This window comes from Amblyomma mixtum, chromosome 2 (genome assembly GCF_055824585.1).
Source record: "Amblyomma mixtum isolate Tamu chromosome 2, ASM5582458v1, whole genome shotgun sequence".
In the NCBI taxonomy this organism is placed as follows: Eukaryota; Metazoa; Arthropoda; class Arachnida; order Ixodida; family Ixodidae; genus Amblyomma; species Amblyomma mixtum.
In genome coordinates, this window is record NC_143013.1 from 216,630,058 (window position 1) to 216,700,255 (window position 70,198).

General features: G+C 47.9%; 5 protein-coding genes and 1 pseudogene across 5 annotated transcripts; 1 reads left to right on the forward strand and 5 right to left on the reverse strand.

Annotated features, from left to right (window-relative positions):
• The first annotated feature begins 7,550 nt into the window (after positions 1–7,550).
• Positions 7,551–9,565, forward strand: LOC149362558 (uncharacterized; annotated as a pseudogene).
• Positions 9,566–20,821: 11,256 nt separating this feature from the next.
• LOC149362559 (uncharacterized) lies at positions 20,822–23,389 on the reverse strand. The gene is made up of 2 exons (XM_089569757.1): positions 23,203–23,389; positions 20,822–21,039 (listed from the first exon to the last, which is right to left on the reverse strand). Exons 1-2 carry the CDS (start codon positions 23,387–23,389, stop codon positions 20,822–20,824), a joined length of 405 nt encoding a protein of 134 aa, XP_089425883.1.
• A 10,719-nt stretch (positions 23,390–34,108) lies between these two features.
• On the reverse strand, positions 34,109–38,716 carry LOC149362560 (uncharacterized). Its single transcript, XM_089568330.1, has 2 exons — positions 38,530–38,716; positions 34,109–34,326 (listed from the first exon to the last, which is right to left on the reverse strand). The coding sequence occupies exons 1-2, from the start codon at positions 38,714–38,716 to the stop codon at positions 34,109–34,111; spliced, it is 405 nt and encodes a 134-aa protein (XP_089424456.1).
• Positions 38,717–43,218: 4,502 nt separating this feature from the next.
• LOC149362561 (uncharacterized) lies at positions 43,219–56,728 on the reverse strand. The gene is made up of 7 exons (XM_089568331.1): positions 56,656–56,728; positions 54,453–54,584; positions 53,780–53,926; positions 49,853–49,949; positions 47,568–47,766; positions 44,755–44,961; positions 43,219–43,868 (listed from the first exon to the last, which is right to left on the reverse strand). The coding sequence occupies exons 1-7, from the start codon at positions 56,678–56,680 to the stop codon at positions 43,509–43,511; spliced, it is 1,167 nt and encodes a 388-aa protein (XP_089424457.1). The 5' UTR covers positions 56,681–56,728; the 3' UTR covers positions 43,219–43,508.
• A 2,166-nt stretch (positions 56,729–58,894) lies between these two features.
• Positions 58,895–60,922, reverse strand: LOC149362562 (uncharacterized). Its single transcript, XM_089569758.1, has 2 exons — positions 60,736–60,922; positions 58,895–59,446 (listed from the first exon to the last, which is right to left on the reverse strand). The coding sequence occupies exons 1-2, from the start codon at positions 60,920–60,922 to the stop codon at positions 59,229–59,231; spliced, it is 405 nt and encodes a 134-aa protein (XP_089425884.1). The 3' UTR covers positions 58,895–59,228.
• Positions 60,923–64,707: 3,785 nt separating this feature from the next.
• Positions 64,708–66,598, reverse strand: LOC149362563 (uncharacterized). The gene is made up of 2 exons (XM_089568332.1): positions 66,370–66,598; positions 64,708–64,925 (listed from the first exon to the last, which is right to left on the reverse strand). The coding sequence occupies exons 1-2, from the start codon at positions 66,596–66,598 to the stop codon at positions 64,708–64,710; spliced, it is 447 nt and encodes a 148-aa protein (XP_089424458.1).
• Positions 66,599–70,198: the final 3,600 nt, after the last annotated feature.

The following is a 70,198-nucleotide window of genomic DNA, read 5'->3' on the forward strand; positions in this document are numbered from 1 at the left end:
CTCATTCGGCACGTAGAAAGGAACCCAATGGATCTTCGCGGTTATCTCTCTACGCACCGGATCGATGACGGCACAGTACCGCCCCTTCACCTCCAATCCGCCGGCTTGCACCAGCGCGTCCTTGTCGTCTTGACTGCGGAGTTTGAGCAGCCACACGTGTGCCATCTGGTACGGCCGATTCCTGTCACAGCTATCAAAACTCCAATTGCTTCGAGCGGCGTTCGAAAATCCTCAATCATGTAAGGCCTCCCATCCACGTCGCAATGTAGAAACACGCAATCCTTCAGGCCGTCGTGCGACGGCAGCGACGGTAGCACGAAGCTGTACCCCTCGGGGGGGCGGTGATTAACGCGCGCACCCCGGCCACGCCGGTGAAAGGACCTCGCACGGAGAAAGCCATGCCGCGTCCGCTCCCCTCGAAAGCCGGAGGGGGACTCCACAAACAGGGACGGTTCACGGAAGAAAATAAAAGCCTTGTATCACACTGTCTGTTTGTAGCGCTCAAATTGTCATCAAACATACTGCTGTTTAGAGCACAGTGCGGTTATTTTGGTGTCATATGCTTTTGAAACAACCTGCGGTAAGCTTTAGTGCGCACGCACAACGGTCTAAATCGCGTTTTGGCCAAAAAAAGAAGTGCTGAACAGTGTATACATTACGGCCGGTACTTCACAACAGTTGTTTTCTTTTTGTTTCTTTTTTTTGCGTATAAGGCGGCCTTATTCCTTGCAATTGGCAGCTGCCCATTACAGCCTGTTGAAAACAAATGTAGAAGGCGATTGTTCACTTCGTTTTTTGTTACCGGTGGACAGCGGTGACAAAGAATTGACTGCTTCCTCTCACCGATTCGCTAAGTGCCGCCGATACTTACACAGCATCGCATAAGCTCGTAAACAACGGCGACGGTATGAAACTGCCTGTACTTGCTCAACCCTAACCTTTAGAACTCACGTTTGACACGTATTGAAGCTCGTAGTAATTGTTTATGCACTTGTACAACTGCCAGCCGTTTCGGTGGCACGAAGCCTTTTTCTCACGCAAAGGGTATCCGCTTCGTCACAGGCAGCGGCAGTGCTCTCACTGGCCTTAGACCTCGCCCTGCGCTTCAAAAATCGAGTACTATCGCAGTCAGTGTCTTCTCGCGCGATTTTCGCGTGCCGCTATGCTGCAATTCACCCCCCGTTAGTCTCTTTCTCGGCAGTTAGTCCGTTGAGTTTGCGCACGGCGAGCATTTTTGGCAAGGAGTATGTCGTGTGCAAATTTAGGGACTAAAGAGCCCTTTTTAGGACTGAAGTTGTCTTTACTCCCCTCTGGGCCGGTTTTTAGAGTGTACAGCCGACGAAATACTTGCAGCAGTTGCCGGTATGTCTCTATGCCGCACGGAGCGTACCGCTTTGCCTGGTGGCGTGGCAGTGGCGCTCGTCCGAAGGCTGGTAGCCCTGGGGGCAGTCGCATCGTCCATCCAAGCACGCTGCCATCTTCGAGCACTGGGCGCTGACGCTGCAGTTACTCCCCAGTGCCAGTGGCAGGTTGGAATCTGCGCAAAGAATCCCGCAGGATAAGCGTGGATTAAAGGCTTTGTGTTGTTTCTGGACATTTGCTATCTATCGAAAGCATTTAATGAGCATAAGAGAAAAATTTGCTCGAGTATACACCGACCGAGACAGTTCACCCATACTCACACCCCTCACTCAACTTTGTCTTCAAAGACAGAATTGCATTTCTGCGACAAAATGGGGGGATATACCCCACCGCTCACAGCACTAAGGAAGAGTCCGTTACGCGGATTCGAATGCGAACGTACACCTTTCCGAACTTGCATATATATACTAAAACTTATCTGGATATGTTTAGAGATTCGTGGCTCTCGTGCGACGAAACACCCACTCTATATCAGCTAATGTGGGAATAGACTGGAATAAGGGCTCTTGATCCCATACACAATCCATATCGGGAGCAGTGGGAGGCGCTGTTGTACAGCTCGGACTTAGATGCTCAGCTTGGGCTGGTCTACCAAGCACAGCTGATAGCTCGGGCTACGGGGATCATGGACTGAGGACTATTCCCTTACGCCTCCAGCATCAACCTCTTCTAGAATTAAAGTTTACACTCTCTCTATGGACTAACCTGTTGCCGTGTCTATGTGCCAAAATGAACCAAAAACCAAATGACACGACAAACGCGCCCCTCGAATGAACTGAGAGAGCGCAATCTGGCGGCAGACAACAGACCAAGCCGGTCGCCATTTGCTGCGTAACCGCAGGCGAGGAACGTGGAGGCGACGCCGTATATGGAAGATGCGAATAATGTAGCTTTAATTGGAAATTTAGTGGCAGGTATGACTGAATATGGCTGTTCTACATGAAGGCTGCCGTACTGGTGGCTATAAAGAAGTAGCACAAATATGACACACGAAAAGGACGCAAACATCAGAGCTGACAAACTGCTTTTATTGCCGCGAGGTGTACTTATGTTTGCTAAGCTTATAAGAACACAAACAAAAGAAGCAGCTCAAGCGTCTGTGGCGCGATGATTTCTACCCTCCCTGTCTCCTCTCTCAGGCCAGCTCGAGGCAATAAAAGCAGTTGTTACTCAGCGCTTGTGTTCGTGTCCTTTTCTTGTCTCGACCATATCCTACTGTGCTGGAGTCTCGAATATGCGGACCCGACTGGCCAGTCATTAAAAGTATTAGGCGAATTGTGGCGAGAACTGCGAACATCTCTCAGCTTCCACTCAAATAATGCAAATTATGTTTTTGGAGCGCTGAAAATATTTAATAAAAAACGTAAGTTTACTACTGCAGTGACGTCGATATTTAACTTGGCACTGTGACCGCCTTACCGAATAACCCACAAGCTATCTGAAATGTAGCATCATACGGGTGGTTTTTTTAGTAAGAGAAAATGACATCTTCATTCTGCAAACAAGAAGTATCACTGAGTAATTTATTTTGTTTTCGGAAACAAAATAACATGAGATCACCGCAGTACATTTCTCATTTTTTATTATACAAGGTGTTCACAATTAAGTGTTAACAATTAAAAAATATAGAGAGCAGTGCAAAAAGTCATTACTGTAATACGTTATGCAGCCAAGCAGAGGCAAACAATGAGAAAATTTGTCATCTTGTATGAGTAATCAACAAAAATTCAATCACTTTTATTAACTGCAGTTAGACTGCATGTATCTTAAAAACGTAGAAGTAGTACTGACTATTTTGTTAATACAATTTTAGGAACCCGTCTGTGACCGGGGATATGCAAGTATGATTCATTTTTTTTCAGCGCAAAATACACAGGATAAAGAAACGACACAGACGCAGGACGAACGCTATCCTGCGCTTGTGAGCTAAGGTTACAAAAGTTGCCGTGTATTTATTTTTAATAAACTATTAGTTGAAGTCCGTGTCCGTCCTGCGTGTATCTCTTTTCTTTGTCCTGTGTATTTCGCGCTTAAAAATGCATTGTGCGTACCAAGACCCACTAGCCCGTCTTTCCAATGTAACATGCATCTCTAAAACAAACCATGCAATGCCACACGCCAGATCGCTGCGCGCGGCATAAAGATTTTCCCTGATGTGACGCAGCTCTTGTGTATTTCATTTCGCCTGGCAAGAATGCCGAGTTACAGTTGATGAACATAAATTTTTGCTCTTAGCCACCTGTCTGGTGTAGCTGCGCGTGATCTCATGCGAAGTCTAAAGAAGTCTAAAGCTGCACCACGTCGTGTTACCCTATCCATCGAGGCTTAAGCAATCGCTTAAACAAACAGCGCTCGGCCCGCTTCGCAGGCCAAGTGATATTTCGGATTGAGGGGCCAAGAGTGAAAAGTTATCGCTGTAGCCTACCATTCTAGATTTGTGACAAGCGGAGAGACACACGCAACAGCTGCGTCGCACCACGGAGGAGGGCGGAGCTAGCGTCGGTGACGGGAGCGGTCGCATACCGCGTCGGCTCCGTGACAGATCGCAATCAATTGCGATACACCAACTTTTTTCCCTGCAAGCCTGGTATTGTCGTCTCCAGGAACCTCAGCGGCACCCGTCTACACCACGTTTCTTAAGGTGGGGCCAATTTTTGACCACTTTTCGGTCATTTGAAGCTTTCGTCACGCCGCGGTGGTGCTAAGCCTAACGGCGCCGGGGCCTGCGGTGGCCCCTGTCGAGGATCCCTCGGCTCTGGCGGCTCCAAATCAAGTCACCGGATACGGCCCGCAGTCCTTGCAGATCGTAACAATAGATACCCATCAATCCGAGGATACGACTCAAGGCGAGGATCCTCTACCAACCGAGGACGATTATCTCCAAGATATGGTCCGCGTCTGGCGCGGAATGAAGAACGCGGCGGCGGCATCGAGGGACGCTGGTGCTGGTGCCACCCAGCAACAAGCGCCGGCTAGCTCTGCCCATACGCAGGGCGGGAGTGCGCTGAACGCAGCCTCGAAGAGCTCCAAGCAACTCCGGTGGCGGCCGCAGAACACGCCGCGCATTGAAAAAGATGACATCGTCGTGGTGCTGAAACCAAGAAACACGGTCGACCTCAGGGCAACTATTGGTCTTGGAAAAGCCGGCGCTGCAGTCCGCAGCATCCTCCGGGACGACGCAAATGCTGGACTTGCGGTGTGGCCCGTTTGGAACCAAAACGACCTTGTATGTGCACTAAAATCAGTCGACGCCGCGGAGAAGCTACTCCGGGATATTGTGCTACCGGTAGCGGAACGCGAGCTACCGTTCCGGGGACACCCTAAACTCCCCGGTGCGTTCTGTCGAGGCGTCGTGACTGTTTCGCCAGACGAAACGTCTGAAAGCGTTAAACGAAAACTCAGTGCGGAACAAAATGTAGTGTCTGTGCGCAAGCTAGGGGGAACCCCGGTTGCGGTGATAACCTTCGCGGGGACCAATGTGCCACGGACGGTGTTGTACAGCTACGAACGGCTCCCTGTTCACCTGTACAAGAAAACAGTGCCAGCATGCCACCGCTGTGGCACAGTGTGCCATCGGGCCGATGCGTGCCCGCGACCGCAGCCGGGACGCTGCAAGCGCTGCGGAGTCCAGGTTTTCCGATTCCACTCCTGACGGCCCGGCAGAACATGACTGTGTTCCGAGCTGCCTCATCTGCGGAGGCGGCCAGCCTTCCGGAGCTCCTGGCTGTGCCGGCCAGTTCCGGAAAGCAATCAAACCGAGCTCCCCATCCGGATCCAAACCGAAGGCAAAGACGGGGCCAAGCAGGCTCCTCCGCCCAAGGCCACGAAAGCGCCAGCCGATCAAGAAACCAAGGCCAAACCCGGCACATCAAAACCTGTCAAGTCCGCGACAAAGGCGGTGCCCCCGGTCCTAAGCGCCAGGGACTTCCCGCCCTTGGCACCCGTCCAACCACAGGTGAGCAGTTGGAGTAGGGCAGTCTCCGCGCCACCTACCCGTCCCTCCCCTACCGAAACCGCCCTACAGCAGCAGGTAGAGGAGCTCAGGTGCCAGAACCAAATTCTAGCGCGCACAATTCAAGAATTAGAGGCCAAAAGGGCCGGGTCATCCGAACCAATGCAAGAAGCTGAGCCAGATGACGAGGATGACGAATCATCCGTAACATCTTGCCTCAGTAGCCTCTCGCGGCAGAGCGGGGAGACGGTAGTTGGATCTGTTAGTCGCGTCGCCAGCCTAGAGGCAGTGCAGCGCCAAACCCAGCAACTGGAGGAGCAAGTGGCGGCCCTCCCGAATCAAATCATTACAGCAGTCCGCGAGTCCTTCCAGGACATGTTCAAGGCAGCTTTAACGCAAGCACTTCCCGACCTTATGGCCCAGGTCACTGACTCGGTCCTTAAAGCCGTGCAGCCCTGGGTCAGTACCCAAATTAAGAACGCCACTAGCTCCGAACCCCCTCACCTCAAACGTAAGACAGCCTCCCGCCAGGCAGCGGAGGAACATGGTTCAGGCTCGGCAGCTGGTAGTTCCGTGCGGCCCCTCGCTGGGGTTGCGCACGCTCCCGGCCAGAGCTAGTCCGCTCGCCCGTAAATAAATAGAACAAGATGGCTAGCAGATCTAATAGGAATGATAAAAACCTTGAAACATTCCAGATCATCCAATGGAACTGGAGGGGTTTCAGAGCTTGGAAAAAACGGTCGCACCTCCAGGTCTACTTACAGTCCCTAGGTGACATGCCGGCACTCATTGCCCTGCAGGAGCCCGGCATAAACGCTAAATTATCAGGCTACAGCACCTTTCAGGGGGAGCCCTCTACGTGCATCCTGGTGAATAAGGCTTACACCGTGGTTCAGGTCGACTTAGACTTTAGTACCGAGCAAGAATGTACAATGGTCCGGGTACTGCCTCTCAGACGCCGCGACCCGTCAATACATATCCTCAACATATACTGCCCTCCGCATAAGCCGCGCTTAACTTTTAATGAAATCTTCCTTCGCGAGATAAAAATGGCAGCCAAAGAGCCTCTAGTGATAGTTGGAGACTTCAATGCTCCCAGCCTTCATTGGCGCTACCACTTCGAACAGGCAAGACGACGTAAGCTGGCGGAGCTCATCTCCACCCTCAGCCTCACGTTGCTCACTGACCCGGCGTATCCCACCCGAGTGGGGAATCCGGTAACCCGCGACACGTGTCCAGACCTTTCTCTCGTTAAAAATGCTAGAGCGGCTGCTTGGGAGAACTTGGGAGATTCTCTAGGCAGCGATCACCACCTTCTCCGGATTACACTCGTGGCGAAGGCAGCGCGCAAAAAATGGGATCAGGCCAAGCTGACCGATTGGCACAAGTTCCGAAATCACACTATGCCTCCCGTACTATTTTCCGGCGGCTACGCGGAGTGGGGTAACCACATATACAACATTCAGAAACAACACGTCACAACACTACAAACCACCGAAGAGATCCCCGCAGTGGACACCCACCTCCTGCATTTGTGGGAGGCGCGCCGGAGCTTCACTAAACGGTGGAAAAAGCAGAAAACTAATCGCAAATTACGCGACCGCATAACCAAACTCACAGAGCAGGCTGCAGCGTAGGCTGCCGAGCTCTCAGATTCAAATTGGATAGCACGCTGCGACGCCGCAGCGCATCAGATGAGCTCGAAGGGGACGTGGCGTCTCTTTCGCAGTCTAATCGACCCCTCCCAAACGAGAGGGGAGACGCAAAAGCAGCTCCGGTGGGCTCTGCAAGGGTATCAAGGTACGACGGCGCAACTTGCGGACACTCTGTGCGAGAGATATCTCTGTTGTACGGAGGACCCGCCTGGGCCTGAGTACATGTACTCTGGCAGGCCTAATGAAACACTTGATGCCCCTTTTGAGTTGCACGACCTTAAGGCGGCCTTAGCAAAAATGCGCCGGGGTACGGCTTCGGGACGGGATCACATAACAGTGAACCTGTTGGCGAACCTACCGGAGTCAGCCCTTTATTAGAATACATCAACCAGATCTGGGACGGGCGTCCACTCCCTCCCGAGTGGAAAACGTCACTTGTGACGTTTATCCCTAAAACAGGTAAGGCCGTGACTACGGACAACCTGAGGCCCATATCACTGACCTCATGTGCGGGCAAGCTTATGGAGACGATGGTTCGGGATCGCCTCTCTACATACCTGGAGAGTAAGGGCTTCTTTGCAGTCACCATGTTCGGGTTTCGCCCCCACATGTCTGCACAGGATGTAATTCTCCAGCTGCACATGGATGTAATACGACCCACAACTATGCAACACAATGACAGAGCCATCCTCGTCCTTGATCTGAAAGGGGCTTTCGACAATGTTAAACGCGGAAGCATCTTATCCAACTTGTTTCTACCGATTGTGGGGCTAGGGCGTATGCGTATGTACGAGATTTCTTGACTAATCGCCATGCCTTTCTTCGGATTGAGGGCGAGGAATACGGCCCTTACATGATGGGAACACAGGGTACCTCCCAGGGATCGGTGCTATCACCGCTCCTGCTGAACATAGCTATGATGCGCCTCCCAAGCCAACTGGCCCGGGTGGAAGGCATTCAAAACGCGTTATATGCAGATGACATTACAATTTGGACCACTGACTGGAGCCTTGGGGATATGGAGGCCCGCCTTCACCAGGCCGCTTACATAGTCGATACGTATGCTATTGTCAGTGGGCTCCAATGTGCTTCAGCGAAATCAGAGCTTCTGCATGTCAGAGCGAACCCAAAGGATAGGACAGCAATTCACATCTCTTTGTCAGGAGGTCCTATTAGAGAGGTGGAGGAGCTCCGTATTCTCGGCCTTTTCATTCACCGCAGACTCAGACCGGACTCCACTATTGTGAAACTCAAGAGAGTAGGCGAACAGGTAGGGCGCATGATCCACCGCGTTTCCAACAAGCGGGGCGGTCTGCGGGGCAAGGACGCGCTTCGGCTCGTCTATGCCTACATGACTAGCCGGATCCTCTACGCTGTGCCATATCTCCGCACTACTAAGCAAGACTAGGCGCGAATAGACGCCATCATCCGCAAGGCAACTAAGCGAGCCCTGGATCTCCCGGTTTCTACCTCTAATGCCAAACTCAAGGCATTGGGGGTGCTAAATTCCAACCAGGAGCTGCGGGAGCCCCACCTCGTGAACCAATACACGCGGCTCATGCAGACGGCCCCTGGGCGCCGCCTGCTAAACCGCTTACACATCCAACACGACTGCACTCCAGAGGAGGCGGAGCGTATCCAAGTACTGTGGCGCCATATGCTCTGGGTCTCCCCGCTCCCCCGTAACATGGACACCGACATGCACGAAAACAGACGACAAGCGCGGGCTCGGGCTCTTGAGAGACAACACGGCTCCCGACCCGGTGTATATTATGTAGACGTAGCAGGGCCATCGCCCACGGGATTTTACACGGGCGCTGTCGTTCACCAGGAAATGCACGTTGATGGACTCTCTTTTCGAGCCCCGAATTCAATGCGAGCCAAGGAAGTAGCGATAGCGCTTGCTGCCGCCCACGCCAATTCAAGAATCATCATTACGGACTCCCGAAAAGCATGTGATCATTACTTGGCAGGGGAGATCTCACCCTTAGCTGCTTGCATTCTAAGACGGACTGCCACTGATCCAACACCGAAAAGAATCATTTGGGCTCCTGGCCATCAGGGCTTACGAGGTAATGAGGCCGCTGACGCGGCTGACGCGGCTGCCCGAGCGCTTATTCACCGGGCTCCTCATCCCAGCTCTTCTGGCTCGGAGACTAACCAGCCGCTGCTGCGATTCAGGGAAATAATGACGCATTATACCGACAACCACCCCCTTTTCCCGGCCCCTGCAAAGGGGCTGAGTAAGACGGAGGAGCGAATTTTAAGGCGCCTGCAGACAGGTACTCTACTCTGTCCTGCAATCTTAAAGCATTACGGTCCTAACACGGATGGGCGATGCCCTAACTGTGGGGAGACCTGTGATATCTTCCACATGATGTGGGCATGTACTCAAAATCCCCACCTCCCCCCTTCACCTACCCCTTCCAGAGAGGCATGGGAGACTGCCCTCCTCAACTGCTCCTCGCTTGAGTCCCAAAGGGCTCTGGTGAAACGGGCGAGGGACGGGGCATTGTCATGCGGTGTCCCGGACTAGGGACGCCGACCATGTAGCGGGCCCACTCTGTGGCTCCCAAACTCTATTTCAGAAATTAAAAGTTTTCACCACCACCACCGCGGAGGAGCCTTGTGGTCAGTGCCGTGGCATAGCATGCTTAATTCCATGGTTTGGGCTGAAATTTCAGACTTGCTTATCTCAGGACACAGGTGCGTTACTGAAATTATTGAAAACAATACCTTTGACTGCCGCTGCCTCTGTTTTCAGTATAAATATGCATGCTAACTGGCGTGAATAAAACGTTAATTCACGAATTTTTGTCAGTAATTCAGGCTGAGAAGTTTGTTACTGTGTCTGCCTGGCTGCATAAACCAATAACAGCAATAAATTTTGTGTGCTGATCTCTCTATTTTTTGAAATCGTGAAAGCTTAGCGTACTTGCAACACCATGTATATTCAGATCACTCAAGCTAGGTTTTGCCGTGACCTCCGTAAGTTTGGCGTCAACACTTTTTTTTCTACTGACCTAAAGACGCCTCCAGTGGCACAATTCTGGTCTTGCTGATTAGAAACATAGACTGTCAGGAATGTCATATGATCAGCACATCTGGCGACCACCTTATGTAAGGTATTTATTCTGGGCTTCCCAGCTAGCGCCTGTAGAGTCGTTAACTGTTTCAAGGAGGTTGTAAAATATTTTGTTTTGTTCCAGAAAGTTCTATAAATCGCAATATATACCAGAAACTTTTAGTTCGGGCTGGCCATAACTGTGGAACAGTCTTTTATAACAAATGATTATACACGTCTTTCAGTATGTGAAAATTTTCCCCATTACCTACCATATTTATCGCTTTCCATGTGTTTGAGTTCTTGGCTAACACTACCGCTGCCTCTGCTATGATTGCAGTCCTAGCGTTTTTTTTGTTGTGTGCGGGAGAATGCTGGATAAAGATTGATTATTTAATTGGGTTCCCTATAAATATCCATACAATAAAAAATCCTATTTCGCTCATTTTCTAAACATGCAGATCTGTGTTGCAAAAGCCCGCATTTTGCAATGTGCCTCCTGTGTATATTCAGGCTTAGCGCATCAATGCCCTATGTGGACAGTGGGGTCAATCGGAATTAAATATTGTTCTGAGTAAAAATTCACTCACTGGCTCTATCTGTCTATGCTGGCGTTTCTCCCGCCGCAAAAAACGCATTTAACGCCAGTAAAGTTCAGGTTATTCTTCTTGCCTTGCACCAGAGGTGCCCCGCCAGAGACGGTCGGTTCACTTGAAGACTGAAGCGTTCTTTCGCACCAGGGGTGCCCCGTCAGGGACGGTCTTACGATGAGTTGACATGCAGCGATCAAGGGAAACTTAAAGATTTATATACGGATATTTACAGCATATACAAGTTTAGGCACTCGAAAGAAAATAAACAGCAAAAAATACAAAACAACAAAATGGTGGGACTGGCTAACACTAGGGGAGGCCGCTGCTCGGCATAGCGGAAGATGCGTAGCATGTGACCTTAGCGCAGAACCCAGCTTCGGGCGTCGTGGCCCGGTTTTAAAGCCCTACAGGCCCGGCCCACATTTGGTAGCACTCAATCATGTTACACTGCTCACATGATTGGTTTACCGAGAGCATGGCCAGCCCTCCAGCTTCCGTAGGGCAAAACGCCCTTTCCATTGCAAAATAAAAGTAAAAACAAACACAAATACACATTCGTGCTAGCACGTGCGCGAATCGGTACCGCGGGGCGGGGGGACACCCGTATTTCCCGGCGCATTCGCGAGCGGCCGCGTTCCGAGAAAGGAGACGCTTTGCTTTGAGCGCCCTCAGCCGCGTTCTGATGACCCCGCGTACACTACCGATCCCTTACACGCCCTTCCCAAGACTCTACAAAGGGCCCAAATGACACTTTTAGAAATATAACAAAGAAGGGATCGGCGTCGGTCACGAAACCACCCTGTGCGTGACATACCGCAGCTACACAAGCACTGGCACCATCAAAACCAAAAGCAAAATAATGCACACGGGCACCAACACAACATTACGCAAAATGCTTAGGGGCACCAAGAAGACAAGTAAAATGCACACTCAAATACACACAGTGGCATGCCTGCCGTGCGCCGTAACACGGCGTCCAAGTTGGTGGGTTGCACCCAATTCACCACCTCCAAGTACACACTGGTCCTCGCGAATGGGCACACATGCACACACACACTGGCAACCGGAGCGTTCATTGGCACATATATTGGGTCCGTAAGCGGCCACATGAGCCTCCTTAGTCGCACCACGCGCCCCTGTGTGCGTTCGAGCCAACACGCGTGTCAATTGACACGATCAACGCCCAATGGCTACTATGCTCAATAGGCCGGTGCCACAGCGGGGCAAGAATTCAGAAATTGCTGCCCTCCAGGATCGAAAACGCGCTGATCCTCGATAAGTCCAAATACCTCAGCACGCGACACACTTGAGGGCAAGCTTTCTCCGGCGCGCCGGTTCGAACCGCGTACTGCGTCAGGAACATAGCCCCTGTCCAGTCTAATCATATCACTGCGACCACTTTTGCCACACGTGATCTGGCGTTCCGCAGCACGGAACGTACTGTTCCCCGCGCCGACTTCTAAAGTGAATGCCAGGCACCTGAATCCTGTTACTCTGCCTCGCTTGGAGCCATTGGCACCCTTTCTGCACGGGCAAACCTTGAAATTGCCGCTCCCTGCTTGATCGGCGCTTGCCTACTTCATGCCATCGTCTAACTCTGAGGCTGCATGAGATCCCTCGCAGTCAATTGGCCCTAATTTGCCTTGTGGCAAGTCGCCACTCATTTCCGGGTCCTCAAATGACGTGGCCGGGCACACATCGGGTGCGTTCGACAATTGCGCGGCGCTCTGCCGGGGTCGGCCCAGCAGGCCCACCTCCGCTCTCTGCCTCGGATGGAATGTCCCTGCCATCACTATCGCTAAGGGGCACTTCACGCCATATGCCCGACACAGTGTGCGGTTGCGGCAACGCTAGGTTAACTGTTGTCACTAGCTCGCCGATCTGACGTCTGTCGTCGCTGGTCGTTTCACGCTGAACCAACTGCTCTTTTTCGCAGCTTGCCTGAGACCGAGTTTTTATTCCTGAACTGCCGCCCTCGTCCCTGGTCATATATGGGGTAGAGCTACCCTCGGCAGATTGATCGTTGCCCTGTTTGTTGTCGCACAGTTTGGTCTCGATCGCCCCCAGATGATGTGACTCGGGCTGCTCCCTTTCATTGCTAGCCGCCCGCGGGGGCGGAAAAGCTGTGATATTTCCGCGCCCTTCAGGAATCTCGTTTTCACTTCCTGAACCTTTTGCGGCCTTTCCTAACGAAGATGCGTTCCCGCATACCGGCTGATTGCTTTCAGCGTCCCCACTGCTGTTTTCCTGACCTTTGCATGACAAGCATAAGGCTTTACCTTCCAGCACAGGTGGCCTCACCTCTCGGGACTCGGAGCAGTTCTCCCTGGCTGATTCACTAGCTCTTCTACTCACCTTGATCTTAGAGATCTAGAGCTCTACCTGCTAGCGTCTTGCTTCTATTACCTTCAAGACATACTTAACATCCTGAGTTTCTTCCTCGCGAAGCAGCGCCTTTCCGCCATTTACTTTCGCGAGTTGAGCCTGAAGGTCCGCTAACCGCACCTTCGCTAACTCAACCTGGTACCTCACATCGAGTGAGGGCCGGTATGGATAACTCTCCATACCGCCGTCTGTACCCCTCAACTGTCCTACCGGCTCGAACAATGCACAGGGACGTGAACAATGCGACGAAGGAAACTCAAAGTTTCGATGCGTCGATCCGCATTGCCAGCTCCTTGGCGTCGGAGTCCAGTGCCACTTTCACCGGACGCTGCGATGAGCTGTCCCACGCCGCTGGTCCTGTGCACGTTGTCGTCACTTGCTGCGACCCGCCGGTGACCGTCGAGTTCTCGACGCGCTGCTTTCCTTCACCGGACGCAGTCTCGCGTCGCTGGACTACTGCCGTGGTCCTTGCCGCTGTCTCTCCCTGCAGGTCCGTTCTCGAATGCTGACCTGTTGCCTTGTCGTCCCCTTTTTCCCTGCCTTCAGTCTTCTTCCTGCGCCATCTTCTGATGGCCGCAGGATCCTGTCGACTGCGCCAGTAAAGTTCGCAGGTTCTTCTCTTCTTTCCTTGCACCAGAGGTGCCCCGCCAGAGACGGTTTGTTCACTTGAAGACTGAAGCGTTCCTTCGCACCAGGGGTGCCCCGCCAGAGACGGTTTGTTCACTTGAAAACTGAAGCGTTCCTTCGCACTAGGAGTACCCCGTCAGAGACGGTCTTACGATGAGTTGACACGCAGGGATCAAGGGAAACTTAAAGATTTATATACAGATATTTACAGCATATACAAGTTTAGGCCCTCGAGACAAATTAAACGGCAAAAAGATACAAAACAAAAAATGATGGAACTGGCTAACACTAAGGGAGGCCCCTACTCGGCATAGCCGAAGATGCATAGCATCTGACCTTAGCGCAGAACCCTTTTTCTGGCGCCGGAGCCCGGTTTTAAAGACTTCAAGGCCCGCCCACATTTGGTAGCACCCAATCATGTTACACTGCTCACATGATTGGTTTACCGAGATCATGGCTAGCCCTCCAGCTTCCGTAGGACAAAACGCCCTTTCCATTGCAAAATAAAAGTAAAAACAAACACAAATACACATTCGTGCCAGCACGTGCGCGAATCGGTACCGCGGGGCAGGGGGACACCCGTATTTCCCGGCGCATTCGCGAGCGGCCGCGTTCCGAGAAAGGAGACGCTTCCCTTTGAGCGCCCCCAGCCGCGTTCCGATGACCCCGCGTCCACTACCGATCCCTTACAACGCCGACCAATTTGGATTTGAAAATCTTCCCGCCATTTGATTTCCACTCGAGACTTCCTCACAGAAGAAGATGGATTACCAACGTGTAATGGAATGGCAGTGTAGTGTAGTCTCTGGGATTCTCCCACAAGAAGCCAATGTAGAAGCAAGTATTTATTTTTTTTGTGAGGAATAGGCCGTTCATAGCTACACCTTTCCGTGGCTGTTTGGTTCTTTCTTGCTTATAGAAGCATGGTTTATGCGAGAAGACGCTTTGCGGTAGAGGGCGACATGCTACGGAAACCAGCCAACTTGTTATTTGCCTTGGGAGTTCCTTTATGTTACGTAGCTGATAACGAAGAAAAGCAAATCTAGCTGAAATCGATACTGTTCTAGCGTCTGGATGTAGAGTTAAAACCATGCCATAAGCAGCGCTTCGGTCTGTAATGCGGAAGAAAATTCCAAAGAAAGTCAAGACCGCAGAAACTACTTATCATGACGTGGAATATTTCAGCTCAAGGCTCTATATTCTCCTATAAGGAATGACGATAAGTATCATTTGATGGTCCCCTACAGTACGAGTTTCGAACAATATTAGGAGTAACTGGCAACGGAAAACTCACCGGTAGTGTTGCAGCGTCTCGCCTCGGATAGCGGCTGGAAGGACGGGCAGACACACAGGTGGTCGGCGCATGTGGCGCTCGCCTCCATCGAAGCGCACTGCTCCGTCGTGTTGCATGCCACGAGCGCGAGAACTGCGTCAAAATAAGGAAATTAGAAATAACCTTTACATATTTAAATATTTATATTTTTAAATAACGCGTTGTAAAACGATGTATTAGGGATTTAAAGCAGGGAAATGTTGCAGAAAGTTAAACAGGAACAGGATTTTGTAAAACAATATTTTGTTCTGCTATCTTCTTGTCCTCTCTCAGTGGTGTCGTCAGTCACAGTCATCACCCTCTAAAAGCCGCCACCAAGGAATAAAGAATGAAGGAAAATGAAACTTTACCAATTACGACCTTAGTTGTAGTTTCTGACTGGGAGGTTCGATCGTTGTCGCAATCGTCTGGGGCCACCCGATACGCAACTAATTCCAATAAGTGCAACCTTTCCCCTGGCCTCATGCTCGGCTTCTGTGGGTTGAATTGCTATGAAAGCAGGCAGTTCATGCTCGCTCGAGAGGACCGTTCGAGTGACATGACGCTCTTTGGCCAAGCGGCCATTGTGTCATTAAAACTAAATAATCTACATTGTCCGGACGCTTTTTATGTTTACCGTCTTGTTTTCAACACTGTAGCGAACGTTCTTACGTTTAATTTACTTTTTTTGTGTGTTTATCGTCGCCGAAGAGAGTCCTTATTGTTTGTAAGTTTTCTATGCCAGGCGCACTGGCCAGAACACTCTTCAACTATCATGACCATGCACGGCAGTTTTCACGGTGTTCTCGAGCTCTGCGGCTGTTTGAGCTGGAAATCATTACGGAAGATTGCTGTCGCTGCCAAATGCGACGGGGATTATATGGCGAAGAGTGCGTGGTGTACACGTCGCTCTACTATATGTCATTGTCCTGTTCGCTTGTAAAAGCAGAATTACGTTCCTCTAAACAGCTCATCACATTCGGTACTACCTTGCCCTTTCTTCGCCAACTTCATTGTCTGTGGCTGCCTTCAGAGCTAGGGGATGAATAAAAGTGCTGTGTATTGAAGCCGCTCAGCTGGCTGTCCGTAGTGTGCAGTCATGAACGGGAATTTGCAGAAGGTACGTGGATTCACGAAAAACGCCATTTCTGCTTTCACTTGGCAGTCATTCAGGTGCTATAATTCCAAAGGATGGAGCACGCATGTCCGCTCGTGCTGTGTTGCTTTTTATAGACAGGCTGTGCCGAACCACACAGAAGCAAAGTTTTTCTACCCACCCACATCCCATAAAATTGTTTACGACTATGCATACGCGCAGCAATATCGAGGTCTTTGTAGAAACCAGATTCACCATTACGCGCCGAGTATTAAGGCGCCATTAAGGCGCCAGCCTACTCGCCACCTTCCTGGAACCAGATTAAAAAATCTCTTTCTTCACTTGTAACTGTATGCTTTATATATCACGTTTCATTTAGGACCACTTCAGTGAATATTAGCGCTCCACGAGAGGGTGCATAGGGGAAACCGCATTTGATCTTCCACTGCAGTGGGCAAAATCGTAGCACATACGGCATTTCTCGGAAACGTTATTCATGTTCCATAATTTTGTCTACGTGCCCGCTCTGCTGCAATAGCGGGATTAACACGGCAGCGTTAAAGATCTCGTGTAGGAGAAAATCCGGCGTCGTCGTCGGTGTCGTTGATTCGTGAGCGAAAAATCCACCAACATCCCTACACAAGGAACTTAGGAGGTAGTTCGGCCACGCAGGTCACGGAACTTGTGGCATCATCACAACAAGCCCACCGGATTGTGACAAACTGCGCACGGTGGCATGTGGCAATTAATTTAATGTTATCGCGCAATACCCTTAAGGCGGAGCTGAAGGGTCCCCTTCAATTTTTAAGCAATTAAACGCCGTGTTAATTTCTTAGTGAAAAATTATTACAATTTTTTTCACCATTACGACGCCCACCCCTCCCGACTTCCCTCTTAAGGAGCTATGATCGTTACCTACCACCATGAACTGCGCCCAAGCAACGTATATGAGGCTCCTTACTTGATACTACGCTCCAGGTTATTTCACAAAACGAGATTGTTAGGCCCTGATAATATGCCCTACCCTTCTACCATGCCACACCACTCACCAACGCAATTAGAGCAATATTTACGTATGTGAGTTGCGTACACAGCAACCATTTCCTTGTGTGTCCTGGGAGTCCGGAAGCTGTGAATCAGAACTAGAACTTTTCGGAGCCGTGAGAGGTGGTGATAGACGCCTAGACCTAAATAAATCTGCGACCCATCATTTGTAAACATCCAAAATCTGACCTCACCCGCAAAAGCTGGCACTGTCTTGCGAATTCTGAGTGAAAATGTCGTCGAAGAAGCGGAATTGGTTTTTTAGGAAGTTCTTGCGCACAGTGAAAGTGTCTAAATAATTGAAATTAAGGCCGAGGTGTGTTTTGCGTACAGGTAGATGACGCAGAGGGAACTTAGCGCATAAAAATACAATAAAGAACACCACACTGGATTCCACGGTTTTCCTGGGGCAGTGGGAGCACAGTGGTGCCAACTTACGAGTCCTTGTCGCTGAGTCAGCCATCGGCCAAGTGCCTTTCCCGGTGGTCTGCTCTGTGACTGCAAGGCGCTGAGATACTCGAGCTCCGCTCCTGGTAATTGTGGTCTTTAGCAAGGGAACGTCAGTAACAACACAGGCCAGCACTGTAAGGAAGAGGACAATTATAACAGCGTCCAAACATTACGGGTAGTTTGCGTTCAGCCGAGTGCATTTAGCTTGTCGGTGTCCAGCAGGAGACATTCATACATCACGGCAATGGCTTTTTTGATATTTTTGCCTACGACCAAGAGAAAAGGAATGCTCTTAAGACGAATATGTCGTCGCGGCTCTTACCTTCCCTTTATTCTTTTCTGGTTGAAGCTAAAGATGCTGCCCAGGTAGCCTCTCGACCATAACACTCCTTGTCCTTCGTCTTCTTCTAAGCTTCTCAGCCTGCTAGAAAGTGGGGACGGCCGTGAAGCTGAATGCCGATGTAGGAAATCTTGCATTCTTCAGCACGTTCGCAGCAAATAATTGCATTTTACAGCGCAGTTATAGGTCTTGAATGTTTTGAAAGTGACTTCACTGAAAAATCTCAAGGAGAGACAGCAGGCAGTGAACAAATCCACTATTTTGCAACAGAAAAAGTCAGTGACGGACCATTAGAAACTGAATTTCCTGCTTCCATGCTCTGCTTTACTCAAGAAAACTTATTTACGGTGTGTATGAGTAAGCAATAAATTAAAAGAAAATTCCTGATGGCGTTCCGAGTGGTCTCTACTTTGCCCGCGCAGTTGCTGTTAGCGACTTGCATGTGGGCTTCCGTTTCAAGGGTTATGAATCGGATGTTTGAGCCAACACCGTCCAAACTCGTAAAAATAAAGGGGTGGAACTTCAGATAGAATGTACCTAGGAATAAACTACCAGCTGAAGCAAACGTCACTTCTTTTGACATTCGTGCCAATCGCTTATAATACCTATTCAGCCACTTAATCATTTAATTAGTCCGCTATGGGAGTTAGTGACGCCGGTGATTTCGTCCGCAAGGAAACGATGATGCAAAACCAGTTTGTGAAGAGAACACTGCCTAATCCCTAGAGCGTGAGGCAGTCCGGTGCTTTTGTCCGCACAAAACATAAGCAGAACGTAATGGGCGCGCTGGTACTTAGTGCTGCAGGGCCTAAAGAGGCTAATGGGTACTGTTTGTGCTTTTTAACGCGAGATTGTTAAAGGCTACGTTGCACAGACAATCCGGCGTCAGCCTTGCGACCGCCAAAAACACGAGCCTGACTCCGGCAGGTGGTGCCCAGAGAGCAACCTAGGGGGCAGGTGAACCACCTAGGTACCCTACCTTCCTGCGTAATCTCAACCTGCCCACCTGATAGTGAGCAAACTGCCCACCGTGGTTGGTTGCAGCTCAATTAACTATTGGTCACTCGGCGATGACAAGGAGCGCACCGCTGGAGGGGTCTGGAGGGGTGTGAGACTACGCACATGTGCATATATGCGAATTAACCTACTACGCTATCACGTCATACCCTTAAGGCGGAGCCTATGTGTCCCCTAAAAATTTTACGTCGTCGTAATGCATTTAAGAAAACAAAAATACAAATTTTTATTCAACTTTCGCGATACTGCCACGATAGATATTACAGTAAAGGAAGGGCGTAACAATAAGATAACTTATACACCACAGTGCTAAAGATATGAAAGTTAGAAGCTCTCATAAGTTGCGGACAATAATGGAAAAGAAGACTTCATAAGAAGAAACTTTGTGAATTTTATTTTCTATCGACTAAATTTGGAAATAATCTGTGGTTTTACATTCACTGTATCAGTAGGCCCGGTATAGCTCTTCGAGATTTCGTCCCATTGAGTCCGTTATTCATGCAGCCTGTAAAGCCTGCGAAATAATTGCATTTTGAGGATTACATGCACGTTCCTATTTCACTTTTCTTTTTGTTACTGTGGTTCTCTTTCCTTGCACAGCAATGTCGGCAATCTTCGGACCTTAACTTTGTCTAAAATGTTCTAAAACAGCTTGAAACAACTCACAATGCTATAAAATGTGCTAGTGTCCTTAGCAACTTGAAGGCCTCAGTTTTGTCCGTACTTATATTCAATTAGTCCCACATTGTATTCCTTGACCGTGGTTGAAATCTTGTAGAATCCTCTCAATAGCTAGATATTGGAGGTACTATAAAAGGCTCAAGAGGTGCATTATGAATTTTCTAGCGTTTGTTTTCAGCATTCATTCTAGTTTGTTACTCTACTCTTTAACGGGCCCTATATAACCAGGTATATGCCACTGCACACACTGACCTGAGGTACTAAGGCGAGCTGATGAAGGATCTTGCAGTAGTTTGCTGATGCTTCACAGTTTATTCTGGATCGAGAACATTTATGTGGTAAAATAAATTGAGCATAAGGCCACAGGCTGCTCAAAGCTAGTGAGGCTTCTACAAATGGCACCACTGTGGTGATATAAAGAAATGCCAACAACGCTGCACCTACGCGCTTCGCATTTTACCTTAGTAGTAGCAAAGAGACTCTAGAGTCATCCCCGGCAGACAATGGACGATTCTAGCGTATTTTTTACCTCAAAGGAGCTTGTCGGATGAAATAACATGAAATGCCAACAGCGAAGAGTGAGTAAAAGCCCAGTTCTCATTTCTTTATGTCGCCCCTGCACACGGTACGTAAAAATTTTGCACGCCATTTTTCAGCAGCATATTCTCGCTTTTAAAACACGTATGAAGCTACCAAGACTTTCAGATGCGATAATGACCTCTATTCTAACGCTCAATGAAATTTTAAGGTTTGGTGACGCCGGAAATACCTCCGTAAACGCCTCAAAAGCAACCGCTGTGGACAAGCAAGGTTTCAATCACTCTGTACCATTCCTGTAAAACAGCACGAACTACGGCGGGCAAGAACAAGGGCACGGGACGACCACTCTCCCGTGTCTTTCTTGTTCTTGCTCGTCATAGTTTGCGCTGTTTTAGAAGAATGCATCTGTTCCAACTCGCCCAACCGAACGTTCTTCTTACCCTGTACCATGCTAACGGCGCGAGATAACTAAACATTGGTTTTGTTGCAGGTCCGTAATTAATTTATTTTTCGAGGAGTTGCTAAAATATTAAGGGGTCAAAGTTAGGGGTTCGGACATCACGATAAAACTGCGGCTGACTGTTCTAAGACGGGAGAAAGTCGATTTTCCGTATGCACGGAAACATTGGAAATGATCGCGCGCTCAGTCGTAGTTCCCAAGGCGCAGCTCGAGTGCGGCATCGATGAGGCGCGAGAGGAGAGCTGAGATCCGCTGGTCGTTGCGCAGCAGGAGCACCACCAGGCAGGTCACGGCGGCGCTGGACAGGAACACCAGGCAGCAGAGCAGGCTGAAGCCAGCTGCGGCCGCCCGCCGCCGCGCGTGGGCGTAGTGCCATTCATCGTCGTGCAGCCCGACACGCCCTGCAAGTTATCAGGCGTCTCAGACATCAGGTTAAGTTTAGCTTCGCAATCTGTGTTTGCCACTAATAGGCTGCTTGAATAAAGTAACGAAACCGCCTATTCTTGACACGCGTCATAGCAAAGTTCGGTTCTCTTTCTTTCAGAAGGCTATCAACACACAGTTCATCCTGTCTTGCACGTCGCTAAGTAATCTTCTAAATCTCTGACCAATGCACCACCTTCTTTACTGTGGAGGATAATGACACAGATTTTCTCTAGTTGCGTTGTTTTTATTTGCATGGAACTTGCCTTTATTACTTATGTGGCAACTTATTGTGCTCCACGTCGAGAATCAGGGAACCCCTTTAGCCTGCAGAAATAAATATGAAGAATTGCCATCATTAACCACACTGCATTAAAAATACGCGAATACTTGGCTCCCTTATTGTTTTTTTTTTACTTACTACTCTCTGTTGCCCTGACCGGAACAAGTAGGTAATGGTGGAAAGAATTTGCTTCGAAATCAGATATAACAACAGCGCTGGATGCACTAAGAAGCAATGCTCTTTGTGCACTGTCAAGACATAGTCCTGTACGAAATGTAGCCTTCCAGCCGAAAATATACGCCGGAGCCGCTTTGCGTTGCACACTCCCTAAATTGTATGACCTTCCTGAAGCAGTTCAGGCACCAGCCTGGGCAGGGCTGCCACTACTGAATGTTGCAATGCTCGCCAGCCACTTACAGGGCGCGCCCCCGGAGGATGTTACCCTGGCCGGTTTGAATAAAAACTTTTTAGCACTCTGAAGCAACGAAAACGGACGCGTAATGCCCTCCGATGCCGATCTTGCCTCTTTAAAAAGGACCTCAAGCAAGTCTATTGCTTGCTTCCACTGCATTTATTATATTACGGTACAGAGGTCGCTTCCGAGTTTTTAAGTGGAAAGCGTTCGCGCCTATCTTGCAGCTATCTAAATGTAAATGTGATCACAAGTCTAACTACCAGTCTACCTAATATACAAAACCCACGTGGGGAGATCTTAAATGAAGGTATGTTCACTCTAAGCCTTTTTTTTTGTGCAATTCTGAAGCGTTTTTCTTAACAGAACTTCAGACATATGATTCCAACTGTATATGTAACAATTGCAGGGGACACTTGTAATGATTTCTTGCGACGTCAAAACTATTTCTGCGTTGAACAGGAACGCCCAGCTTCCTGCGTTTTTCTGCGTACATACTCAAGGCCTCATTAGGAGGTTTTTGTGCATTGCTGGGAGCACTTATAAACCACTCAGCTATTTCGTAGTCAGTTTCCCATTGCCAAAAAAATCAGGCCAGAACATTTTACACGTCGGGTAGTTTACTTTACTCATTCTGACCATATAAAATAAAAGAAAGTGGTACGTTTGTGAGAGATACGATAATATGCGAACCTAGCCGGATACAGGCAACAGCCCCTTGTCACTGGTATTCCCACAATGACAATGCCACCAGCAGTGAGAGCTATTTGGCGAGCATGATAAAATTGGCTACAATTTTGCTGGTTACCCAAATTACCAGTTTGTGAATTATTTTTCCATTGTGCCATCCCGCATTCAAGACTTGATGCTCGTGGGTAGGTACACAATCACTTGAAGCCTGGGAGAAAACGATTTTCCTGCTACGATATGACGCTCAAATCTTAACATTGTTGAAACGCGTGGTTGCGCTTCTGATATTGTTTGTTTAGAGCGTATGTCAGGGCCTCAAAATATTGACATCCCTATTCGAGAGGCACACGTGGTACGTGGCCGTCAACGACAATTGAGTGTATTCTGTACTAAAAGATGCGCGTAGGAAAACCGCCCATCCGGATTTCGCTCAGATAAAATGCCGCCGTAGTTAAGCGTCAGTTACGGAAGCGCTAAATATTTAACATTCAGTGTATGGCAGCGCAAAAGAACATGAGAAATCGTGATCGCTTTTTTGCTGCAAGCGAGTCAATATTTATTTTAAATTATATTCGATCTTATGAACACATTATTCTTTGCATAACATTTCATATGCGTGGTACAAAAAAACATTAAATTAAAAGTGAACTCATTCCCTACAGGAATGGTTCATAATTATTCTCTTCTCCGCTGTAATGATACTGCGTTGCACAGAATTGCATCGAGAGAAATCGGGCTTATTTTATTGGCACTCACCTTGTTCTGCCGCTCTCTGCTCGAGAGGCGATATGCTGCCGTGGCGGTCCTGGCCGTCCAGGCTTGTGGCGCCACCACTTTCGCCCGACGACGTGGCGTCATCGGCTTGTACTGGCGACAGAGCTTCTAACGAATGCGTGAGCCCGTCCTCTAAGTGTTCGTCACCACCTTGCTGGGCCTTCAGCATGGCTTCTTCTTTTTCTTCGTCTTCTTCACCACTCGCTTCCCCTCACCGCTTCTTCTTCCTCCGACATGCATTAACATATGCTCCGCCCTTCGTCGTAACTTCTTCTATCTGGGCGAAACATACAAATTAACATTATGGTCATCGCCTCCTTATTCTCTACCATTTACTTCCTTTGTGATAAATAAACATAAAAACGTTGCAAACCCAGACTAAAATTAGGTGTGGTTTAACTACTGCTGAACCTGGTTAGAGAACAAAAGCTTGGCGTCTGTAACGTTGAGTGCTCTCCGAACAACTTCGCTGCTCGCTTAATTGGAACATATTGCCATGTTTCCACAAGCAGCCGCTGGGCGGCTGCTCTTCGCAAGTCGCGTGCACCGGCGAGTGAAGGAAGAAGAAGATCGGTTCCGGCCTGTTCGAGGACATCATCATCATCTGGGTGCTCTTGGCTTGTTTCTCCGGTGCCCTCCAGGTACATCCCCCATTAAAGCCTTTCGGTTACGAGCCTCAACGGCTACGTAACAATATGTAGTTTACATGCTCATAATTATATTATCCATGAACGCCTTTGTGCTTATCTCGAAGATGCGTTTCTTATACATCTGTGCGTTCACTACACGCGCCTTCATTGACATCCAACACTCGAACAGATTACAAAAATACTAATACAGTCTCTATTCCCTGCGCGCGTGTATCGGCTGCCTTGCCTTAGTTTTATGGATTCGAGTGTATTGAAGCTAGTTCAGCAAATTTATATTCAACCTGCTGCAAAATACTTCTTAAAGCACAATTTTCATGTTTTTTTTAATAATTGAGCCCGCTGCAAGGTCCTATCTGTGTCGTAACATGACCTTCAAGGTTTGTACGCAAGCAGTGGAGCGTTCGCTCCAAAAAGAACAGGCTAGTCAAGAACACTTATTGGACATATCAATGGAGTACATATTGCAACCGCGCAAAACGACGAGGGACGAAGAGAGGAAAGCACAGGATAAGACGCGTGTTGTCCTGTGCTTTCCTTTCTTCGTTCCTTGCCGTTTTGCGCGGTTGCAATATGCACTCCGTTGTCAACAACCAACTAGCCCGCGTTCACTTGTTACATGGACATATCGACTTGACGATCGATATCAACCCAAAACACCGCCAAGTCTGCCGACCTAGTACTACAACTATTGGACTACTTTCTAGCAGCTTCGACCAGTGAAAACCTATCATAGAATCTCCAGCCACGGACTTCTCGCTCAGTCTGCTAAATAAACATTTTCGACAGCAACAGATCTGTAGAACTGCCAGCGTTCTTAAAAAGACATTTGCCTGCGGGCAAAGACAAGCCAGTTCATGAACTTAGTTTAGGGCATAGTTTAAGGTAGTGCGTTTCTCTGACGACAGCAGAGGTGCGCCTTCCGTGAGTGGACGAACCCACCATGTCGGCACTGTATTCAGTCTGCCTGATACGAGAATCAAGAACTTTTTCGAACGAAACCTCGTATTATAACTTAACGACGGTGTGTGTGGGCGGCAGCACGTATGCAGGAGTGCATGTCTTCGCTCAGATAATGGATACGATGAAGGTACGGGTATCCGCAAGTCATTGTTGGAAAGAGGTTCTTTGCCACTGACGAGCATCAGAGATGACCGCAACACTACGGTGAACAATTAAGTACCCATTTGATTAGAAAAATATCATTTTCAGCGACGTACTTGTATTCGCCCGTTTCCTACCGCATAGCATTTCTGCTTTTTGCCTGATTCTTTAATTTCTCGGTGTCTGTATACCCTTTGATGCGTGCGAATCCATCCTTACCTTTGTCTGATATCTTACAACTTAGAGCGTTGTTTTGCTACTTCATATGCTGCATCCATGACGTTCAGAAGGCCTTCATTGCCACGGCCATCAAGGCACCACCACTAATCATCTGTGGCTAGCTGGAAAGGTCCTTCAAAACACGATAAAACCTTTCCACGAATTTATTAAAGCTGATAATGTCATGTTTGCCGAATGAGTTTGACGCGCGGTGTACAGCAGCGTGGAATGCCCAGGGGCACTATCGATATCGGCAACACTGCGCTTGTTGTTCCGGGCGTGTAGTGTATGGTCTTTTTTTAAGTATGGTGGTTAGGAGTGAAATGCACTGGAACTTTGCCGATGTACAAGTCATTTAAGCAATCACGCCTTCGTGCCCATCCCTCCACTCCACAAGGACCGCACAGAGGCTGACGTTGCTGCGTCTGTTTTCAGTTGGGTGTAAGGCTGTCTCTTTGAAGTGTTCAAGTATGGGTATAGTTTCAAAAATAGTTCGCAGATCTTCGAGTTCGGAACTGTTCAGAAGAACGTTCATGCTTCTTTCGCGACGCTGGTTAGGGGCCCAGCTATCTTGGATAATTTTGGAAAAACGCCGATAATACGCGCAGAGTCAGAGCAAGCGGCGCACATATGGCTAGTCGGCTTGGAAGAGAAAAGCAGCGACGGCGGCTGTCTTATAAGGATCTGGGCTAGCCCCATTAGCACTCGCGTACGTTGTGGCAAAGGAACTTCAGCTCTTGGAAGGAGATGTGACAGGAGATGTGATTCGTGAGGCGCAGACGCCAATTGGTCTGACTACATAGCCGGCGGCTGTGCGGATCTGCGGATCGACGAGTGCGTTCACATCGAGGTTGTAGGCGGTTGCCAAAATTTTTGCTGAAACTTCTCGGTCAGAGCTCGTGGTTGGGATCGTCCGGTCAGGTGGTAGTTGGTTGGATCGTCGCTGCGAATCGTCGGGTGGAGGTTCTTCACTCGGTTCAGTAGCGGCGGCTTCAGTTTTCTCGCAGAGGGGACGTACCTTTCAACTGGTCAGAGTAGGATGGGCGGCTGGAGGAAGCGGCATCCTTCCGCATGGTGATCGGGACTGGCGTCGCTTCGAGGTCGATGGCTGCCCGTTAGCGGCCATGTACTGCTCAGTACTCCACTGCCGTTCACTGCAGCGTGGTCGAGGTGCGTGGGGCAAAACCCTCTTCAAACCTGTCTGCGTTAGGGAGAGTGGCAGAGGATGTCACCAGGCTTCCCTCAGTGGTAACAGAGCGGCCAATAGTTTGGCCTACGCCACAGGTGCTCTTTACTTGCCGTGTTCCTAGACTCCTGCAGCACGGCGGGCACAGCTGCGATTGGGTACCGTAAAGAAGGCACAGCAGCGACGGGGAAAAAGTCACACGTCACTGGCCCTGGGCTTCGCGGTGCTTTGCAAGAGGTTATTCCGCAGGGAACCGGCCATGGAACTGGTGGTAGCTGTACCACTCGACGGATTTCTTCACGGACCACTTCTGATACAGCCCTGCCGCTTGCGTGTGGTGATTTGAAGATATGTTTCTCCAGTTCATCACACACAAGACTCCTCCCAAGCTACCGAAGCTCCTCGGCGGGGTGCGACGTAGACGTACTGTGGTGAATAGCTGGAGCACTACCCTGAGGACCGTTTTGCGCGCCCCGTTCCTGCAGAGAACGTTCCATACTCGTTGCCTACGTGGTAAAGTCGGTAACAGCTCTTGGCTGGCCCCGAACAATAACTGCTTCTTTACTCCGGGCATTAAGAGGCGCACCTTCTTCGCCTCGGGCATAGCATGGTTAGCCGGACTGAGGAGTCGCGTCTTGTCCACAAAAAAATGGCGACGCTTTCATTGGGGCGGCTGCGCACGGGCAGGGCGATTTCCTCTCCTTTCGCTCACTGCTAGCGGATCATGCTAACAGCTCTCGGCAGACAGCCTTACACTTTGATGGAGCTTCGTTATTCTTGAGCCACGTCTTGGCCGCATCCTGCCGAGTGAAGTAAACGTTCGGCGGTTTATGCTCGCCGTCCCACTCGTTCAAGCGCGCCATAATGTCAGAACTGGCCAAACACTCTTCAACGTCCTCGAACCTGACACCGTTGAACTATGGTGGTGGCCGAGGTGCGTGAAGGAAGAGCGGCAGATCATTCCCGTAGTGCTAATTTATCCGGCTACCGCGGGGGACGTAATGGAACTTACCGATGTTGTAAGTTGGCCAAACACCGGTTGCAGGCCTCGCATGCGGCTTCTCGCGTGGCGGACGGCTGTAGTATCGACGAATTGAGAATTGGCGTCATGGGTGTCTTCGAAGTCAACGCACATGGGGCGCTACCCAGTGGCTCCACCAGATATATACCCGATTAACGGTTGACGTACGCAGGGAAGGTTTACTATGGCGTGTTGGGACGCGTAAAGCACCAGGGAACATAAGAAAGAAAGACGACAAAACCGTCAACCGCCATCGTGACCAAGGCATCTCAAGGCAGTTAGAGCACGTGACGGTGCCACTCATTGTGGTTAGTAATGTGCAATATAGCCTTTTAAAAAATGGTTACGTTTGTACTATAGTACTATCAGTGGTGGCAGATCCCCGAAACAAGTGAACTGCAAGCCGCAAAAGCAAGTGTACAGTCCAATATATTATCATTATGCAATGCAAAAGCGTCCTAATTACGATACCTCTGCTCTTTCATTGCAATTGTTTGTTTTGTTTTCATCTTCCTACTGTAGGGGTGCGTTTATTAGGCGTCCTCAAGAGACCGAACCGCTGTGCAGGGTCTGGCAGCGTCGACGGGCGTAGCCAGCACCAAGAGAGAAGAGAGCGGGGGGAACTTCGTCGTCGTCAGGCGCAGCGTAGTGTCGGCGCATAACTTCGTCGTCGTCAGGCGCAGCGCAGTGTCGGCGCATGGCGGTAGCGGAACCTGTCACAGTTGGCACACTACAGTTTCCCCCGGGTGAAAAGGAGCCATCCTGGCTTCTTAAGGGGAAGGAAGAACAGAGGGGTCGTAGTACGGCTTCAGTCGGTCGACGTGGACGGTTTCGCGGCCACGGCGACGCAAGTCCGCAGCGGGTGCAACAGGCTCAACAATATAATTGACCGGAGATGTTTGCTTGAGAACCCGGTAGGGACCATGATACCGATGCAGCAGTTTCCGCGAAAGGCCGGGAGTTGTGGGAGGCACCCAGAGCCACACAAGGGAGTCGGCAGGGTAGGAGGTAGAGGCCGCGGAAGTGTCGCGGTCATGTTTTTGCTGCCACTGGGTCTGCGTGGTAAACGAGCGAGCAAGCTGGCGGCATTCTTCGGCGTACCTGGCAGCGTCGGACAGTGGCGTGGACTCGGAAATGTCGGGTCGGTAGCGAAGAAGAGTATCCATCGTGCAGGGGGGCTCGCGGCCGTACAAAAGAAAGAAGGGAGAGAATCCAGTGGTCGTTTGTGTCGCAGTGTTATATGCGTAGGTGACGAAGGGAAGAACTTGGTCCCAGTTGGAGTGGTTGGCGTCGACGTACATAGACAGCATGTCACTGAGGGTTCGGTTGAAACGCTCGGTCAGGCCGTTGGTCTGAGGGTGGTAAGACGAAGCGGTTCGATGTATAATGCGGCATTCCTTGAGGAGGGCCTCAAGAGCGTCAGACAGGAATACGCGTCCACGGTCGCTGAGCAGTTCTTGAGGAGCACCATGGCGAAGAATCAGGTTCTTTAGAAGAAAGGAAGCCACGTCGTGGGCGGAGGCAGATGGTAATGGAGACGTTTCAGCATAACGTGTGAGATGATCCACGGCCACGATAATCCAGCGGTGACCAGCGGGAGTGGGAGGGAGGGGGCCGTAGAGGTCTATGCCAACGCGGTCAAACGGGCGGGCAGGGCTGCAGTGGAGCAGGCGAGGTGTGAGGCGGACATTTACGCCGTTCACAGGATGGGCAAGATCGCACAAAGTGGCGAACAAAGCGGTACATGCCACGCCAGTAGAATCGAAGACGCAGACGCGTGTAGGTTTTCAACACGCCGCCGTGGGCACACGGTGGGTCCGCATGAAAAGCGGCGGAAATGTCGGTGCGTAGATGGCGGGGGATCACTAGGAGCCATTTGCGTCCGTCGAACAGGTAATTGCGACGGTAGAGGAGACCGTCCCGAATAGAAAAGTGACGGGCTTGACGTAAGAGAGAACGGGACGAATTATCATTCGTAGGACTCGAAAGGAAGTTAATAAGACTGGCGATCCAAGGGTCTTTCTGCTGCTCGGTTGACATGTCGGCAGTGGCAAGCGAGGACAAGTCGTAAGCAGACACAGCAGCAGGCGATGAAGCACTAGGTAGCGGCGAGCGGGAAAGAGCGTCCGCGTCATTATGCTTGAGGCCGGAGCGGTAAATGACATGAATGTCATACTCCTGCAATCGCAGAGCCCAGCGAGCTAGGCGACCTGACGGGTCTTTGAGAGAGGCCAGCCAGCACAGGGCATGGTGGTCGGTTACTATACAGAACGGGCGACCGTAGACATAGGGACGAAATTTTCCAATGGCCCAAATGATGGCCAAACATTCTCGTTCGGTAACAGAATAGTTGGCCTCCGCTTTGCTCAAGGTCCGACTGGCGTAGGCGACCACATATTCACGGAAGCCAGGTTCGCGTTGGGTGAGAACGGCACCCAGTCCAATACCGCTGGCGTCAGTGTGGATCTCAGTAGGCGCAGTCGGGTCAAAGTGGCGCAGGATAGGAGGCGAAACCAAAAGGTGGCGCAAGGTGTCGAAGGCGTCATCGCAAGCAGGCGTCCAAGCGGAGAGGTTGGAGCTGCCTGCGAGTAGCTGGGTCAGAGGAGCGATGATCGAGGCGAAATTTAAGATGAAGCGACGGAAGTACGAGCAAAGGCCAACGAAGCTACGGAGCTGCTTCAGTGAGGTGGGCTTCGGAAATTCGGCAACTGTAAGAAGTTTGGCGGGGTCCGGAAGAATGCCGTCTTTAGAGACTACATGTCCTAAAATGGTGAGTTGTCGGGCAGCAAAGCGGCACTTTTTCAAATTCATCTGGAGCCCAGCGTCAGTAAGACAAGTCAGAACGCGCTCCAGGCGGATGAGATGAGAAGAAAAGTCCGCAGAAAAGACGACGATGTCATCGAGATAGCAAAGACAACTCTCCCACTTGAGTCCACTAAGGATGGTGTCCATCAGGCGTTCGAAAGTTGCCGGGGCGTTGCAAAGGCCAAACGGCATGACGTTGAACTCATATAAGCCGTCAGGTGTTATGAAGGCAGTTTTTGAGCGATCAGTGTCAGCCATAGGCACCTGCCAGTAACCTGACCTCAAATCCAGCGAGGAGAAATACACAGCTCCTTGCAAGCAGTCCAGGGCGTCATCGATTCGTGGCAGGGGATAGACGTCCTTGCGTGTGATGTTGTTGAGCCGGCGGTAATCAACACAGAACCTGATGGAACCATCTTTCTTTTTTACCCACACCACAGGAGACGCCCAGGGACTGTGAGAGGGCTGTATGACACCCCGACGGAGCATGTCGTTCACGTGATCAGAAATGACGCGGCGCTCAGAAGCCGAGACACGATAGGGGCGCTGGCGAAGAGGGGCGTGTGTACCGGTGTCGATGGTGTGCGCAACGACAGACGTACGGCCCAAGGCAGTCTGAGGAAGATCGAAAGAAGACCTGAAGCGCTGGAGGAGGGCGACGAGTTGATCACGTAGCGCGGGTGGAAGGTCAGCGTCAATGGCACGGTGGAAGACGTCGGAGGGCGGTGGATCATTCTTAACATCACAGGAGCTGAGCACATCGACATCGAAGGAAGCGGTGGTATCAAGAATAGGGTAGGGAAGGCAGGAATCAAGTTCTTCAATACGCCCGAGGCATTCACCTCGGAGCACTGCTGATGGGCACGAAGATGGGTTCGAGACGTAAATTGCACTTTGTCCATGGTCGATCGTCAGAACAGCAAAGGGAAGCAGGAGGCAGGAATGGCGGGAAGCGATTTCGGAAGGCGTGAAGAAAACAGTTGAATGAGTGACGCCGGCACAGGAGAGGGGTACGAGGGCAGCAGAAAACGGAGGAATGTCGGTATCAGTCGCGACCACAAGTTTGGCAGACTGCGTAGGTACGTCGCAAAAGGGAGCGTCACACAGCGGAGAAAAGGCGATTTCAGCTCGAGCGCAGTCAATAACGGCACGATGGGTCGAAAGGAAGTCACATCCCAGGATGATGTCGTGTGAGCAGTGAGACAGCACAATAAACTCGATGGTGTACAAAACATCTTGAATGAGGACACGGGCCGTACATGCGGCTGAGGGATGAATGCGCTGTGATGAGGCGGTGCGAAGCGAAAAGTCAGAAAGTGGGGTAGTCACTTTGCGGAGTCGGCGGCATAGAGCTTCACTTATAACAGATACTGCAGCGCCCGTGTCGACGAGGGCGAGAACCTTGGCACCTTCCACGAACACTACGATTACATTAGCGGGACGACACGGAGGACTTGAGGAGTTCGAAACAAGCGCAGTTCTTGCCCCCGGAACTGCGGCTGTTAGTTTCCCTCAAGTGCGGAGCTAGAACGTCGCAGCATCGGAGAAGGGGAACGGCGTCGAGGGGAAGGCGATCGGCGAGTGGTGTAAATTTGGCGATCAGGGGAAACAAAGGGGGGACCAGGTGGACTTCTCGGCGAGGATAGTTCGGCATCGTACGGGTAGGAGCGCAGATCAGGTCGAGAAGGCGGAAGGCGCTGGCGGCAAAGCCGCGCGACATGGCCGGGCCGACCACAGGCGTAACAGATGGGTCGGTTGTCCGCAGTACGCCAGGGATTCGTAGGATGTGGGCGAACTCTTGAGAACGGAGCTTGAGACGGGGGCTCAGACGGCGGCGGCGGACGGAAAGAAGGGGCGGCCTGGTAGGAATCGGGTGCCGGCGTATGTCGTGGCCTGGCCACTGCTTGGGCGTACGTCAGGGGGGCTGTCACAGGCGGGAGCACAGGGCTTGACGGTAGCAGGTCAGCGACTTGGTCTTGCACGACACGGCGAATGGTAGGAGCCAAAGACGGGGTCGAGTCAGGAACTTGGCGGGCGGGGTCTTGAAAATGTGATATGAGGGACAGCTGGCGAGCGACCTCTTCACGAACGAAGGCTTTGATTTGGTTGAGAAGAGGGGAGTCCTCAGGAGAAGTACCGCCCAGGGCCAGTGTAGAGAGGGCCTCGTCGCAGACACCGGCACGCCGTGTGGAAGCGCGCTGCTTGCGGAGCTCGTCGTAGCTCTGGCAAAGCTTAATAACCTCACTGACGGTGGTAGGATTTTTCGCGAGGAGCATCTGAAATGCGTCGTCAGCGATGCATTTGAGGATGTGGTGGATCTTGTCCGCTTCTGGCATGGCGGCGTTGACACGTTTGCAGAGGTCAACGATGTCCTCAATGTAACTTGTGAAGGTCTCGTCGGTGTGTTGAGCGCGGTCCCGTAAGCGCTGTTCGGCACGGAGCTTGCGCACCGCAGGGCGGCCGAATACTTCCGCAAAACTCTTCTTAAATACGGGCCAAGTGGGTAGGTCCGCCTCATGGTTTCGAAACCAGAGGTTCGCCACGTCCGTGAGATAAAAGATGACGTTACTCAGGTTGATAGCGTCATCCCATTTGTTGTAGCTGCTCACTCTCTCATACGATGACAACCAGTCGTCAACATCTTGGTCGGCAGTGCCACTGAAGAGGGCAGGGTCACGCTGCCGGATGGCGCCAGAACAAATGACGGTGGTTGAACTGGCCGCCGGTGCTGGGGCAGTCTCATTTGGCATGGTTGACACAGGCGGCAGCGTACGGCTCCGGAGTTCCAGGTTGGTAGGGGACGAACCCAGCACCTGCACCAATTGTAGGGGTGCGTTTATTAGGCGTCCTCAAGAGACCGAACCGCTGTGCAGGGTCTGGCAGCGTCGACGGGCGTAGCCAGCACCAAGAGAGAAGAGAGCGGAGGAACTTCGTCGTCGTCAGGCGCAGCGTAGTGTCGGCGCATAACTTCGTCGTCGTCAGGCGCAGCGCAGTGTCGGCGCATGGCGGTAGCGGAACCTGTCACAGTTGGCACACTACACTACATATTTTCTGACATTCATTGCCATGTATGTCTTTCGTGATCGAAGGTTCCTTCCTCAGCTTCGCGGAAAAGATTCCAACCGACAAATAACACGAGCCTTTATTCGGAATATTTCCTTAACCAAATGGTTGCACGAACTGACACATGAATATTAATTTGCAGTTTCATCAAATTTTATAAAATTTCTCGACGTGTTTCCAGATCTGCCGATGTGTGATGGCCCGGTGCGCTCAGTGTAAACATACAAAGATTTAAATGACGTAATTCCACAGTAAAACAAAATAACTGCTGGCCAAACAATTGGGTTGATGCGAAGGAAACGCATTAAAATTCTTCATTCACTCTGTACTAGAATTCTGACTACGTTCTATTGCCAAGTTCATTATTTTTCACTACCCAACATAAGCCAATTGTAATTCTGTTGCCCTTGTGACAACGCCACTACCCAAAATATACCACAAGGATACATCTCGGCGAATTATGATACAACTACCGACACAGTGAAGCGGTTAAGCGATTCGTCACAGCATCCGGCAGGTGCCTCTTCGAAACAAAGCCACCGATTGGGATTGTAAGACGCAGGTTGCTCTTCTTGAGCAATGCGCGAAAGCACAGCTCCCGGATACCTAATTCTGGTAGATGCAGTTCTTCTGCAGGTTCTGTATTATGAACCCAGGTCCTGTATTCTCAGTCTCCTTCTCGGTCATTTTAAATCTGTAATCCTTAATTTATTTTTCACTTAGCTGGCGAAAATGCGATCCCAGACGATGGTCTGGCATCAATTCCAACGTTCACTCTGCCCGCATGAAATTATAAATAAACGCATCGTCCTAGAAAAGGACAAATTGCGCTTCACAGCACGTTCAGTCGTTGTTCCCAAGGCGCTGAGCAAGTACGGCACGGATGAGGTCGGTCAGAAGAGCCGACACTCTCTTGTCGTTGCGCAGCAGGAGCACCACCAGGCACGTCACGGCGGCGCTGGACAGGAACACCAGGCAGCAGAGCAGGCAGAACCCGGCTGTGGCTGCTCGCCGCCAAGCGTGCGCGTAGTGCCATTCTTCGCCGTGCAGCTCCGCACTTCCTGCATGTTCATGTATACTATTCATTTCAGGTTCAGGACAGTACCTTCTCTGCAGTGCTAGGGTACTGGTCTAAGCGCCAGTTTTGTTCTCAGAAGGATGAAAACATAAGCCGGAGCCCGTCTTAACTCACACGCGGTATCCCTAATTATGATCCACACAAAAGCAGCGCCACATAAACATCCACCCAAAAGCGGGGCTGCCGCAGAAACAGACGAAGAGCCCTTTGCAGAGCTTGGGAATCCGCAGGGATCGCAGCTCGTGCTCGAGGGCTGCCGAGTGTAGGGCAGCTATCAGCAGCCAAGCCTCTGGCGGGCGAGGAGGTCTGCCTTGCTCGCATTCTTTGTAAATTTTTAACCACAAGAGCCCCTGATCGAGAGGGACATGCTCTTCGCGTGGTGCACTCTATGCTCCAGCTCCATCTCCGGCCAAAGCCGCGATAATCCAAAAAACTTTTGACAAGGACTCTACATCATAGCAAATGAGGTGGATTATAAATCAGAGGCTTCAGGAGCATCGCGAAGCGCTTCACACTGGAGCATGTGTTGCGCTGATAAAGGTCACAGCTGACAGTGGACTCCTGAATTTAACAGCACTGACCAATTTTTTTTTCCCGATCTGCGCGTTTTGTAGGGGTTTTGTTGTTTCTGTGTGCTTAGTCGTTGTGGTGCTTCAAAATTATGGTTAAATTTTTAAAGCCAGGTTTTGACACGAGTGGATGTAATCGTATAGTAAGGACATCAACAATATCGGACGCTAACCGATGCGAAACTTCTGCATATAGATCGGACGGATTCATTTTTCATTAATTCGGGCCACCATGACGAAGTTCAGTCCCTCGAATTTCTGCGAGAAGGAACACTTCACCCTTTTCGCAGCGGTTGCAAGGACGGTCCGCTAGGCATGCCAAAATTGGCTTCAGAATGAGTGGTGAGGGGTTTTGATTAAATCGCACAGGTAATATGAAGCATTCTTAGGGGTCTGTAGAAGCTTTGAGTGTCGTTTCTTTATTGCGTTCTATTAATGTACCGTAGCTAAAGGTTTGGTTGATGGGGTTTAACGTCCCAAAGCGACTAAGGCTATGACAGACGCCGTAGTGGAGGGCTCCGGAAATTTCGACAACCTGGGGTTCCTTTACGTGCACTGACATCGCACAGTACACGGGCCTCTAGAATTTCTCCTCCAAAGAAATTCAACCACCGCGCCCGGGATCGAAGCCGCGTCCTTCGGGTTAGCAGCAGAGCAGCATAACCACTGAGCCCCTTGCGGCGGTGTACCATAGCTAAAGCTTAAACGGAAGAAAGTTTTTAGTGCGCGAGCACCAATACTCCTGATCTCTGATTTCGCCATTGTTTGTCGGTCCGAAGCCTTCGGAAAGTGGCCCATATACGCGGTGGTCAGGTGCCAACCTGCACACGGCGCTTTGGGCTACCTGCCAGCAGGCTCTATGGCCAGCTATGCAGAACACTGTTAGGCAAAACACTGTATGACCTGGAGTTGGTTTTGAACCCGCACTGGCGGGAACGAGTCATCTTCGCTGGCCACTGCATTAGACAATTATGTCAAAGCCGCAGGTGACAATATCGCGTGTTTAATATCGAGATTCCGGCGCTGTTTTTTATATGTCGTTGTCATCATCAACTTTCATCAGTGGACAATAGATCCAGAGCACTGCTATCGCATTGACCTGTATACCAAACCTCGAACCATCACCGATGTGAAAACCGAATTGCAAGCCAACCAAATTTGCAATTGAACTCACCACGCTAATTGTTTGTAATTTTTTGTCATCTGCTGTGTATGTAAAGTTGTTTACCTTGAGGATGCTAAATGCTGACGTGAAACACGGTGAACATCGCCTTACATTCTCCTCTCCACAAGCGGCTGTAGTGCATATGTTTCACGCCCGGCAAAAATATCTCTTCTCTGCATGGGGATAACTCGCGGCTGATTCTTCTGAAAGGTTTGTTTTTTGTCGTGTTCCTGAGGTGGTGCGTCATGGCATACACGCATTTTGAAGTACGCACGTAATATTTTTTATGACATCTACGAGCAGTGTCAAGATGAACAGAAAGTTACTGCTTCATTTCTCTCTCAACAGATTTATATCGCCGGAGAAATCTCAAGCAATACCTATCTTTCGACTTCACCGTATGAACTACCAGGAAGCCTTGTGGTGAGAAAATAACGAATTAGCTGTTGGGGAGACAGCATGTCCGCAGCAGTCATTATCCACTTCAGTGGCCAGAGTAAAATTTCTTTAAAAAACAACTGTATTTAGGTTTAGGATATCGTGACGATGACGATGCTTTCAAGTATAAGCCAATATATGTTAAAAAATGGCTCTGAACGAGCGATGACGAAGGTTATTTGAATGCTATAGTTGTCGCAGATAGTTTATGACTCTGCTGCCTGCACTAATGCATAAGTGTTTACAGCCTCTCTACCTTTTAGTCTCATTAAATTTCCTCTCTCTGTTTATAGCCAGATTTAAAATAACTTGTTTATTGCGGCCAAATCGCTTCTCTGTATATAAGGACCCTCAGAAATGCGTTCATTGACCGTAAGTGCATCAGTCCGCTAAATATCCCGGCCGCACTAACATCCCCCTCGCCCATTGCGCGTTGTTCGCCCCGCAGGAACTTCATTTGTGGTCAGTCTTGAGGGATGCGCGCACTATTCTCTAGACAGGACGAGCTTCATTCCGTCCACGGAGCAGGTGGTGCGATCTTTTGAGGCTTCTTCTACCTATAAGTACCTATAAAATTTGTTGTGATCAAGAAAACTTTTTCTTCGCATTTACTGTTTAATTCTATATTTGTGTTATAAATGTACTAAAACTAACAAACACCGAATAAAAAACGACAAGACGAGTTTCGGTCCAGTAGCGTCAAATCCATTGCCAGAAAAAGTTGTCGAGGAGCATAGAACCCTCCATATAATATCAAGCATTCATGCTATTATAGAGTGGATGTCACTCTTTCTGAGCGGGATGTAGAAAATACCAACGACACGCGTAGGGAGGTCGTCATTTCTAGTGATTCGTCTGCGAATATATCCCTGCATATTTTGCACGAACAGCGCTTATATTCGTATGTACTTTATTGAGCCTTGCGGAATCCTTGCATGTGCGATAAGCGGTACAATGAGCAACCTTTTCTTCGACTTGTTCACTAACTGCAATTCTACTGAATCTCTTTCTCGTGCATTCAATTTTATCCTGACATTTTCCTTTTCATTTCTTATTTCTCTACGCAGTCCTCTTTCTGTCTATCTCACCTAAAAGTGCTCCCCAACGCAAATTAAACAATTAGCGTTGCTTCCAAGCTGGCTGAATTCTCTTCCCTTTATTAAAGAGCTTCTCACTCTCCCATTCCAGGCTACACATATCGCTTTTATTAGCAGCCTTCGAAAATGCCAGACAGAAAGCAAAGTCGTACTACATGCCTTTTTTTTGGAAGCTAACTGCCATCTTCATGTCATTAGATTTTGTTCTTTGTAATTAGCGACGCTGTGCAAGGACGCGCTTGCAACAACTTTCGACAAGAACATCCTGCATACCACAACCTTTGTGTTCAGGAAAGGCGGTGTCACTAAACAGCAATGACATAATCGTTAAATCCAACAACATTATAAACTCCGTGGCCTTTAGAGTTAAGGTTAGTTATTGTTTTTCTCTACCGTATAGAACCTATTTACAGCGTACAAATTTATCTAGAGTCGCGTGTGAATAAGATTACCATTAGTGACGTGCCACCGGCGTGAGAGATGGCAACGTTCAGAGCTGCGGTTACGAACGCACCGAAATAAGCCGCCGCGGTGGCTCAGCGGTTATGGTGCTCGGCTGCTGACCCAAAAGACGCGGGTTCGATCCCGGCCGCGGCGGCTAGAATTTCTTTGGAGGAGAAATTCTAGAGGCCCGTGTACTGTGCGATGTCAGTGCACGTTAAAGAACCCCAGGTGGTCGAAATTTCCGGAGCCCTTCACTACGGCGTCTCTCATAGCCTCAGTCGCTTTGGGACGTTAAACCCCATAAACCAAACCAAACCGAACGCACCGAAATCAGAAGTGCCAGGTGTGTTCTCAATGCACAGCGCCGCGCCAGCCGCGCTGTGCGATTTTCACCGCTTCGGTGCCGTCATTTTCTTAATATTTGTTACTCGCGACTGTACCTGGAAAATGTCATTCAAGGTTCTGTCCCATACCTCGATCTGCCTCTCGGTCGTCGAGCGGTGATCTGCTGCCGTGGCCTTCCAGGCTGCCGACGCTTGAGGCGCCATCACTGTCCACCGAAGAAGTGCTGTCATCGGCTTGCATTGTTGACAGCTTTTTGGATGAATACACGAGGAGGCTGTTGATGCGGAATTCGCAGCCTCGGTAGGCATGAAACATCCCTATCCCAAAAGGCTTCTTCTTCTTTCTCCCCACATGACATGAATATCTCGAGAGCTCTGTATCGTCACTTCTTTTAACAAAGAAAATATATCTCAGTGCACAACCGGTGACACTTCCTTTCCTTGTACTTCTCCACTTTTGATAGAAAAGACAAAAGTAAAACAAAGTAAGATCTTGAAAGCTAAAGCTCAAGCATTTCCGGTATACATAATCGTCAATTTCTTTTTCTTTGCTTTGTGATTGGCTTTCCTGGCGTGAAATGCTTGTAAAATAGGCCTTGGATCCAACCGTAAAAATAAAAATTGTGTCATGAAGATCTTTCGTCCCAGGTACTCTTCCACCATAAGAACGCATCATAATCTAGTCTTCAAGGTCAAGCTTAGTACGAAATCGCCACTAAATCCGCTAACAACCATGAAGGTCGCTAAAAGTTACAGCGAAACGCGCTAGTTACATTTAAATATAGACTTTTAAGGTCCAAAAGTGAATTTTGCGGTATACTAAACCAGGGGTAACAGATTTTCTCAAGCATGTGAACTGTAAAAGAAAAGCTTAATAATCATTATGAGAAGAGAATGCATCATCATTTGGTCTGCTCCTATAGCGTTTGCTTCATTCCTACTGTAATCTTCTGATATTTTAATATACTTTGTCATCTATTTCTTTGGTCGTCGAATATTCTTTTTACAACCAAGCTGAGCCCACTACTGCGCAAATTTTCTGTGCATTTTACTAATACGTAGATACGTACATGAACTGCAAAGCATGATCACGGCTGCCGACGCGTCTGTCGACACTCCTGCCGACGCGTCTGCTAACGACATCATGAGGCATTAAAGGCTTTCGCCTTAAAGGGAAGGGAGACTGCTCGGCCGACACTACGTGTATCTGCGCGCCTACTTTGGCGCGTAGAACAGAGAGACGCGGACCAAGCCTACATAAGAAGAGCGTTGACCGCTGTCAGTCAGTCCAATCCGCCGCTTAAGCTTCATCGAAGCGCGCCCGCTCGACTCCCGGTACCACACCACTCGACCAGCAACAGACCAAGGAGGCAGCGTTCGCCAGTCTGCGAGACAGCATCGTCGTGGACCTCTGGTCATCGGACTGTCGCAGTGCCCGGTGAACAAATTGTGTTTTGTTTGTTTACCTCTTGTGTTATTGCACTTGGCGTGCAATATTCCCCTTGTGTTGTAACCTCTCTCGAGTTTAACTTTGCACGAGTTGCATTGTTTGGTTAATCACTCTGTATGTGCTTGTACTAGTGATTGTGAAATCCTCTGTGTCGTCTCATTGCTGTATAAACTTTGTTTTGTTTGTGAACCTTTGGCTCCGACCCATTCTCTGGATTGCGACCGGCGAAAGCTGGTCACCAAACAACCAAACCCCTCTTGTCACTTGGTAGCTGGTCTCCGCTCAGCTTGCCACGCTGAGTCGAGGGCATCTCCTGTGAGTCCGAGACCGCTACCGCTCTAAGGGTGTCTGGGAACCTCGCGCATAAAAGTGCTCGAAGTGTGGGTGACAATCGCCTTAATTTTAACGCGCACTGCAGTAGATGAGCTATTTCTGAAGGAAATAAAAGAGGCTCGGAATAGCTAAGGTGAACGCCATCGTGAATGATTTCAATTGGCAAAAGAAAGGCTCTCTTCACCTCTCAACATACTCTCTTAACATTCTCTCTAAGGGCTCACTTAGCACGCACCGGCTCACGAGTTCGCTTTGAGACTTCCATGCATGCACGAATATCAACGCAGACTTTCACACTGCTGCGTCTTGATTAAACTACGGAGTTGCGTTATACCGGCAATATCCTAACTACGATGGAGCACCCTATGTCTTGTATAATTCTGCGGGCAGAGCTGTACATACTTCCTGGTTGTGGTTTTCTTGTCCATTTCCTGAAACCTGAGCCCCCCCCCCCCCTCAGGATGGTGTAGCCGTTGAATATTTCGCACCGTTTCAGAGGATTGTAGTTTATATTTGCTCAAGCATTCACACCAACCTTCACCAAGCTGCTTTCGATACTGCCCTGGCCGGCCAATCTGGGCCTCGGTATCGAGCGACTGGCAAACGCCGCGCTTTGCACTATTTACTATGCAGTAACTGGCCCACATGTCCTGCCGCAGATGGGACCCCGCCCAACGACGCCACTTTGTGGATGGTTTAACTTTCCCCTTCGAACGGCAGTGCTGCTCGAGGCCTTCACTAAAAAACATAGCTGCTCGGGCCTGCACGAGCTCTGTGTGGCTCTTCATTAGGACAATTCAGTGCTCCAGCAGTAAATAAGAGAGCACTAAACTTACACAGAGCCAGAGGTACGGACGTGCGGCCCCTCTGTGGACGTATCGCGGGTGCATGGTTTCTACTGTTCGTACGCGCGCTTACCAATAGAGACAGTTCAGCGCCGCGACCCTGCGTGCTGTTGGCCGTGACGACTACAATGCTTCCACGAAAAGTAGGGGCAGCCGCTGTCGCCGTCCATATTGCCAGAGCAGCAAGACATTGTTTCTTCCTGCGCTTCCAGTAGGCATCCACACAGTTTTTCTTGTTTAGAACCGTCCATGAAAATTATTGAAGACTATTCACACAGGCATCAAAGTATTCAGCTTGGCGTTAGACATTGACGTTTGTGAGGCCAAATATTATGGCTCGAAAAATTGGGGGGAGGGGGGAGATTGTGAATTATAGCCTGCTACATGTTTTTTCGTTACGCGTTAGTCTATCACTTGGCAAACCAAAAGGAAGCGCCGGCATTTTAATGCGATTTGCAGGCTTTTCTTTACTGAATATGTACTAGAGAGGTGCGGAGAGGAACAGAAGACAGCGCCAACACTAGAAGCGAAGACCCAGAGAAGAGTTCAGTGCCTCATTAGAATTTCTGCTTCCATTCTGAAAAATGGCGCTGCGCCGCGCCTGGTAACCAGCGTTGCATTCCTGCTCATACATAAGCTACGCAAGAGCAACGGTCACTCTGTGACTGCATCTTCTGCAAGCTTGCTCATATCTTCACGAAATCAGGTGAGCTTGCGAATTCACAAAAGCTTGCATTGCAATGCATTTCATGACTGATTGGCACCGTTTGCCAAGAAGTAGTAGGATCTGTCAGCGACATTGAATGAAGTGATTTAATAGAGATGAAGCTGTTCAACCCGCGCAGTCTGCTAATTCACCGCAGTGCAAATCGAAGTAGTCAGAGAGTCCCAACAAAGACATTTGTTGATGGTTGCAAATGAACCGTACATAGGCGTTATCTTCTCAGCCTGCGGGATTCCCTTGGACTCACTACAAAAAAAAAAAAATTACTTCCGCATATAACGTTTTCAGCTGGTTTTCTTCGGGTGCCGTACCGGAATATTTATTTTGTTAGAGGCGATTTTTTCTGCTTTTTTGTACCGTTTACGAATTCGTAGTTACATGTTACCTTGCTCTTCTCGCACACAGTCAGCCCTCCATCAGTCATTTTTCTAATAGCGAAATCCGCGCTGTGCTGAGTGCAACATAAACTAATAAAATACTATAATTAGGGAACAGTTACTAAAAGTATTCGCTTGCGTATTCTTTGGAATGGAATAGGTTATATGAAGCCACTCCAATTTCAAGCTGTATCTTAATAATGCAAGCATTCTAGAGTTCCTTTGGGCTATGATATTAAAACGAGTTTCTTTCGATTGGGCACCGATAACGTGCCAGTGAATAATATGAGCGAAAACCTGTCTTATTCGCGGTACAAAGCCACACCAAAAACGACCGACTAGAAACACCTCCCTCGCTATATTTGCAAAAGTATACGTTCTCAGGAATACGCGTATCTACAGACGTGCTATTTTAGATTATCATCTATGCGACGACGGAGCTGGCTTTGTTAAAAAGAAATAAAAAATGCCATGGCTCACTGTTTCATACATTATAAAGTCGGCTGCGTTTCCCTGTGATTCAGTAATGAGTGGTTGTGTGATAAATTTCCTTCAAATCAGCAAAAAAGTTCATAATTAGGAATGCGAGAGAGCAACATAGACATCAAGAAAAGCGCATGCGAAAGTGAAAACCCCTGAAATAGCCAGTGACAAAGCGGACATCATCTTGCCAGCACTTCAGTCGAGGTATTTCGCAACCACCGAAGCGAATATTGCGGAACTTCATTTCCGATATGCATGGCATCATTGTGGCAACTGACGGTCGCCCTTTCGCTCCAAGTACAGCAGGGACATCTTGTGAGACGCGTTGCTAATCTATAATACACTATACCCCATGTCTTGAACAGAACCCTCAGAGGCGAACCAATCGTCCCAGCGATGGGTTCGAGAAACTAGTTTTGATCATGAGGGTAAGAAAACTGCGAAATAGCTTTACAGCGGCTTTTATATCTAGGTAGAAGGATTCTTTCAGCAGACTCACTGGAGGAGGAATTTCCCTCCGCAAATATTGAGTATGGAACAAATGGCCTCGAGTCACCCAGCTCTCACTGCCCTTAGATTACTTAGACAAGAGTTATCATACAAGATCCTTGTGTCTTGAAATCTTGTAGTTGTTACATTCCTGCCGCACTTTTTTGGTTGAGCTTACTAAGTGAAACAAAAAAGCCGGTTCTCTTTGAGCCATAAAGGCAGCGAAACTACCCAATAAAGGAGAAAAATTGAGTTTAGCCAGAAGGCAAAAATATGCGAAACAACTTAACATCGAGCGCAAGCGCTTATTAATTTAACGAAGGAAAAAAAAACTGAATGGGAGCGCCATCTGCATATAATAATCGGCTTGTATTGCTCGCTCGTTCATCTTCGAAACCTATTGTCAGTTAAAGCTTATCGGCTGAGAAAACTAGATCCCTCTCAGATTCCAGTGTTGTGTGGGTCCCGTTGGAACAAGTGTGGACTCTGGCCACCACAGGCAGGGAGAGCAGACTGTCCAGCGATTTGCCAATGCTTCCCCAAGTCATGGTCATATGGGGCAGCTGCTCCTTACAGCTGCTGCTGCTTTCGGGCGCAGCGCCCACAGTGTCCTTCACTGCAACATCAATGGCCCCGTGGCGACGCTCATCCTCGGCAGGCGTCGCTACGGGCTGGTTGGCACTGGACGGACGGTCCTCGCGTCGCCGTTGTTCTTTCCTGGCGGGTAGCGAGGACGAATCGCTATCCTTCCTCCTTTTCATCTTCCCCTGAAATAAGTAGTTGTCCAATAAAACTCAATTTCTCCAAGAAAGACACCACGTGAACCGCCTTGCTAAAGTAAAAAACTCTCGAACTCCCGTCCGGATCGTTCGATATGCTGAATTTTCTAGGCATGAGGACCTGGGCAGAAAACCGCTCTGACGGGACACGAACCGCTTCTAATAAAGCGTCAATGCACGACGCACTAAACGCTTTATCAGTGAGAGCAATGTTTCGTCGGGCCTTGCGCTGGACAACTTTAGGGTGAAATTCGTGATTAAATCGTTTTTATGTCGCCAACCTTAAAATGACATACCTTATTCACGTCGCTTTTCCTCCAAGCTATCATTATTAAAATCTAGCAATTATTAAATGTTCCGGCGACTCAGAGATACGTTCTTGGTCTTGCTACACAGAGCTTTTTGAACATTTAGCAAATGAGAAATCAAGTGGTTTTCAGACGTACCCACGGCACAGGGATGTTTTTTGGTCTTGCACCACAGTTCGTGTGCAAACAACTGCCCAGAAAGACTGTCAAGAAAAAGCGCTATTCTCTTCTGGTTTACTCAAATGCCAATTTTAAAGCGTTGCTTACGGGGTTCCTTACACAATAAGGTAGCAAATGGGGAATCCTTGAAACCATTAAGCAAGAGACCATTATATCCGATAGACAAAGGACAGGCGCAACCTCTATGACGCTTCTTCCTGTTATGATAATCACATTCACAGATGCATCATGCACAAAGCATCTTTCTGAAATTCTGAGGGAATTTCATCGAAGTGCACGAATTGATGAACGTCTGACAAAAATGAGCTTCATTGGTCCCCTATACTTTTAGTAAAGTGCTAATGTTCTGCTCTACACCTTCTTGTTTGAAAACGCTTACAACGCACCTTTTCTGGCGCAGTGCCCGTCTCCCGCCTCCCTTTCCTCGCCTTGGTGGGGCGAGAAGGCGTGTTGATGTTTCGCAGGAGCGGGTATTTGGTGCTAAGCTCCCTGGTGCTGCGCGATTGCCGAATGGAGGAATCACTCCACGAGCGAAGCTTGCAGCTACGCTCGCTGACACTCGGCGTATCGCTCGCGGCACGTGCAATGCGAGCCTGCAGAGAGAGAGAGAAAGAGAGAGAAACCGCTCATACAGATACTTGGTAAAAATGAACGGGAGGTGAATGTTTGCGAGTCGCACTCAAATTCGCTCTCACTTCAACAAGGTTCTTAGTACCCGGCTTAAAATGGGAAGCGGGGCGGGAGCGATTCAAATTGCACATCTCACGGGAACAATTTGGTTCTAGACAACACCTGATTTGGCATGTGTAAGTCTTTTTATAGATATAAAAAAATTATACGAAAAAACAGCCCAGCACGGATTTCAGTTAGTCTGACCCTACCTACCAAAAATGCCTAAAATCTCAATGTTAATGCCAGTTTTCTCTCAAATAGTTTTCGCCACACGTCCCCGCTCACGGAAAGCAAAGCCTGACAACGTTTTGACGGCTTTTCGTTTAGTTAGTTGCACTGTGCTCCTTCATATTTTTTATGTAGTAAAAATCAAATTTCAGAACTAGACTTTCACTTTTCCACTCTATTACAAGTATGGTATGACGATAATGAGTGCATCATGCAATCGTGGATACACTATTCTCCGTAGCAAAAAAAATCAGGCTGCTAAATATACTTGAAGAATGCCCTTGAAATTAACATTTCTTTCGGTAAAACGTTAGTGCCCGCAGGCCCCTACCTAGTTTTGTTGTCACGCCAGGCCACATGCAAGTTTTGTAGAGCAAGGAATCATATAAATATGTCTAATTTCAAAACTCCTTAATATAATTCGGTGAATATTTGCATTGAACGATGCAGTGCACTTTACATTACGCCTGACGAATTTCATTGCTCTACAAGATAACAACAAATTTCAGCTTCCATTCCGGTTTTCCCCTTGGGGCAACTGAGTCAGAGCTCAGACGGTATTTTGAGCGCCGATCGGCATGCCATGTCCGTATGCCAGTGGCAACGCTTCAAGGTCCAATTCCATGACTACGGCTTTATTTGAGGGCAGGAACCTGCGTTCTATAATTAAAATATGCAATAGCGATGCACGCTGTTAGTTACTCTTTAGAACGCGATTACATTTTTTAAGTTATAGGCATCTCTCTTTTTCCGCTGAAACGCTACCAAGCTAACACAGCAAAACATGGCTGTTCTTCAAGTCGGACATGTTGGTTGGTTTGGTTGGTGATGTGTTTTCTTTTGCGCGAAAAAATATTTTGTTTGTTTTACCTCTTAGTAGGCCTATCACCAAATTAGTATTCACTTGCTCAAGCAGTATATCACTTTTTTCTTTGAATAAAATTAGCGAGTTGTTAGACATAGCAGAACAAGAGAGACCTTGAACGATAATTGCAGTAGTTCAGCTAAGTTTTAGTCAGTGCTCTCCGTGTGCGCACTCCTAGTGAATTTTAACAGGAACCAAATCGCTTTCACGAAATGTAGCTGCTAACCCTCAAATCTATTCACCATGAAGATTGGGGGACGCAGCAAATTGTGCGAGCTCCCGATTTATAAGCTAAATGTGCTGTCGGGCAGCGTCAAGATTTAAGGAATATAAGGGAGCAGGGCTACAATTCAGGCTGGTGCTTGGTTGGAAACTTCTATAAAAAATATTGCGTCTTGGTTAGTTGGTAATTGTTGGTAAGAGAAAAAAGACGGGACTGAGTGCTCAGTGCCGTCTGCCTTTCTTGTTTGTGCGTGAGGAAATCTGGGGTGACATTCACTCTAGGGACGACACAGACAAGCAAGCAATTCTGAACTCACTTCGCTTGGAGACTGTCTGCTCCGGTACACTCCGTATTACTAAGCCTTTATTTCTCAGGCTCTGTATGCACTGAGCGCATATAAGAGCTTGAAGGAAGTATTTACCCAGTGTGTATGAAAAGTTGGAAACTTGTGGAGCTGAAACGAGTTGAGATATACGCTACCCATAGCGTTATTGCACAAAGAAATGACCATTTTCAGGGCTAGGGCGTACACGTTTAATTATGAAATAATAAATAAATCATCTTCCTGTTAGAATCTAGGCCCACTTCCTCTGAACAGCTTTCAGTTCGCGGCTTCCCAGTTCAGCAGAATTAGATTCTTAACCACTGTCGGTTCACTTTATTGCTACTGTTTTCCATGAATCGTCTCAGCAAGCCACATAGCAATTCCTTTCCCTTTTGATTTGAATTGAAAGTTTCTGAGCACAAAGCTCCTAGCAAATAAAACAAAACAGATTTCATGCACTGGTCTTACATTCTGACATTGATTAGCCGTTTCCGATGATTAAAATATCATTTAACACAGAATCCGTTTGAAGAGACGTTCAAACAATGCTGGGCCTACAAAACAGAGGTAGGACTAAGTATGGGCCAAAACATTTTGAGCTACTTGGATAATAGACACTGTTCTTTGTCTACTCCGTCACTAACTGCAGTTTCCTCCATTGCATTGGCTCCTTTTGATGGAACAAAGGCGCTGCATTCTAAACGACTCACCTTTAAGGCATTCTGCTCGCTAAACCACTATCATCCAAGTTAGCGCCACTTTTGAAATGCTGGCGTTCAGAATATCAGCCAGGGCTTTTTAAAGCAACGTTAATTTTTTTTGGTCCGTTCTGAAAAATTTACTTATCCGAAAGAACAACTTTTATGAAGGAGTGGAAGTTTCGTGCCTGCCAGCTCTCAACGGCCCCAGGGTATGGCGAGGACCTCGAAGAAGAAGAACTGCCAGCGCCAAGCTCCGTGCTGATGCGAACGCTGTCGAGTGCTTCGCCTCCCGGACACATGGTCGAAACAGGCACCAGGAAAATGCTGGGCGTCGGCTCAGTGCTCACCTGGCCGTACACCATGGTACTTGTGGGCGGTGGGCGCCTGCGATATTTGCACAAAATTACGTCTGGAAAAATATGCCACTTGCTGCAAACTGCGTCATTCCCAAACTAATTGCTGCCATATTGCTCGCTGGACTGCTTTTTACACCTGGCCTCACAAAAGGATTTCTGGCCGTCGCTGCACGCCCCTCCTGCAACTGCGGTGGATTGGTGGCTACAGGTAGATAAAGCAGTCCAGCGAGCAATATGGCGGCAATCAGATATGAAAAGGTTTATGGTGGCCCGGTGGTCAGTGCTTAAAAATGCAGAATCCTTTGTGTACACATGTGATGTCTAACTGCTAGTATAGATTAGTTATCCGTCATTGACAAGAGGCGGTGGTGATAAAAGGACGTTTTTATCCACATTACAAGCCATTACAGCAGCAGCAAGGTGGTTCACTATCGTGGCTTTTTGCAACACGATAAAGTCGTAAGCCAGATTTTGTGCACTTTATTTTTATGATTTTGCCTTATAGTCCTTTCGAGTGCAGAAGCTGAATTTGAGCCACAAAATAATAGGGCACATTAAGCACCAACAAAAAAGGAAGAGCACCGCCTAACGTCTCAGCCATGTAAAAACCGTCTAAGCCGCAGCTATTATGACAAATTTTGAAGTCGTGTTTCAGAGAAAGTATGGTTATTATAGAATGTGAAAAGGAAGTAGATCTGCTTATGGGATATTCATATTTCTTTCAGGAAACCATTGGTCGCCTTCCTCTATTATCTAAGTGGCATCCAAAGGGAGCAATAACTTATCCCTTATAAGGGCTGTCTTTTTTTTGTCCTAGCAATTCGAACCTTTCGATCTCTGAAGCTGCCCCGCGCGGGCGTAGTGGCTACAACGTTGAGAGGCCGTGCTTTAGAACGGAGGGTTGAATTTTGGCCACGGTGGCCGCATACGTGTGTAGTATACTTGGCTACGGTAGAACTTGCTGTTAAATTGTCGGGGTCGACGCTCGTGAGGACGGACATAGGTTTGCTTTAGGCATGCCAACTTGGGCCAGTTTTCACATCCCCCCTTTATAATCTACGAAGATGTCCTTCATAGGGTGGATATATTAAAATTCGATGTTTTATGTCTCTATATAGTATGATTTGCCAGGGAGGTCCGCTGCCGAATGTACACTGTCTTCTCAAGTGTGCAGCATTTATCAAAAAAAAAGACGAACGCATTTGGTGCTACGATGAGCATAGGGGCTCATAGAGCTGTCTTTCCAAGGATTACGACGAGCACACCCCTCACCTTCCAAAAATGTGGAACGCTTACGAAGCAGAACCTGCCACATAAAACAGCCTTGTAGCCAGCACGTTAGGCGCTGAACGGAAGGCGCTACCAGCCCTAATGTGATCTTCTAATCAGGAGCGCAGTCATGGAGCTTTGACTATAGTAAACTTAGAGCAGCCGACAATCAGCTGTCTACGCGGCCATAACTCCTCGCCTACCTTGCTAAACCGAACATTTTTTTCATTCCCCTGTCTCAGGAGGATATGCCCGTGCAACACGAAGTACACTGGTTGCGGGTCTCCTTTCTATAATGTATATGTTGAAATATATTACAAATTCCAGCCAGAAAGTGAATGATGCGCTCAAAAATGTACCTGGAAATTCTTTCCGTATCTGCAACAGACACCGAGATGCTTGCGTTTCGAGCTAAATGTATGGAAAGGACACTCAGGTCGAATACATCGTGTTTGCAGTGACTTTCATGAAATTTGATTGGGGCGTAAGAAGAGCAAGAAATAGGTATTGCAAACAAATAAAAGATCCTCCTGGAGGACGCCCAGCGAAAGCTTATACAGAGACACTCATTCATCTCTTTTCTTGCGATGTTCAAAGATTGTGCACTATACCAACCGTGCATATTCAAATGTGTTTCTATTTCCGCAGGAATTGAAACTTATCCAGACTATAGGCTAATTCTAAATCTTCTCAGGGTCTCGAGCACGTCTTCTTGTAAGCGGCTGGTATTAAGGATATTGTTCGTTTTATTAAGCTGTAGCACAGTGCAAGAGTAAAATGCTTGTCACTACGATGTTTCCTGGCCTGTGACCATAAGCCACTCCGAAACAAACTTGCCCTCTCACCTATGGCAGAGTACGTAGACGTAGACTATAAGCAACAGGATGAAAAGAAAGCCTGAAGTCAGGATCATGATGGCCATCCACGACGTAACTGACAGTGCTGAAATAGAGAAAACGCCGCGGATAACATTCGCTGCCTCACGACTGGATCCCTTTATTTGCAGCCCCGTGGCGTAACACCTGGGTAAACATCGACAGTGCGTAAAACTGTCAACTTTTCAATACATTTGCTGTTATGTATATAATGTATTTTTGCTCAACTATAAAGCTGGGTTTTCTTATCTGGCTGATCGAAGTGAAATGCGGCAGCCAGTATGCTCAGGAGTAAAATACTGGTTCTCGTTATGTTGTGGCTTTTTGGCACTGTTCGTAGGAAGGCTTTCGCAAGGATCTTTACAACCCAACTCAAACGAAAACGTTCCACAAGGTATGACAAAAGCTTTTCTCATAAACCTCTTTTCTGAGCATGTTAAAAGGGCCCCATTGCCGCAACTACGGACTTGTAATCTATACAGGGTGTTCCACCTAAGACTTTCTGCAATTTTTAAAAATAAGCTATTTGAATGAGATGCGCGCTTTTTCAGGCATAGCATTGTCAGTGGTGTAGTACATCATAATGCAGCTAAGACGGGCTAACTAGCAGGCTTGTTAACAAATATTTAATAGTTAACTTTTAAACTGTTACCGTTGGGCTCCTTAATTATTGAGAGGCATGTAGCCCACCGTAAGTAATACCCATATCAGTTTTTAGAATTTCGAAAACGCGGTTACCCTTGGCGCTGTGGCCCAACAAATTTCGCCTACATCGCGCAAAAATGCATGCGGTTTGAGAAGCTTGCAGGCAAAGCAACCTCTCCAGTGAACCTAACTCTTCGAGATAGCCAAAATTTGTTGGGCCACAGCGCCGAGGATAATCGCGTTCTCTAAATTATAAAAACGGATATGGACATTACTTACGGTGGGCTACATGCCTCTCAATAATTAAGGAGCTCAACTGTAATAGTTTAAAAGTTAACTATTAAATATTGGTTAACAAGCTTGCTAGTTAGCACGTCTTAGCTGCATTATGATGTACTACACCACCGACAATGCTATGCCAGAAAAAGCGCGCATCTAATTCAAATAGCTTATTTTTAAAAATTGCGGAAAGTCTTAGGTGAAACACCCTCTATATCTGCCAATAATCTCAGTGGGTCAAGTGTTACTTTAGGGATGCGAACTTCGCTAAATTGCAGAGTAATGAAAGTTTTAGAGTCCTACCGATTTAAAAACTGCTGCACAATCCGGCACTAGTCATCAACATTAAGGCCGCGAACGGAATAGAACCAGAAAGAATTCAGGGCCAGTTTTAGTTGGTGTGGTAGTTTAAATATATGGTAACCATTTTAACACAAAAGAAATATTGTATCTTCGGATACAAATCTGCCGCATTGATTGAACATTTCACCTAATGGCATGACTTCCTGCCATCACTATGAAAATTTTTCAGCAAAATGCAAGATTAAAACTGTAAAAAATATATGATAAAAATTTATAAACATATAATAATTATAGATATTTTTTGATACTCTTTCATTAAAAACAATATATCTGACGGCACCGTCATTTTCTCTAACTACCCCGAAACATCTTACCTCAGGAATGACTGCTGTAACTTCATATAACAAAAAGCGTCCAGCATAGGCGGTTTAACACAGACACCAGCTTACGTTTTCGCATTATTTTTCAGGGGATATTTTTGCAGCCTCAATTGGTTACAGCACTGATTTTTCAGCACAAGCAAGATGTGTCAAATTCTCTGGGTTAAAGTGCTTCGCCTTCGGCGTCGTAAAACGTAGTAGTCGAAAGGTTCCTTGTTTACCTTGTGACTAAACAAGGACTGTGTAAAGTAGTGCTGTACTGTGCGTCCGATAGCACATGACGTGTTTCGTCACTGGACCGAGGTGGAGTAAGGGGGGGTGGGCAGATTATTGGCTAAAGCAATTAGTGATTGCAGCTTTCACTTACAGTGGCACATAGTAACGTCAGGAATTGTTTACAGGGAAAACAGGCCCAGTTTCGCTGCATATGGTTAATTAATTATACCACACTCACATCATGTTCCAGGAGAGGGCGCCTGGGCAATAACTGCTATGAGAGGCGGGTAGATAGTGTTCTTCAACATACAGGGTGTTTCACCTAAGTCTGTACAAAATTTCAAAAAGTAGGGTTTTTGAGTTTGAATACCGCTCTTTTTGGCATAGCATTGTCTATCGCGTAGTACCTCACAAAACCGCTGACATGCTAACCAGCAGGCTGCTTAACTAACGTCGAACAGTTAACTTTTTAACTATTGCTTTTAGGCCCCTTAATCAGTGAGAGGCGTGTAGTCCACCGTAAGTAGAATCCATACCAGTTTTTAGAATTTATAAAACGCGGTTACCCTCGGCGCTCTGGCCAGGAAAATTTTGGCGACATCGCACTAAAATACATGCGCTTTAGGTACGGGATACATGCAACGCTTTTTTCCACGATATTGACACGGCATAAAACGTCGCGGCGGCGCGACTTTCGGCTGCAGATACACGGAGCGGAGAAGCGGCTGCGCGCCGCCGCGTACCCCTCGATGCGAAAGCGAATGTAATCAGCAAGTCGCAAATACCACTGGGTGAGGAGATCTGAGAGAGTAGCTACGCTGACCTTCTGTTAGAATCAGGAAAGTGTTCACTTCGGCACCAGTGTACTTATTTTAGCACGCGTGCATGAGTATCTAAGAATCTGAGTGCTCGAACGCATGCCGTCCCGTACCTTTGAACGCCCGCTCAGCCGCGGACACTACCGGCTGCGCTTTTCTTCGACACTGCCTCTTCAGGAAGGGAACACAGGCATTCCGATCCAAGATTCGGTCGTGTTCTCCAAAAAATTGACATTTCATGTCTGATGAAGCGTTTATTTTCCCGATATTTCCGTGCCAAAATCTCCTCGTAGCTCGTCGGCCATGGTGGCCATGTTGCCCGCGCTGGGCACAGGCAGCCAAACCGGAAGAACGGGCCTTCTGCGCTGCTATTGGCTGGCTTCACCCGCCGCTTCCGGCCTCACAAGACGCCGCGCGTCAATGTCTGGCGGGTCCAGTTCGGCGGCGACGGTCGTTTTTCTCAACACCGGGCGTCGAGTGCGCACCGTGGGACGAAAATCGCCGACATGCCGCCGTAAAAGCGCTCCATGTATTCCGGCGTTTAGAGAAGCTTGCAGGCAAACTAACGTCTCCAGTGCATGTGACTCGTTGAAACACCCAAAATTTGTTGGTCCACAGCGCCGAGCGTAACTTCGTTTTCGAAATTCTGAAAACTGTTACGGGTGTTAATTACCGTGGGCTGTACGCTACTCTAACTAAGAAGCCTAACAGTAATAGTTAAAAAGCTATTATATATTATTAACCGGCCTGCTAGTTAGCACGTCTTAGCTCTATTCTGATGCACTATACCGCTGACAGTGCTAAGAAAAAGCGCTCTTCGAACTCAATAAACGTATTTTTAAAAGTTGTGCATAGTCTTAGGAGAAACACCGTGTATATGTTCCTTTCAATGTGTGAAGTGGGCCTGGAATAAAAAGAAATATTGAAGGCCTTCAATTATTTTCAGTACTATTGTGATTTTCCGATGTTCTTCTCGGCAAACGGTAATAACTAATGCAATTTGGTTTTGTTTGACCCGTTAACATTGTGGCTCCTGGAAATGATCGCGCCATTTACAATGGCATTGCATTCCCTGTACGTACGTCGCAATGCGAAGCTAGATTGTGTTCTCGCACGCATGTCTCTTTTTTGACTGCGTCGAGTTCGTATAAGTAAGGTTTCATGTGAGGCTACGTGAAAGTGGGCATTCGTTTTTACTTCAGCCGATCAAATACTCTTGCAGTTGCCGGTATGTCCCTATGCCGCAAGGAGCCTACCGCTTTGCCTGATGGCGTGGCAGTGGCGCTCGTCCGAAGGCTGGTAACCCTGGGGGCAGTCGCATCGTCCGTCCAAGCACGCTGCCATGTTCGAGCACTGGGCGCTGACGCTGCAGTTACTGCCCAGTGCCAGTGGAAGGTTGGAATCTGCAAGAACAGTGTCGCAGAATAATGGTGGACCGAAAAGTTTTAATTCTTACCAGATTGCTGCTATATATCGGAACAAACTAATGAGTGGACGATGAAATCAGGGTAATTGCGTCGGCATTCACGTTCTGAAAGGCGCATAACTGTAATATTTATTTATGGTTATACTTGAGCAATTATAAATTTATGCATATTCTCGAACTCAACAATGGCGAAGGAAGGCTGAGCATACTAATAAAAAAAATATCAACAGACACTCAACAAACTTCCTCCAGTCGTAGCGGACTGCGCAAACGCATAATTCTAGTTATGAGGTCAACTTGATATTAAACGGAAAAGTTTAAAGTAAAGTATTGTTAACAGTTACCCACTGGGATTTCCTGGGAACTTTTAATTTGTGCGCGCGTTAATTAATAATATATTTGCTCATTAATATCTTTGCTTCTGGATGGACAGATATTATGCCATGCTGTGAACAGTACGCGCTGAGAACAATATTATGACTAACTACCAACGGAGAGCTCACCGGTAGTGTTGCAGCGTCTCGCCTCAGTGAGCGGCTGGAAGGACGGGCAGACACACAGGTGGTCGGCGCATGTGGCGCTCGCCTCCATCGAAGCGCACTGCTCCGTCGTGTTGCATGCCACGAGCGCGAGAACTGCGTCAAAATAAGGTCATTAGCAATTGTAATTATTTGTTTGCTTGCTACCATAATTTCATGGCGCCCGTAAGCGGATTACACTACGATGGAGACAGCGAAGATACAGCAAAACGGTGAGCGAAAATAAAATCTTGTCATGACCAGTCTAAACATTGTGAAGTGAAACAGTTAACAAAAAGCAACAGAGAATAATGTTGTAGTAAGTATAACGGGGACTGTATTTCGTGAAGTTGCGCTTCGTTTTCTTTTCTTGAACGCTCTCAACGTTGTCATCTGTAACGGCGTACGCCGTCTGCAAGCCGCCACGAAAGACAAAAGAATGGACAGAAGGAACAAAAAGAGCTGCGAATTACAGCCCCAGTTCTGTTTTGACACACAGAGCCACCGAAGAATGCTATCAATTTCCTAGTACCACGAGGTACCCACTGATTTCCACTGACTTAAAGCTTCGCCCTTGCCTGATGTGCCTTCTGTGGTTGGGTTTAGAAGCTTTGCAGGCGGATTGTTGACGTCACCTCGAGCTGCTCAGTTGCGTTATTCTTTGGCCAAGCTATTTGACCAAGCTGCCCTCGCGCCTTTAAAATCAAATCTTGAGCATTGCGCCGAATGTTTTTATTTTGGAGGGCAGCTCTTATGCGCCCGTTCGCGGGTTGAGCCGCGTCGCCGTTGCCGTCGATGTAACTGAGCGCGAAGGAAGCGAGGGAAGGGGAGGACAGCGAGCAAGCTCCCCTCGAGACCCGCTGTGCTGAGCGAACGACCGCCGCTCGCTGATAGATGGCGCCACAGCGGTGCGCGCCGTCGTCCATATCCGCTGCATGTGGTGACGTAGGGTGAATGGGGAAGGGAAGGTTTGTCTTCGGCGGCGCGCGCACCCATACGCTTCCTGCTCGCAGCCGCAACACGCTCTGTTGCATGACTGGCTCCGCCTCTATGCTCTATATGTGCCCGTTAGGACAGTTTGTTTTGGTCTGGAATAAACCTGTAGCTTCTATGCTGACTGTGAGTGTGCCACTCGTCAGGCGAGACCATTACTCGCGGACCCCGCTCACAGGAAGGCGAGGCCTTCAGTGGGAAATAAATAGTACTCTGTGACTGTAAACACATACATATACATCTCAAATTCTTTGCCTCAAAAATCGCAAATCAAAACGCCTACAGAGCTGCGCTTAAATTTCGCATAGTGAGTATAGTAATCGCCCTTAAACTTTTCTTTCGTTTTTTTTTTGCATGTACCGCCGCAGAAACGTCATCTTAGCACATAGCTCTTAGCTCCACAACGATTGTTCTCACGATCGGCGCAGTTTTTAAGATGTCTGGAAATTGTAGGGTCTGTTAAAAATGCCTTAGCCCCAAAGTTTGTGGTCGCTAATCGAAAGCGACGGCTATTGCGGAGCCCACCAGCGTATGTTTTACGCGTAACAACAGTCTCCGCCAACCTGTTTCCTTACAAGGACAAAAGTACCTGATTATAAGCAGTTTGTCAGAATTTTTGTGCCTGATCGCCCTTCTGTCGCAAATTTCATTTTCTGTGGCTGTCATCAAAGTTCCAGGCAAACTCCAGGCAAGCTACATACCATATTGCTCAGTTGATAGCAGGCTTCTGACAATCGCGACTGTAACGAGGTCTGTTCGGAACGAGTCGGAAACCAATGTGCGTTCCGTAGGCTAAAGGACCCGATTTGCACCTTATGGAAGGATGGTAGCTCAGAATAGGGATTCGAAAATTTCGTAGCCGAGGAAATCATGCACAGAAACCTAGACCCACAAACCACTGAGACGTGCCATTTGTTAAGTTACCTGCCTTTTGTTCCGCCTTAACAGTGAGTCATTGTTTCGAACGTTCAGTGAAAATGTCGTTAAAGAAGCCAAATTGAAGTCTTGCGCAATTCTGGTGCACGCTGAAGGCGTCTAAACAGACCAAACTAAGGCCGAGCTGAGCACTACGACCAGCGAGGTGACGCTGGTGACTCATTGGCGAACAAATTAAACCAACCAAAACCAAATAAAAGGAGCACTAAAACGGAGTAAAACCGTTTCCTTCGTGAGGAGCAGCCGGAAGCCAACTTACGCGTTCGTGTCGCAGAGTCAGCCATCTGCCCTACGCCTTTCTCGGTGGTCTGCGCCGTGACGGCCACACGCTGAGGTACTCGTGCGCCTCTCCTAGAATAGTGTGGTGTTTAAGAAGGGAACATTAGGAACATGACAGTCTTCCACAGTAAGCAAAGGAGTAATTGACAATGACCTTCGCAGATCATTGGAAGCAGGCTTTCAGCCGAGTGCATGCAGCTTGATAAGCCAAGGTGATACCTTATGGCAATATCTCTTTCGCGAAATTTCCCGAGGACAAGGAGACAGGGGACGCTATTGAGAGGAAGTTATCATCGTAGTTCTTACCTGGCTTGTATTCTTGCCCGATTGGAGCTGACGCTGCGGTCAGGGTAGCCGCTCGATCAGAACACTTCTTTTCCTTCTTCTTCTAATCCTCTCCGTTTCTTAGAACTAAGAGATAGCCGAATAGCACAAAACGGATTCATGAAATTCTTCCGTTTTCAGCGTCCTTCCTACCGTGAATTTTCCTCCCCAGCCCAATTAGTGCTCCCGAAGTTATCAAGACTGCATTAACTCGTCCTGAAAAATGTCGAGGAGAAAAAGGAAGTGGTAACCAAAAGCGATTAGCGCCTCGGTTTAAACGTCACTTTGGCTTCTAAACACTGCATTCCTCAAGGAAACTCATGCACGGTATGTATAAATAATATTAAACAAAAATGGTCTTTTTTTTGCAGCGGTAGAAGTGGCGCCTATGGTGCACGCGCGGCTCCTGTTGTTCTTTCGTATGCGGGCTTTTGCCACAAGCTTTGATAACGGGTGTTTGAATGAAGACGGTTACATCTCCTGAAAGTAATGTGCTCGGACCTGAAAGAAAATTTTCTTACGGAAGAACTTGTCAGCCTGTACAGACGCTAGTTAATCTGAAAATTATCTTAATGAATAGACAACTGTGTAATTACATAATATGGCCAGTATTGCCGTTGCTGATTGCATGCCCACGGAGAAGACGATTCCAAACCAGTTCTTGAAAACAAGAAAAAAAAAGATTTTCTGCAAGATTGCAGCACAAGGAAGTCGCACGGTTTTGGAAACACAAAAATGATACTGCGTGCATCCAGCGCGCAGGTAACTAGTGTGGCCCTAAGGTGTCTAATGGAAACTGACGGTGCTTTGTTCCTCCGACAAAATGAGAAGCTTTATGAAAGCAACAGACACAAATTTGTGTCGAAGTTTTGCGATATTACTGCGATAAATATTCCAGTAAAGCGTGAGCATCACTAAACAACTGATACGCACAGTCCAGAAGACGGTTTGGTTGCTTTAAGTGGTTTAACGTCCGAAACGGACTCAGGCTATGAGAGACGCCGTAGTAAAGGGCTCCGGAAATTTTAACCAATTGGGGTTCTTGAACATGCACTGACATCGTACAGTACACGGGCCTCTAGAATTTAGTCCAGAATATATGAATGTCAGAGACTAACAGTGCTACTTATATTAACGAAAAACAAACAGATTTTATCAAATCAAAATTTTACTTGTTAAGTTATTTTCACTCGACTAAATAACGACACCCCGTTCGGCTATGCCTGCACTACATTTTTATGCCATCAGGAAGTTTGGCATTCCACGCTATTTAATCTGTTATTCGACTTGAGAGAACTTGCATTCTGCTCATTGCATGCGTGCTCCTATTTTAGTTTTTAGTGTCGCTGTTTGTCATTAAGTTACTGTGTCTGGGTGTAATCTTCTTTTATCTCTTTTAAGCTATGCTTGCCATCCAGTTGGTGATACAGTACACTTCAGGGCCGACTACATAACCAGGCATGCGTTATTGCCCGCAGAAAGTGATTTCTGAAATACAGGCGCATGCCCCTAAGAAACTTCAGTGGCATGCGGGGCTGCTACACTTTATTCTGCTTCGACGAAGTGTATGTGCTAAAAAGCACCAAGATGAAGGCGCAGACTGCGGAAAGGCATTCATGCTTCAAGAAACGGTACGTACACTTACGTGGCACCTACGCGTTCCGCTGTTCGCAATTCTTTTCATCGGGCTTGTACCTGAGTGGTGACATGAAGACAATGAATTCATGAACGGCTCTTGTGTACTTTTGTTACCTCGAAGGTAGAGTCCGCATTTCAAGAAATACGAAGTGTGGAGCGCGGAGGCACAGCGTCTTGCGAATTTCTTTCTATATGCTCCCTGTATTGAGCGCGTCAAAGGTTGCCAGTTCATTTTCTCAGCGGTTAAGCAGTACATTTCAGCCGCTAAAGCACCTATGAGCCTCCTGAGGCTTCTTAAAGTCAAGAATGATTCTTCTATCCGCTGTCGAGACAATAGGGTTCGAGGGTGTCCGAAGTGTTCACGACTCAAAAGCAACCCCTTTGGCCTTGCATGTGTTGACGAAGTGTGTACTATGTTAACGCTCCGGAATAAATTACATAGTCATTTTGACCGCACGGTGGTGAATAGATTTATTAGTATAAGAACCGATAAAATGTGATTAAGTCTTTGCTAGGCACTGAACTTGACGATACACTTCCGCTGAAAATCCAAGTCCCGAGTCACCTCGGAAATTTCACACCGTCACGCGCTCAGTCGTAGTTCCCCAGGCGCAACGCAAGCGCGGCATCGAGGAGGCGTGAGAGCACAGCGGAGATCCGCTGGTCGTTGCGCAGCAGGAGCACCACAAGGCAGGTCACTGCGGCGCTGGACAGGAAGACCAGACAGCACAGCAGGCAGCAGCCAGCAGTGGCAGCTCGCCGTCGCGCGTGGGCGTAGTGCCATTCGTCGTCGTTCATCCCGGCATGCCCTGCAAGTTAGCAGGCGCTCCAGACATCAGGTGAAAGGCTTAGCACCGCACTCCGCGCTTACTCTAATTGGCTGCTTGAACTAAGTAACGTGACCGCCCATTTTGGACACGCGTCGAAGCAGAGCTCAGTTTTTTTAGAAGGCTATCAATACAACGTTCATCTTGTCTTGCAGGTTTCTCAGTGATCTTCGAAGTTTTTAAAGCAACGCAGCATCTGTATGCCCGACTAGAACGGTGTCAGATTTCGTCCAGTTGCGTGGTTTTCATTTGCATGGGCCATACCATTTTACCAACGTGGCAACTTATTTGGCTCAGTACCGACCTCTGCCCAGTGTTACATTTTGAGGTCGAATCAGAACTGCTAATGGTAATATTAAATGGTAGGCATCGTAGTTCCCTCTCTCTGAAGTTTCATCGACAACTAGTGCCATAGCGGTAGATGCGTTCTTTACTATATACTCAACATTTATATACTACCCTGAGCTGCTCCAAAATTTAGATTAAGCCCCCATGGTAGAGCCTATTTTCATTAAGGGAGTAATGACTTATTTGCATCCATTCAGCCGCAGCTAAACAGCTATTTTGCAAAAAGTAAAATAAAATCAGCTCATTCTCTCTAAGAATGACTGATGATTATTTCTTTCCCGCTATAATACATACTTACGTTTGATAGTATAATTTCATCACCAGCAGCCTGACTGCCCCAATTCAAGCAGAAGTAACTCCCATATCTCTCCAATTAACCCTCTCCTATGTCAGCTGAAGCCACCCTATCCTCGCAACTTTCTCAATCTTATCCGCCCACCTAACTTTCTTCCGCCCCCCAGAATGCTTCCCTTCTCTCGGAATCCAGCCTATTACCCTTAAGGACCATCAGCTTTTTTCCTCCGCATTACCTTCCCTGCTCAAGCCCATTTCATCCTCTCGATTTGGGCAAGGATGTTAATGACCAATGTTTGATCCCTGACCCACTCTGCCCTCTTTCTGTCTCTTAATGTTACACCAATCATTTTTCTTTCCGTAGCTCGCTGGACTGCACTTAACTTAAGCTGAACCCTTTTTGTTATCCTCCACGTTTCCGCCCCATAGGTAGGCACCGGTAAAATACTGCGATTATGTTCTTTTCTGTTGAGGGATATTGGTAAACTGCTATTCATGATTTAAGAGAACCTGACAAATGCGCTCCGCTCTATTTTTATTCCTAGTTATCTCACTCTTGTGATCCAGATATGCGGTGACTACCTGCCCTCAGAAGCCCTGTTTCCTTACCACAGTGTTTCGCCACTCGCCTTGTTCGGGCTGTCTCTCCTCGAGAGGCGATATGCTGCCATGGTGGCCCGCGCCGTCCAGGCTTGTCGTGCCATCGCTATCTGCTGAGGATGCGATATCGTCGGCTTGCCTTGCCGACAGCACCTCGCACGAATCCACGATTACGCCCTCGAAGTGTAAGTCACCGCCTTGCTCGACACTGAACATGGTTTCCTTTGTCTGCTTCTTCTCCCTCTGACGTATTCAATATGATGATAATGATGGTGTTTCAGGCTTAATGCCACATCCCCACGGCGGAAATTGGCCAGGGCACGTAGAAGATACAAACGCAATCATGCACAAGTAGTGGAGTATTTGGATAATTCCGTGACCTGGACTAGAATTTCTGCAAACAGAAAAAACGGAAAGGAAAAACCAGTTAATTCTATTTCTAACAGATGAATCAACCTGATGTAATTGTATAGTCGTGAATATATTTGTTCACTAGTTTTAGGGCATATCCCTTGGCGCTTTCTTCGAAGGAGAGGAGAATCGGGACAGATAGAGGAAACCCTAGTCCAGCCAGGGAAATCTCCAAGTAAATTCTACAGAGAGCATCGAACCATCGGCAGACGAGGAAAAAGTGATCTGTGGACTCAATATCCCCATAGGAACCACAGAGGGTCGTCACAAATAATCCTGATTGACGTAAATAAAGGTTTAGCCGCGGTATTCTGCAGCGCAAGAATGTCATGGACACCTCACTTTGTCATGAACTGCACATCCGCACGCTCCAAGGAAATTTCAGGTCTTGAAAACCCGCTGCAGCAATAAGAGGCTCATGGCTCAAGGAGTGCAGGCGCTGAAATAACAGGAAACGTGCTATAGTCAAGTAGGCAATATTTGAGACAAAAAGGACAATACCTTCACCAAGGGCGGGCTTTGCCAAAAAGTCAGGCCTCTCACTAGAAACAATGCCGCAGTGTCCGAGGACGCAGTGAAAGCGTATTTCTGTAAAATGTGGTGGAATCAAAAATTGAAGCAAACAGCTCATACGTGTATCCTTCGAGCTTTCAAGCGTCGTCAAGACGGTTAAGGCTGTCCGAGAGTATAATAACCTGAGAGATACTGCAGGGAATCCTTATTAAGGCCAGCTCAATGGCCTGAATCTCGGCGACGAAAATATGGGTGTCGTAAAATTATTCAACGTAGCAAAGGATTGCAGGCTTCCAGACACTTTATATGACAGTTAGCGACGCCAGTTCAGTCTGCACAACCTTCTTCGAACGGGTATCTACCTCCTCCATCTTTCTGATCCTTTCCTCAAATTGTTCCTAGCACACCATTAAGGCGTCGCTGCTGCTGCAATCAAGCACTGATCTGTGTCTTTTTCCGATGCGATTTTGCTTTGCGGCATTGGTGCTTCTTTCGAAATTCTTCCTTTTCATCGTTCCCCTCTGTCTTTCCTCCTTCCTCTCCACTTTCTGTCCTTTTACTCCCGCTAGCCTCAGCTTCAGGTTTCCATGGCAGGTGCCAGCAGCTGGCAACATCTTTTCGTCTGCTTTTATATTGTTATAAAACCAAAAGCAATAATATTAACAGTATCAACAATGATTTCGAAAAGCGCAGTGACCGCACTTTATTGTCAGAGTGCATTCGTCAGCATGGAATACGAAATTGCTTGCGCATCTTTGAGCAAAGAATTGCTCACAAAATACGAATGCTACAACTTACAGGGGACGCGTTAGTGTATGCTAGGTTTCGCTCCGTCAATGATTGGGTGTTTTTTAACTCGCTCTATGTCAGCTTTCGAACCAATGAGAAGGCAGGGATCCAATCCGCCAGAAGTATAATTTTGAATGATAACATCATTCTTAAGTCCTTGTTCCTTTCTCGCTTCGATGAATGCATCGTTGAGTGGAATATATATTATAGATGTTAAGCATCTGTGCGCACATGAGGCTCTCAGAGGTTTCTTGTGGAGCACGCGAGTGCCGTAGTACTGTTCTCACAGAGGGTCGATTTTCTGCCGATTGACTGCCTGCGACCGCACAAAGTAGACTAGACTTACACTGCCCGTGGTTGTATTCTGTCTCCTATTTCGGAAGAAAGTCTCCGAGAGATGAGAATGGCGATGTAGGCGCCGAGGCTGGCGGGAAATGGTAACCCGATTCACTTTTCGCACACAGCTTCAAAAATTTCACAAATCTCCCCGCGACCCACAGGCTATTAAGAAACTTGTGAGCTTTCGTTGGCACGTGCTTGCTTTGCACATGTATGTTCGGTATGGGTCAAGGAGCACTCTACGTTCAACCGATATCATTAGGTTATCGTCTGTACTTCGCTCTCTGTTCCTTCATCTATGAAGTAAATACTAGTTTGTATGTAAAGTTGTCAAAGTTAGACATCTTCCAGTTTTTTTTTTCGCGTTTATTCAAGTACTAGGGTAAATTCTGAGTTGCATTCCGTGCATGCATTTTGAGGAGTGAACATCTTGCAGACTGAAAAAACTAACGGGAGAGCGGCGTTACGTCGTCGCCTTTTTCCAAACTGTTTCGGGTATTTTTTTCTTATTGTGGTGTGTTGTTTACGCGTATCAGAACACTGCCAGATGGCTCTTCACCTAATTTTGGGATATACTAAACTGTGCCCGCATTGCGCTCTGTGCTGAGACATTCCTTATAAACCCTTTCGAGTAGTGCTACATAACAGCACAACTAAAGGGCAATGGAAGCTTAGACCTTAAAAAGAGGTCCATAAAAGGACCATAAAATGGAGCTCCTTGGAGGACTACTGGGATACAAAATTTTCAGAGCACTTGGAATGTGACGGACTGGTACCACTAAGATATTCTTGGTAACCTTGTTATATTGCGATACGAAATTGGCGTGACATTCGCCTTATCCAAAAGATAACATCAGCCTTTGATGCGAAGATTTGTTTTACCAATTCGGTACATGAAACGACGCATCAAAGTTAGTTTTCTTTTTCCGTTTTAGTCGATAAAATTTTTCGAAGTGTAGCGCAGTGGATGAGCGACGCGTCATTACACCGGCAGGTAGCTGTTTGAAAGGCTGTTTGAGACCATGTCGCTCATGGGGATTGTGGGACGCACGTTGCTTTCCCTAGAAAAGCGAGAAGGAATATCTCCATCAAGCTGCATTCTTGCAGCGATAGTTCTACGGGAGCCTTTGCATTTTTCATGTATCCCTCCTGTTTTCTGAGTCATTTACTTCTCAGTAACCTTGATATTGGCTAATTCTTCTCCCGGCGTCTCCCTCTTTCTCTTACAAGTCCTACAAGTAAAGAAAGGTGAAGGGATGTAGATAATAGTAAGAATAAAGAATTTTTGCTCGAATGTTCCTTTTGTTTACAACACCCCCCTCCTAAGCATGGAGCGCCCTTTCGCCCATGCATAGCGAAACTTTATTTCCTTTTTTTTTGTACGGTCATTCGAATTACCTGCTTCAGCACAGAGACCAAGTGCTCATTCACAAATAATGGTTGCTCAGTGGAAAATCCTAGCTGAGTTGTGGTGAACCTTGTCTAACGGGCTTTTTCAACAACTGCGTCCCGTTTGGACCGGCGGTGAAAGACCGCAACAATATTCTGGTCCGCCGCATCTCTTCCACTACTCCGTACAGGTACACAGGTAAATAAGATATATATGAACGAACTATAGGATATGAACTGCTAAATATAGCTTAATGCTTGTGCCGAACCCTCGGGATGTCGTCCTGCTATACTAATTAACGCGTGCATTACATCAGAACGCCGAGATTACGGCCAAGGTCTTTCTCTTAAGTGAAATTCGCGGGATGGGATAACGCTTCTAAATTGAATAAGAAGTCTTTTTCAGACTGCTATATGTAATCAATTTATTTTTCATTTAGCGGGTGAAAATACGTTTCCCATCGATGGTCGCAGACTAAAATGGACGGCCACTCTGCAGGCATGAAATTTAAGAGAACACATCGTCCAAGTAAGCGGGAAAATTGCACTTGACCGCACGCTCAGTCGTCATTTCCAAAGCGCTGCGCAAGTGCGGCGCGGATGAGGCCGGTCAGAAGAGCCGACACTCTCTGGTCGTTGCGCAGCAGGAGCACCACCAGGCACGTCACGGCGGCGCTGGACAGGAACACCAGGCAGCAGAGTAGGCAGAACCCAGCCGTGGCCGCTCGCCGCCAGGCGTGCGCGTAGTGCCATTCTTCGCCGTGCAGCTCAACAGTTCCTGCATGTTAATATGCGTTATTTAGACCAGAAACTGATTTAAGGTTCGGAACAGGTTCCCACTCGAAGTGGGAACAGTGTTGATCGATCAACACTGTTACCACTTCGAATTACTGATCAATTCACTCTCGCCCTACCGAAAGCTTGCCGTCCCGGTTAGCTCAGTTGGTAGAGCGACTCCTCCGGTGAAGCAGTGGTCCCGGGTTCGGACCCCGGACCAGGAGAATTTTTCTTTAGCTGCAAAGTTTCTGAGAAAGCTGTATACCTGTCCTTTTTAGCCGTATGGCTGCGCTCGGGTGGATGTCAATGAGTAATTCTCCCTTATTACAAATCTACTCCACCTCGGGGGATTCCCCACAACAAAACTTTCGATCAACACTTCTCCCACTTCGAGTTAATCAATTCGCTCTCGCCCTAACATAAACTGGCCGTCCCGGTTAGTTCAGTTGATGGAGCGACTGCTCCGGTGAAGCGATGGTCGTGGGTTTGAACCCCGGACCAGGACGAATTTCTTTTTCACTGCGAAGATTCTGAGAAAGCTGTATACCTTTCCTCTGTAGCCGTATGGCTGCGCTAGGGTGGGTGTCAATGAGTAATTACTCCCTTATTACAGATAACATATCACCGTTGCTTGTGCGCTGGCGGAATTCTTTGCTTTTAATTAAAACGCATCTCTCTCTCTCTCTCTCTGCCATTCTCCATTCTAGACTACACATATCGTTTTCAATTAGCAACCTCCTAAAACATCAAGCAGTAAGCAAGACGCACGATTTCCTTTTTGCCGCAAGCAAATTGCCATCTTCATGTCATTCACAAAGTGAACAATAGAAGGGAAAGCCTCACGATGCTTGCCAACGTATCGAAAAAGGACTTGACTTGGAACACCCTGGAGCTTTCCGTTCTGTTGTTCACTTTGTGATTACCAAGAACCATCTGACCACCCTTCCTCTGTCATCATTTTCATGTCAGTAGCTTCCGTTGTTCGTAATTAGGCTGCGCACGAAAGCACTTCTGACGTCTGACAAAAAGCGCAAGCCTCCAACAAAACTTATGCAGTGCATGTACTCTTGTCAGGCAAGGACGCGGTACAAAATATCAGTTCGTAATCGGTATAGGTAGGAGCTAAGGAAGCTTATTAGCTTTTAGAATTGAGGTCAATTATTCATTTGTCTACTGAAGTAAACTTGTCTGCTGTGTGCAAACTTACGTTCAGTACACGAGTAGCAAAAGATTACCACTAGTTACGTGCACAGGACCGGCATTTTGCAGCTCTCAGTCCAGAGGTTTGGTTGCACGCCTATAACAACAGTGCCAGTTGTGTTCGCAAAGCACAACGCCGTGTCAACCGCGCAAAGCGATTTGCGCCGCTCCGGTGACGGCACTGTGCTAATGTTGTTGACTCGTAACTTTGCCCGAAAAATGCAATGCACAGCTTTGTCTCGTACCTCGAGCGGCCTCTCTATCGTCGAGCGGTGATCTGCTGCCGTGGCCCTCGAGGCTGCCGACGCTTGATGCGCCGTCACTGTCCGCCGACGACGTGGTATCGTCGACTTGCATTGCCGATAGCTTCTTAGAAGAATACCCGAGGACGCTTTCGATATAGACTTCGCAGCCTCGGTAGGCATGAAACATTCCTTCTTCTACTTCTTTTTCATCCTCTTTATAATGGCACATACCGACGTGGGGGAATTGGCCAATGTATAGTGGCATAAATAAGGAAATTCCCACAGGATTACGACAAAATATCGGAGCCAAACGTGAATTTTTAAAAATCTATTCATGAAAAACGAAAGAAGAATATTTAACAATCCTAGCCCAAAAGGCTTCTTCTTCGTTCTCCAGACATGGCATGGATACCTGGGGAGCTCCCTACCGTCGCTTTTGTTTAGCAAACAGAACTCATATGTAGGTTCAATACCGTGTGCAATTTCTTCCTGTTTTTTTTTCTCTTGATGGTAAAGAGGAAAGTAAACAATCTCAAATCTTGAAAGCTAATAGTGAAGTACTGGTGGCATACAACATCTTCATTTGCCTTTTCCTTGCCGTGTGCTTGGCTTAAATGGAATGAAAGGCTTGAAAAATGGGGCTTGGATACCGCCGTAAAAAAAAAATACCTGGTGCCATGGCGCTTTGTCGTCCGCTGCCCTTGCACCATAAAAATGGATAGTCATAATCTAATCTTCACTATCAAGTGCAATATCAAGTCGCCAAACAATCCACTAAAATCCCTAGCGTTTTCCAGGAGTTCAAGCGAAGCACGCTAGTAAGTTTTAAAATTAGCGCTTTCTTGAATAAAAGTGTCTTCCACGGTACAGTAACACCAGTGGTCGGAGACTCCCAGAAAAAGGGGGCCGAAAAGGCAAAACTCTGAGTATGCGTGTTCGTTTGGTGTACTACACTTTGCGTTCATTGCTTCTTTTCTACTTTTTATCACCTCGTGATATTTTTGTATACTTCGCCATCTGTTTCTTCGGTCATCGATTATCCTTTGCTTTACTTTTCTGAGCACATTGCTGCACACTTTGGTGGGCACTTTGCTGAGTCAATTACAGTGGTCATTTCTGCTGAGTCATTCGCAGTCAATATCATATCTTATCAATTTTACAAAGTCCCTTTTTTATAGGGGGGGGGGGGGGGGGATCTTCTCGTGGCAACCACCTTGCGTTCTCCCATCGCTCCCCTAAAGGTGAACTGACTACTAACTTCTCCCCACATTCCTGCCGCTGCAAGACGTTAGGCAAGTGAAGCAGGCAGTGTGATCCCCCTAGGAGACGAAAGCGTTGCGGTTAGCGCGCAATGGTGCGCGCAAACTCCTGCGTCGTAAGCTGCCACAATATATACCGCAAATGCCCTCCTGGAAGAAGGTGTTACCGCTTTTCTGCGAGGCCATGCCTACAACACCAGAGCGTGAGTCTTTCACGTATGGCGTAGGCGCGCTGGTGCATTTGACGACGTTCGTTCTGCGTTTCTTTGAGTGAGTGGAAGCCACAGGAGTGGTCGAAATTGTGCACCGCGCATTTCATTGGTAGTCAGCCGTCAACAATCCCGGCATCTCCTTCATATGAACCTACAATTTTTCCAAAGGCATACCAGCACCGCACTACGACAGCCGACGAGAAGAAATCGCGCTTTCCACGGTGAGTCTTGTTTCGTTGCCAATTAAATGTTTTGTGGCTGTTCGTAAACGCAGCCTTTGACTATCCACGACAGGAAACCGCGCGTTTTTTATTTACGCAAACTGCCATGACGGCAATGCTGCTGTTTTGGCGCGCGGAGAGGTGGCGCAGAACTCACCTCTCGCCCTATTGCATGATGTTTTTCGCGATGCAATCTTGACCTCCATTAATCGCAAGCTACCTGCGTTGTTCGAAAAGTCTAGCGACCGCTCGGCGCGCGTGATAACGGCATGAGCCGACTGCATGCGTGTAGCTCTTAGGGAGCTGTTATGGTGAGCTGTTATGGTCGAATTACTGCAGAAAATTAATCTGCGCGCACAGTTTGTTACTAGTCGAGATTTCCCATACTGCTTTTTTTTTCTTTTAAAAATCTACTTGTTTCAAAACAGCTTCTTCTACATAGTGTTGGAGAAGGGATTATGACATTTTAAGGCCCATTTTTGAGCCATCACATACCATACAGATAGCAATAAATATTCTAGAAATTTTTAAGCGCATTTATTTTTCTAGATTTGATGCCAGTACTGACTTTACCATTTATTGGCAGGCATTTCACCTCACCTTTGTCTATGAGTTGCGTTTAGCAGCATAACATGAACCAAACGACAATACAATCAGGCAGCCGGCAATGCAGACTCTCTAGTTGATGAAGAAGTGCAGCTAGCCGCAAAGTCGCCACAACCACAGTAGTCGCATGTTGACACGTATGCTAGAGAGAAAGAAGAGGTAGCATGGTGTTTGGTCTAAATTTTACCTTCCATCTTTACTGGCCTTACTCGCCTCTCGGTTCTGGCAGCCTTGACGCCATAGGAAGCATAAGAGGGTTCTCACACAGCTTTTACCCTCTCCGTTCGATGACGTTCTACGTCACATCTGCGGTACTCAGGACGTGCTACGTCCGCCGCTTATGAACGTGGGTGGCACTGATGAACACTCTAAAAGTTAGGTTATTTGTAAACATAGATACCCCCGAAAGCAGAAGATTTGACAGCCGTCGCCGTAGCTCAGCGGTAGAGCACTGGACGCGTAATTCGGAGGTCATGGGTTCGGATCCCACCGGCGGCATGTGGTTGTTCTTCTGCTTTTCTAATCAATTAGCTTTAAGCGATAACATATTCAGTAATATTCTGAATCGAACAACACCACAAAATAAATAATAAATTAAAAAAAAATCCCCTGTTTCTCTTGGTTTCTGTGACTGTTGGCTTCTGTCATATTTATAACGAGCCCCTCATTCCCCTTCCCTTGTTTGCTTAATTGCTTAGCGAAGTTCTTGGTTCTGGCAGCCTTGACTCCATAGGAAGCATAAGAGGGTTCTCACGCAGCTTCCACCCTGTTCGTTCGATGCCGTTCTACGTCACACCTGCGGTAACTCAGGGCGTTCCACGTCCGCCGCTTATGAACGTGGGTGGCACTGATGAACACTCTCAAAGTTAGGTTATTTGTAAACATAAATACCCCCGAAAGCAGAAGATTTGACAGCCGTCGCCGTAGCTCAGCGGTAGAGCACTGGGCGCGTAATTCGGAGGTCGTGGGTTCGGATCCCACCGGCGGCATGCGGTTGTTTTTTCTTCTGCTTTTCTAATCAATTAGCTTTAAGCGATAAAATATTAAGTGATATTCTCAATCGAACAACAGCACAAAATAAATAATAAATTAAAAAAAATCCCCTGTTTCCCTTGGTGTCTGTGGCTGTTGGCTTCTCTTATACAAAAATTATAGTATCATATGTTTTGCATTTTCAGGATTCCACAAAGACGGCTGAGGGCAGCTTAGGCGCATATGCATCCTATGTGCTTTTGAGTTGTTTATATACGGAAGAGCACGAATCGTCTATACAGTGCAGTCATATTCAGCCTTTAGGGAGGATTAAATGCTATAAAATTGTTGGAACCATCACGTGGGTGAGATGAGGCCAAAAATATTCAATGACTATGAATCAGTGTCACCTGGAGATGGTGAATCCCTCAGGTATTTGAATGGTATTGCAGTTGCCAGCTTTGCAGGTTTTTCTGGGTATGCTGACACAGGCGCTTTCTGAATATCGTCCTAACCAGTGTGAGCAGGTTAACCACTTTTTACCGTGCAGAGTGGCTGA

What these genes read in the sequence shown, in the direction of transcription:
- LOC149362559 (XM_089569757.1), bottom strand. Translation starts at nt 23,389, where the DNA reads ATGCTGAAGGCCCAGCAAGGTGGTGACGAACACTTAGAGGACGGGCTC. An exon ending in GCAGAGAGCGGCAGAACAAG is followed by an intron (nt 21,040 to 23,202) that starts GTGAGTGCCAAT and finishes GATAACTTGCAG; the next exon opens with GGCGTGTCGGGCTGCACGAC.
- LOC149362560 (XM_089568330.1), bottom strand. Translation starts at nt 38,716, where the DNA reads ATGTTTCATGCCTACCGAGGCTGCGAATTCCGCATCAACAGCCTCCTC. An exon ending in CGACCGAGAGGCAGATCGAG is followed by an intron (nt 34,327 to 38,529) that starts GTATGGGACAGA and finishes ATGAACATGCAG; the next exon opens with GAAGTGCGGAGCTGCACGGC.
- LOC149362561 (XM_089568331.1), bottom strand. Translation starts at nt 56,680, where the DNA reads ATGGCTGACTCTGCGACACGAACGC. An exon ending in TGACTCTGCGACACGAACGC is followed by an intron (nt 54,585 to 56,655) that starts GTAAGTTGGCTT and finishes ATTTTGACGCAG; the next exon opens with TTCTCGCGCTCGTGGCATGC. An exon ending in CCACGCCATCAGGCAAAGCG is followed by an intron (nt 49,950 to 53,779) that starts GTAGGCTCCTTG and finishes TCTCTATTTCAG; the next exon opens with CACTGTCAGTTACGTCGTGG.
- LOC149362562 (XM_089569758.1), bottom strand. Translation starts at nt 60,922, where the DNA reads ATGTTCAGTGTCGAGCAAGGCGGTGACTTACACTTCGAGGGCGTAATC. An exon ending in GGAGAGACAGCCCGAACAAG is followed by an intron (nt 59,447 to 60,735) that starts GCGAGTGGCGAA and finishes GCTAACTTGCAG; the next exon opens with GGCATGCCGGGATGAACGAC.
- LOC149362563 (XM_089568332.1), bottom strand. Translation starts at nt 66,598, where the DNA reads ATGTGCCATTATAAAGAGGATGAAAAAGAAGTAGAAGAAGGAATGTTT. An exon ending in CGATAGAGAGGCCGCTCGAG is followed by an intron (nt 64,926 to 66,369) that starts GTACGAGACAAA and finishes ATTAACATGCAG; the next exon opens with GAACTGTTGAGCTGCACGGC.